Below are 72,089 nucleotides of genomic sequence, written 5' to 3'. Positions count from 1 at the left end.
AGTTGTTTCATCCAGAAACGTTTATCAAAATATTCTACAAGATTGAGCACCCTGGTAACTAAACTTTAACGTTATAATAAGTACCCCTGTTTTAATATACATGCAACCAACATGTACAATACACGCAATCCAACGTGTACTAAACTCAAATAGTATACGTCTGTTTTATAGTTCAGGCTAGGGTTTCTATACCTGGAACAGACGGAGATGTCAAGCCCTATGGATCCATATACAACTATTCGCGCCCACCAGTTCTTATAACTGGCAGTTACTAGTTACCAAAGCTAAGAGATTTTCGGTTCAAACTCGGTGTAGAATTTAGTATGTACTTGTATCCATTGCATTTAAAATAAAGTGCATGTATTCTCAGCCCAAAAATATATATTGCAAAAGCAATTAAAAAGGGAGCAAATGAAACTCACCTTAACAGCACATAAAGTAATTCACCGGAATGTGACCGAAAATCGGAATGTAAAATAACTGTAGATCTCAACCTAGAGAACATATGTTGGTCAATACATGTCTAACAAATTAGGTCTGGTCATAGTGTATCACAATCCTAATGCTCGAGACCGACATACAAAAGTTAACAAAAGTCATCTCAAAAGTTAACCTTACCCAATATGATCTTTAAATCTATACAAGTCTATGAACATAATATAAGTCTTGATAATTGAACGAATTTATAGTTTATCAAACTCAAAATATTATTTATTTCAGGAGCTATATTATATTTGAATTATCATGCCAATCGAACATATTTTATTATTTCACATAGTTTTCCAATACTTGTAAAATCAGATTGTAGTGTTTATAAAGATTTATAACATGATAAGACAGTCAACTTTGACAATTGCTCAACAAGACGAGACGTGCCTTATATAGAAATTCATTTACTCGATTAGTAATATTTAAAAATTCAATTTATCAATCTCATAGACAAGTTGTTTAAATATTAATTTACAGTTTCAAACACAATTTCATTTAACGTTAACCATAATTCAGTTGACCATATCTTTTAATCCGTTCATCGAAATCACGCAATTTCTAAATGAAAATTTAATAATTTTTCGCTAGCTTTCCAACGACATGCATATCTTATACCTTATCTCAACCGCATATGTAATTAATTCAGGATTCAACATAACCTATCTAATGGCAATATCAAAAGTACAAGCATGCATAATCCTATATACTCGAGCACTAGTCAGGGATACACTATTAATATATAAAAATTAAATTACGAGTACTCACGTATCAATATTGAGATTCAATATTGCAGGAAAGTATGTAGACGCGACGGATATGACAAATACTAGTTTGACTCACGAGCAATAACTCTGAACCATACCCATAACCTCCATAGCTATAACCCATAATTTCCTTAGCTCTATCCCGCTCGAAAAACCATTTTGAAATCATTTGAACATAACCTCGTCGTAGTATTTTATGTATAGTACTAATAATGCTCCTAACTATAAGATTAATAATAATAATAATAATAATAATAATAATAATAATAATAATAATAATAATAATAATAATAATAAAAATTAAAATTAAAATAATAATAATAATAATAATAATAATAATAATAATAATAATAATAATAATAATAATAATAATAATAATTATAATAATATATTAATATGTAAGTAGATATAGCAGAGATTGAGAGAGATTGAATTTGTGAAAGAAGTGAACTGAAATCGATCGAGTTTTATAGCACATTTCCTGACTTTGTTGGCCATGCGATCGCATGGCTTCTCCATGCATTTCCCATGCGATCGCATGGCTTCTCCATGCATTTCCCATGCGATCGCATGGGAGAACTTTAAATCATCTTCTTTTGATCTTATTCTGCAGACATACATATAATATATATATATATATATATATATATATATATATATATATATATATATATATATATATATATATATATATATATATATATATATATATATATATTAATATATAATATATTTAATCTTTAGAATTAATTAAATATTATATTATATTCTCGTGCATAGTTGATTTGTAATTTTTACACCGATGTGTAGTACGTTGACCCTCGACTTAAGTACCTGTTCCGGTTTTTCGAACGCCCTTTCGTACGCTTAGAAAACTTGTACTTTACGTTTCGCGACACGTACCTTTATCAATATTTAGACTTATATCACCAATAATTATACTAATTGAAATGTAACTTATTCATTTGAGTGTTTTGGTCATTTGCTTCTTTAAATCGACGCCTCATTATTTATCAACCATATTTAATAATATTAGTTTAAATCAAAACGTTTTATAACTAAGTTAAAATATATATATATATATATATATATATATATATATATATATATATATATATTTTTATTTAGAATTGTAAATTTGTACGTAATATATATGTTTGAAATATTTATCTAATGATATAAAGATAAAGTTTAAATTTGTTCGAAAATATCCGGGTCGTCACAGTACCTACCCGTTAAAGAAATTTCGTCCCGAAATTTGATCGTGGTCGTCATGGCTAATCATAAAAAATGGTTTTATGACGAATATGAGTTGGTATATAGAGTTTTATCACTATTGAGTAATATAGATAAAACGATTCGATTAATTGAAGAGTACGAGTGAAGTTATCCTAAAAGGAATGAAATGAGAACTAAAGTTTTGTCTTAACTTTTGACGTTGTCTTGGTTGAATTCAGAAATTCAAGGGATTTAAAGAAAATCTTCTAAATCTAAAAGATTTGATTCTTCGGCGAATAAGAAAATTAGGATCTCTCTAATTAAATGCGGAGATCTGCTGATGTTTTCACTAAGGGGTATAAAATACTATTAAATTTTACTAGAAAATACTATTAAATATGATACAATTTTACACAAGATATTTATTTATTTATAGAATGGATATACTTAAACCTTGCTACAACACTTATAGGCAGTGTACCTAATCGTACAGTAGTGTAGTTTTTAGTAAGTCCGGTTCATCCACAGGGAATCTTTAAACAAAGCTTAATGCTATATTAGTTTTATTTTATAAAAATACAAATATATAAATAAGTAATATTATTATTATAAAGGGGGGTTTTTACCGTTTAATGACCGGTTTGTCGATTTTTAAAACTTAAGTCGCAGTTAAAATCAAATGTAAAATATTAAATAAATAAAAGACTTAATTTAAAGCGTAAAGTAAATAACGATAATGAAATTGCGATAAATAAAAGTGCGATGAAATAAAATACAATAAAATAAAGTGCGATAATTAGAAGTGCAATTAAATATAAAATAAAGGAAATTAAATATGAAATAAAAGAATTATGCTTATTTAAACTTCCTTAATCATGATGTTTGACGTGTTGATTTTAGTTTTATGCCCATGGGTTAATTGTTCTTTGTCCTGGATTATTTAATATGTCCATACGGATTTGTCCATAATAGTCCATCAGTCATAAATATAAAGAGCGAAAGCCTTCGTCAAATTATTCTTATTCCCGAAGTCAAATATTCCAACTAATTGGAGATTCGAATTGTAACAAGGTTTTAATACTTTGTTTAATGAATACACCAGGTTATCGACTGCATGTAAACCAAGGTTTTACTACTTTGTTAACAATTACACCAATTACCCTTGAATGTAATTCACCCCTATTTCAACAAGTCTATTAACTATTAATCCAGTTCCGTGTCCGGTAAAATGAATAATTATTGGTATTTATAGATATCCCGCCCACCGTACCCAGTCAAGCGTATGTGGTTATATATAAATACTTCGAATTATAAGTTTGTATATTAAATTAACAAGGTATTGTTTAGTTAATATAAAATCCATTAATAGCCCATAGTCTAATTTCCACAAGTGTCGTTCTTTTATCCAAACCCCAATTATGGTACAAAGCCTCAATTACCCAATTTTAATAATTAGCCCAACATCATGATTACTTCGATTTAAATAAGCATAATAATAACTTAGCTACGAGACATTAATGAAAATAATATAAACATAACTTACAATGATTAAAAATAACGTAGCGTTACACGGACAGAATTTCGACTTACACCCTTACAACATTCGCTAACATACCCTTATTATTAGGATTTAAAATTAAAATTAAAATTAAAATTAAAATTAAAATATAAATTATATATATATATATATATTTACGTATATATTGAGAGAGAGATAGATTATGGATATTAAAAACGATCAGAATGTGTTGCCTTTTATAGAGATTTTCGAATTTGGCTGCTCCGCAACTCGCGGCATTTTTGCTCTTCAAACTCCGCGAGTCGCGGAGTTTGAAATTCCAGCTCACTCCAATTTGGATCTTAGTCTGCCGACGGTTTATTATATAAATATAATATATATATATATATAATTTATATAATTAATTATATATTATATTATATTTATATACATAGTTAACTTGTAATTTTTAGTCCGTTGCGTCGAGCGTTGAGAGTTGACTCTAGTCCCGGTTCCGGATTTTTGAACGTCCTTGCGTACAATTTAATATCTTGTACTTTGCATTTTGAATCTTGTACTCTTGAAATTTTGAGACGTTTCTCATCAATAATTGGAACCTTTTTTTATTGTATTTTGTACTTTTGAGCTTTTTGGTCGTTTGCGTCTTCAATTCGTCGAATCTGTCTTTTGTCTTCACCTTTTATTATTTAAACGAATATCACTTGTAAATAGAACAATTGCAACTAAAAGCTTGTCTTTCTTGAGGAATAATGCTATGAAATATATGTTTGTTTTTAGCATTATCATCTGCCTTGATTTCTGTATCAAATATTTCACTATAAATTAACTTCTTCCGGTTTATCACTTTTACCATTCCTATACTTAATTCTCAAATTCAAAAGATTGTGAAAATGCTTAATCCAGTTCTGATCCTTGTCCTTATCCTTACTATCGCAACAATCATTCTCCTTTTCCAACTTCCACCAGAGGAATCTACTTACTTCTACTTTGCTCTTGGGGTTATAGTGCTTTTAATTCTCCCGTGTCTTTATGTTGCGATAAACATTGATATTCACGGTTTGTAATTTATGCGTTGTTATCGGGTTTTATATCTCCCCTAATATTTCAATGTCCCTACTTCTGTCTTCTATAATCATTGTCATCCATAGTTAATACTCCCTCCTATTTGCTGCGATTTATACTTCAATTTCTATTTCGGAGCTTTGTCCCTTCGTTTCTTCTTCTTGCGATTAGGCATCTCTTGTAATGGTCCAGAATTCGCATATATAAATTTCGGAATGAACATTGTTAATGTTCTAGGAAGGAAATGATAATGGCACGATTTTGATTTGTTAAATTACCAGAATACCCTGGAAAAGAACGAATCATCAAGAAATATTTTCTTGATATTTTAGAGATTAAATAGGATACAAGAGTCGTGTAACATGGCACATGATGATGTTATGATCTGTGAATCATTACATTCCATTTACAAACTCAGCATGAATTACTGTAATATAATCACGTTGATCAAGTGTCATTATATTATACTAACTCATGCTTCAGTTCTCAACACTACTTCAAAAATATTCCTATTTTAAACTCGAAAGTTTCAGAATTTAGAAGCTAAAATAGTTTCTTTTATGATGTAATACAGATAGCGCGAAGAGGTAAATGATTTTAGATATGAATAATTATGGAAATATCTTTAGAATTATGGAGGATATTTATAATGAAAGATACGATGATATCTTAGAATTTCTAATATCAGAGGATGATGAAGAATATTGTCCGTAGGGGTTTAGTATCAGGAGCAAGGTATTCGTTAATGACTTCAGCAGATACTGAATCATTTGGATTCTTTGAAGGCAGGTTTAGTCTTTGTGATTTATCCACAGCCTCCTTCATACTTTGCTCAATCCGTTTTCCAGTTCCAAACCTTCTCTTTTTTCTGAGCTTTGCCAACACATTATTCTTTATCATCAAACTTTTGGCTGTTAAGGTCATTTATAGTTTTTGCTGCTTCATCAGCATTCAAAGTTATCATAACCGAATCGTCGGTTATCAATCCGAGGTGTTTTCAAAAGTTTGAAGGGTTTGCATGAAGATTGTAATTGTCAAGATACATATGATGTTCTAGAATTTTGAATGATACAAATATTTTTTCTGGGTTTATGAATAGAAGTGATGTTCTAGCACAGTTTTGAAGTCAAAGTATAGCTTTGAAAGATGTAAGAATCTGAGAGTGATGTTTTCTGTTAAATCTTGGCTTGGATTCTGATTTTTTAAAATGGTAGTAACGATGTGGTTTACAGTCCCACATGACTATAAAATTTAGATCCTTTAAGGAAATTGGATCTTTATGAAAACATTTGATCTTTTGAAAATTTAATCTAGTTTTTACCCTAGATAAGTTTTCTGGAATAACCCTTCACCGGTGTTTGCAAAATATTTTTGTGGGTTTGGTGGGTTTTAGATTTGAAAATTTTAGCTCAAAACTTGCGGTTTTGTGTCACCCACTTGCTATCCTTAAATTAGGAAAGCAACACGTCCAGTTTACTTGTCCCGTATATTACCTTTCGGTAAACTACCGTTCGGTTGTAAAGGAAAGCGTTGAACAAGCAACTGTTAAGGCAATGTCCCCTGACATGCTTTTAATTATGGTCTATAACGTGTCAGACGCAATTACTATCCTTGGTAGGAGCAATAGTAAAGCTCACCCTTATAATTTTTCGGTCTGGCACAAGGTCCTGTCTTTGACCATACTGTGCAACCACCGTTCTTACGGTTGACACCCGATTTGGTTCAGGTGACCTAATGAATTCCAGGTGAATTCCTAGGATTTTACGTTCAATGGTAATGAACGCATTGAAAATGGGTTTTCAGAAAACAAATCGGTTTGTAATTTTGATCAAAATATTTTCTCGTTCAAGCTCGAGTTTAGATATCATCGAATTCCATGAGTTTGAATTCTCAATCTTTAAGGTCAATCTCAAGGATTGAGTAATATCAGTCTTAAAAGCTGATTTTTGATCTTTAAGGAGATTATCCTTTCTGGGGGTCTGATTCATTAGTCTTATCCAGCTAATTTGCACGGCGCCCTCCCCATTTTACGAGACAGATCCTCTCATGGTTAGGATAAGTCTGACCACTTGGCGATCCTGTTTAATGCTGAGGTCCGTGGATTTCCTGCTGTTTTTAGTGATGACTTTTCTAGATTTTTAGTCAACCTACAGCTGGTCTGGACGACAACTTCATGACCTGAATCAAGAAGCGCGTTTCTTTTTCGGAAGACTTTACTTCCTTTAAATGATGGAATTGATTCATCGTGTAGATCCATCTTTCTTACAGTAAATCAGGTAAAACTGTTTAGTTTAGTCCAAAGCAAAAGTATCTTTAATTATTTGTTACAGAAATATGTGACATATGTTTAAAATAACTTGGTGAATTTTCCCACACTTGGCTTTTATTTTTCCTTTTTGTTCTCCTCTATTCTATTTTAAATGAATTCTAACATTTTGGTTTGTTTCTCAATTTATGTCCTTTCCGAGGTAACAATAATTTCGGTGTTAACACCTAGTTTTATTGTTCATAAATATGTATAAACATGATTTTGAGTTCATTTAATTGAAAATTTTAAAAAATTTTACTAGAATTGGGTAGTCAGTATATAAGACTAGGGCTGTTCTTTGTTATCAGAGAGCACTAGATTCTAATACAACTACTGCTTTACTAGTATTTTTAATGGTAACCAAGTGTATAAAGTAAAAATTTTAAAATCCGAAAGAATTTAACCCCTTCCCACACTTAAGATCTTGCAATGCCCTCATTTGCAATAAATCAGTAACAATTTAAATTATTGAGGGTGATTAGCGCAGAAAAATGATTAAATTTTACCAAAGTTTCCAAACATATTGTTGTTTGTGTTGAATGATAAATGGTGCACATCATTTGTTCATTCCGTCTTGTTGTTACATCACATTTATTTTTCATCTTGTCGTCAAAATTAGTTGCTTTTGCTGAACTTAATGCCAGTCTTTGAAAATGCGTTGTTTTACCCTGTTGTGTACATAAGATAAACTGCAAATATATATACATATTTTTGAAGTTTGGTATATTACCCCACATTCAAAAATTATTAAAATCTAATAATAATAAAAGTTAGAAAATTATAAAAACTATTACAATATCAACATAAGTGCTAAATGTAGTAACATTACAAAAATAAAATAAATAAAACTAAATAAACTAGGGTTGTTACTGATACCAGTAGGGGTTCCATACATAACCATATGTGTTATAAAATGCTTCAGCTGGGTTATAAGTAGGATACGGTGGTTGCATCTCTATAGACCAGGGAGGGAATACGGGCGTTAGAGTAGGAATATAGTTTCTACCTACATGTTGGCAATGAGCTATGATTTAGTTTTGATGAACTTACCAATCTTTAAATGCTCGATGTCTAGCATTTTCATACTCTTGTGAAGCTATAAACCTTTGCATTTCTGTCATTTCATTTCCCCCTCCCACATTACCTGGCTGTTGATTTCTCTCAACCTGTGGATGTCTTCCATTATAGGCTACTGCGGCATTATTTCGCCTCTTCAAAACTTTAGCACCATGATATACATTTAAACTAATTGTATCGTGGAGTTCTGGTTCTTCGATTAATAATCCCCCCCGACTTATATCCACATTGAGATACTCAGCAATTAATGTAATAAATATACCACCTCCTATTATACTGTGCGGTCTCAATCCCCTAACCATAGCTGATAAATAATAACCCACACAATAAGGTATACTTACAGCGCTTTATGGGTCTCGAATACACATATGGTAAAATAAATCTTGCTCATTTACCTTTTCCTTATTTTTACCTCGCTGTGTAATCGAGTTTGCTAGAAACCTGTGAATTACTCTTAACTCATCTCTATCTATATCCAAATAAGAGTAATTTCCCCCTTTAAATCAGTGATGGCTAGTCATTTGACTCCATACACCATGCGTATCAAAACTTTCGTCTATCCTCCTACCATTTAATATCAACCCTCGAAAATCGGCAGATGCTAGCTCCTCAGGCGTATATATACGTAAGGCCTGAGCCATGTCTAGTAGAGACATGTGGCGCATCGAACCTCCTAACAAAAATCTAATAAAAGATCGATCGGTTAAACTAGCTACCCGATCATTTATTTCTATACTACACAATAATTCTTCACACCATACTTTATATACAGGTCTACGCATGTTGAATAATCGTACCCAGTCGTTAAAAGTAGAATTACCATACCTCTGTGTAAGTAATTCTCTAATTGGCTCGGCCAATTCTACAGCTTCTAATGGTCCCCATTCTATTACCCTAGGTACTTCAACAGCTTTAGAATGAAGAGTATGCAAGCCCCTTTGGTATTTTGGATAATCTATCCAACATCTGTCTAATCTCAAGTTCGGGTGCAAATTTTCCACGTGCATATCTGAAAATGTCATAACTGGATGAGGTATATCTTGTTTGTAATAGTTATCAACATCCTGTTGTTCCGCATTCTCAGGAGGAACAATGCGAGCTTGGGATGAAGATTCACCCCTTTCAGTCTGCAAAACACATCAAACACAATTGTTGTGCATCCAAATATGCATTAGTGTCAGCAAAATAACAACTTAAAACAATCACAATAACATGTTAAATCAAAATTAAACTTATACACATTTTCACAATTTTTCACAATTCTACACTTTTCCAAATAAGCACATATGAAAATGTATACAAAGCTCATAAGCATTTAACTCAAATAACATGTCAAAATAGTCATTACTAATAATTAAACAAGTCTCAATTGGCAAATATATCAAATAAATCAAGTTCATGAATTTTCGCCTAAAAAGTCCACTTTAATCTCTAAAAATCGTGTTTAGGATCAAAGTTTGGATCATTTAACTACCTAAACATGTTACACTACTTAATTTAGCAACAATTCATGACAAAAATCAGCCATAACCTGTTTATATCAAAAAGCCCCAAATTGCTCAAGAACACAAACCCTAGATTACTCAAAATTTGAAGTTTAAGGCTTCTAATCATGTTAAATAGCATCAATCTAGGTTATACAAGCATAATACATAAACAATTTAAGTATAATTACACTAAGAAATATCAAAATCGAATTGGGTATAAAATTGCTCAAGAACACTAATTTTCGGATTAAATGGTGTTTAGGTGTAGAAATTTACCGTTTTTCTTGAGTAATTCCTTGATAGCATCCTTCTCAACATGCTTTTAGTAAAAAATATGATGAAAAATGGTGAAAAATTTCGATTTTTAGAGTGCTTTTTCGGGATTTTTCGCAGTATATTTTGGTGTGGGTGGTGTGGACTGATCAGTTCCAGCGTTTTTTTTTCTGTATTTTTGGTCCTCCGCGAGTTGCTATGTTTGACCCTTACAAACTCCGCGAGTCGCGGCGTTTTTATTTTTTATTTTTTATCTTTAACTTATAAAATAAATATAAAATAAATTTAAAATTTTGTTTTCCTTGGTTTTTAGGACGAGGTCGTTTCAGATCGATGTCCTAGTCCGTCCCTCGACAAAATTTTAAAATTTGTCTATTTAAAGTGTGATTTTAAAAGCAAAGATTTTTTTTGGTTTTTTTAATGTTTTTGGCATACTTTAATTCAATAAGATTAAAAATAATGATAATAAAAGTTCTCGCCCCTCCCTCGGGTAAAGCAATTTCGGTTCAAAGACCTAGTCTTCAACTCACGACGAATTTTAAAAATCATATTTTTAACTTACGAAATAAAGTAAATTTTTGTTTTTAAATTCACACCAAACTTAAATTTAAAATGCATAAAATTAAAAAAAAATCACACCAAACTTAAATTTAAAATGCATAAAATTAAAAAAAATCACAGCAAACTTAATTAAAAATTCATATTATAAATTCACACCAAATTTAAATTATATTTTTGTTTTTATACATACAAACTTATATTAAAAATATTAATTTTCCAAATATTTACAATTTTAAAAGTTTACAATATTTATTTAATATTAATTTATTAATTTTAAACACATGGTAAAAATTAAAAATCTTTTTGGCTTTTATCCCACTTTAATCAATCAAATATTATCAAAAATATGCGCCCCTCTTTTCGGTAAAGTAATTTCGGTTCCATGACCTAATTTAACTCATGACGAATTTTTGAAATATTTTGGGTTGATTGATTAAAGATATTTATACCTTAAAAATAAACGTTAAATTTCGCAGTGATGTAATAAATTTTTGTATGATGTCAATAATTTCGGTCGCAAGACCTAATTTCATCGAATACCAATTTAATTACTTTATAGCGAACAAATTAGCGTTTATTATCAAAAGGTTAAAAATAAAAATAAAAATAAAAACTGTACAGACTTACCTGTGAAATATATTTCTTAGTGATATGCTCTAGCCCACTCATAAGATAGTTGGACTAATTGATTTTCCATGGCTACATAGGCGTAACCTCGAGCATTTAATATTTTTTCTTCTAAACATATGAACGGTCCATCTCTGCATAAAGTAACAAATTCGGTGTTTGAATAAGTTTGATTATTTGAACATTTACCTTCGTGTGACCATTTTCTGCATTTGTGACATTTTTCAAGGTGTCGTGCTCTTCTTTTCGCTGCGGATTTTGATTTTCCTTTACCAAATTGTGACTTATTATCTTCGCATCTGGATTCTTTTCTTACTCCGTCCAATTTAACTCTGATTAATGATACTATTTCACTCGGAAGTGTGTCATTATTACGTTTAGTGATTAAAGCGTGTAGCATTAGACCATGGTTTAGTTCACAGGAAGTCTTCATTTCGTAAAAACCTAAAAAAAATAAAAATTCAGAATGGGGGGAGAAGACTAGTTCTTTAGGGTCTGCTAGGGAAAGACCATTCGGGTTCCATTTTCGAGAACTACACGAAAATAGAAAATCTAACTCTAACAGAAATACATATTATCCTTTAAAGACTTGATTCTCCCTACACTTAGTTAGCTGTGGTATCGAAATTGTGATTAATTTTGTTTTCAATTGAATCATCAACAACTTGTATATCTTTGACTTTTACTTCAATCCATTTGTTGATTTCCTCCGTAACTTTCACAAATTCAACTAACATCGCCTTTTCTTTTGGCGATAAATTGGATAATAATCGGTTACATAACTTAAAGTTTCCCTTAATCTTAGCATCGTGAATCCGTTTATAAAGTTTCTTCGTTGAACTGTTAACAATGGGTTCATCTAATTTCGTACCATCAACGGCATTCTTTGTGATTGGATCATCATTAAGTGTTTCTTCATCTTCCCCACACTTATGCGTTTTTATTAGTCTAACAGTTTTGGTTGGTGGAGATCTAAACTTTCGGTTCACAAAGGTGATCGATGTATCACCATCCCTAAGTGTCATTCTACCTTCTCTTACATCAATGAATGCCTCGGTGGTTGCTAAAAATGGGCGACCTAGAATTAGAGGAATATCAAGGTTGTCCTCCATATTAATCACTATGAAGTTTGCAACAAAGGTCAAACTTCCCACGTTAACAAGTAAATTATTTGCTATTCCAACCGGGTGTTTAATGGTTTGGTCAAATGTTTGAACACCTATTTTGGTTGGTTTTAATTTACCCATGCCTAATCTTTTGTATAAGGAAAGAGGCATAATATTTGCACTTGCTCCTAAATCTGCGAGTCCATTATATATAGCACCATCATTAAGCAAGCAAGAAATGATAAATTCACCCGGGTCTCCTGCTTTAGTAAGTTGAGTTAGTTTGTAAACCTTTTTCGGGTGTTCTTTTCTTGGTTCTTTCACTTCTATTTGAACTTCTTGTTCACATTTTTCTTCGTTTCTTGGAATGGGAGGTTTGTATAAGAATTCTTCTTCATCACTCAAATTTGACTCCTCCCTAAATTCCAATTTTGATTTTTCATATGTTGTTGATAACATATTTATGTATTCATTTTGAAGGTTTTCTTGGGTGGTGAAATTATGATTAACTTCATTATCAACTTCCATCGGACCATGTATGTAATGTTTAACTCTGTGACCATTAACTTTAAATTCAATCCCATTTGAATTTATTAATTCTACTGTTCCGTATGGGAAAACTCTTTTGACTATGAATGGTCCAGACCATCTTGATTTCAATTTTCCAGGAAATAGCTTGAATCGTGAATTGAAAAGAAGAACTCTGTCTCCTTCTTTAAATTCTTTTGAACTTCTGATTCTTTTATCATGCCATTTCTTCGTTCTTTCCTTATAGATTAACGAATTTTCGTATGCTTCATGTCTTAATTCTTCTAATTCGTTTAGTTGACTTAATCGTAGACGTCCGGCTTCATGTAAATCAAGATTACATGTCTTCAAAGCCCAAAATGCTTTGTGTTCAATTTCTACTGGAAGATGACATGCTTTTCCATAAACGAGTCTGAAAGGTGTGGTTCCAATTGGAGTTTTGTAGGCTGTTCTAAAAGCCCAGAGTGCATCCTCTAATTTAATGGACCATTCCTTCGGATTTGATCCTACGGTTTTTTCTAGAATACGTTTTAAAGCTCGGTTGGTATTTTCAACTTGTCCACTTGTTTGTGGATGATATGCGGTGGAGATTTTATGAGTTACTCCATATCTTTTAAGAACTTTCTCAAGTTGATTATTACAGAAATGAGTACCCCGATCACTTATTAAAGCTTTCGGTGTTCCAAACCTTGCAAAAAGACGTTTTAAAAAGTTGACTACAACTCGTGCATCGTTAGTTGGGAGAGCTTGTGCTTCCGCCCATTTAGATACATAATCAATGGCTACGAGAATATATAGATTATTATGAGATTTTGGAAATGGACCCATAAAGTCAATACCCCAAATGTCAAATACTTCACATACTTGAATGACATTTTGTGGCATTTCATCACGTTGACTTATTTTTCCGGCCCTTTGACAAGCATCACAGGATTTGCAAAGAAGGTGTGCGTCTTTGTAAATTGTAGGCCAATAGAATCCAGCATCATAAACTTTTCTTGCTGTGAGTTGAGGCCCATAATGCCCTCCTGTTGGTCCTGTGTGACAATGGTTTAAGATTTTACTAGCTTCATCTCCAAATACACATCGGCGTATTATTCCATCGGGACAACTTTTAAACAGATGTGGATCTTTCCAGAAATAGTGTTTTATATCACTAAAGAATTTCTTTCATTTTGGTACGACAATCCTTTTTCAAGGAATCCACATACTAAGTAGTTTGCATGGTCTGCAAACCATGGAATTTCATTATAATCTATCTTCAATAGATATTCATCAGGAAAGTTGTCTTGTATGGCCGATTCATTTAGAACTTCTAAGTCGGGATTTTCAAGACGAGAAAGATGATCAGCGGCGAGATTTTCTGCTCCTCTTTTATCTCGGATTTCAATATCGAACTCTTATAAGAGTAAGATCCATCGGATTAATCGTGGTTTAGCATCTTGTTTCAAAAATAGGTATCTAAGAGCAGAATGGTCGGTATAGACCACCGTTTTTGCTAGAACGAGATATGATCGAAATTTGTCAAAAGCAAAGATAATAGCAAGGAGTTCTTTTTCAGTAGTTGTATAGTTTGTTTGTGCTCCTTGTAACATCTTACTAGCATAATATATAGGTTGAAATCGTTTTTCAATCCTTTGACCTAAAACGGCTCCCATTGCAAAATCACTTGCATCGCACATAAGTTCAAACGGTAGATTCCAATTTGGTGTTATCATGATCGGTGCATTAGTGAGTTTCTCTTTAAGAATATTAAAAGATTTGATACATTCATCTGAAAAGATGAATGGAGCATCCTTTTCTAGGAGTTTATTCATAGGAGTGGCAATTTTAGAAAAATCTTTTATAAAACGTCGGTAAAAACCGGCATGCCCTAGAAAACTCCTAAATCCTCTAACATTGGTGGGATGTGGAAGTTTAGCAATTACATCTACTTTAGCTCTATCCACTTCAATTCCTTCTTTTGAAATTTTATGTCCAAGAACGATGCCTTCTTTAACCATGAAATGGCATTTCTCCCAATTAAGTACTAGATTTGATTGTTCACATCTAATAAGCATTCGTTCCAGATTAACTAGACATGATTCAAAAGTATCACCGAAGACTGAAAAGTCATCCATGAAAACTTCCATGCATTCTTCTATCATGTCGTGAAAAATCGCCATCATGCACCTTTGAAAGGTTGCAGGGGTGTTGCAAAGTCCAAATGGCATGCGTTTGTAAGCAAAAGTACCATAAGGGCATGTGAATGTGGTTTTCTCTTGGTCTTCGGGTGCTATTGGAATTTGAAAGTATCCGGAAAATCCATCAAGAAAACAATAGTAACTGTTTCCGGCTAATCTTTCCAACATTTGATCAATAAAAGGTAAGGGAAAGTGATCTTTTATGGTGACGTCATTTAATTTTCTATAATCAATACACACACGCCATCCTGTTACAGTCCTAGTAGGAATAAGCTCATTTTTCTCATTTGTAATGACAGTCATGCCACCCTTCTTAGGCACGCCTTGAACTGGGCTTACCCATGGACTATCAGAGATTGGATAAATTAAACCTGCATCAAGCAGTTTAATAATTTCTTTCTTAACTACATCTTGCATATTAGGATTTAGTCTTCGGTGGCGTTGCACATACGTTTTATGACCTTCTTCCATAAGGATTTTATGTGTGCAATACGAAGGACTTATTCCTTTAATATCATGAATCTTCCATGCAATGGCTGGTTTATGAGATTTCAACATAGAAATGAGTTGTGATTTCTCATTTTCAGTAAGAGAAGACGATATTATTACAGGTAATTCAGATTCACCATGTAAATAAGCGTATTCCAAATGGTTTGGAAGTGGCTTTAACTCTAATGTCGGTGGTTCTTCTATCGATAATTTATATCGATATCTGTCTTCTTCTTTTAGCATTTGAATTTCTTCTGTTGTTGGTTCATATCCATTAGCTATTAGTGTAGCTAACATTTCAGCTTCATCAATTGGTTCAGTTCCTTCTCCTAAAGAACATTCTCCTGTTCCTTGTAATTCTGGAAATTCTTCTAACAATTCTGCATGTGAATCTATAGTTTGAATATAATAGCATATATCATCTACAGATTGCGGTTGTTACATTGCTCTATCAACTGAAAAGGTAACACTCTCGTCCTCTATACTTAGGGTCAATTTCTTACCAAACACGTCTATCATTGCTTTAGCCGTGTTTAAGAATGGTCTTCCTAATATGAGAGGAACTTGAGAATCTTCTTCCATGTCCAGAACAACAAAATCTACTGGAAATACTAAAGTACCAACTTTAACTAGCATGTTTTCCATTATCCCTCTAGGATATTTTATTGATCTATCGGCTAGTTGTATACTTATTCTTGTTGGTTTCAATTCTCCAAGGTCTAGTTTAGTGTATAGTGAATACGGCATTAGATTTATACTAGCACCTAAGTCTGCTAATGCTTCTATTGAACTAAGACTACCCAGAAAACATGGAATTGTGAAACTTCCTGGATCAGATAGTTTTTCTGGTATCTTATTCAACAGCACTGCTGAACAATTAGCATTCATAGTAACAGCCGAGAGTTCTTCCATTTTCTTTCTATTTGATATTAGATCTTTCAAGAATTTAGCATATCTAGGCATTCCTGAAATCACATCAATGAAAGGAAGATTTACATTTATCTGTTTAAACATATCCAAGAATTTGGATTGCTCGGCTTCAAGTTTCTCTTTTTTCATTTTACTTGGGTAAGGAAGTGGTGGTTGGTATGGTTTAACATAAGGTTTAGCCTTAATTGTGTTATCTTCATTAACCTTTTCAACTACCGGTTCTTTTTCCTTATCTTGTTCAGGTTGTGGTTCTTGTGGAGTAGGAATAGCTTCATCAGAAATTTCAGGTATTTCAGGTGGTTTAAGTGTCATACCACTTCTTGTGGTAATGACTTTAGCTGTTTCATTCCGGGGGTTTGCATTTGTATCAATAGGTAAACTTCCCGGTTTTCTTTCACCTATTAACCTTGCTAGGTTACTTACTTCTTGTTCCAAGTTTTGAATAGAAGCTTGTTGATTTCTAAATGCTTGAGCATTTTGTTCATTGGTTTGTTTCTGAGATGTGAAAAACTGCGTTTGAGTTTCAACTAGCTTCGTCATCATATCTTCTAAATTCGGCTTTTTATCATCGGTTTGTGGTGGTTTGTTTTGAAAATTAGGTCTTTGCTGATTGTAAGTATTATTGGATACTTGTTGATTGCTAGGACCTTGTTGGTTGTTATATGGAAGATTTCGGTTATAATTGTTGATTGCATTCAAGAAATTAGGTCTTGGCGGTTGATAATTATTCTGATAATTATTTCCAGGCCTTTGGTTTATGTGAAATGTCCCGTTCTTATTGATTAAAAACGTTCCATATTAATTGATTTCGTTGCGAGGTTTTGACCTCTATATGAGACGTTTTTCAAAGACTGCATTCATTTTTAAAACAAACCATAACCTTTATTTCATAAATAAAGGTTTAAAAAGCTTTACGTAGATTATCAAATAATGATAATCTAAAATATCCTATTTACACACGACCATTACATAATGGTTTACAATACAAATATGTTACATCGAAATCAGTTTCTTGAATGCAGTTTTTACACAATATCATACAAACATGGACTCCAAATCTTGTCCTTATTTTAGTATGCAACAGCGGAAGCTCTTAGTATTCACCTGAGAATAAACATGCTTTAAACGTCAACAAAAATGTTGGTGAGTTATAGGTTTAACCTATATATATATATATATATATATATATATATATATATATATATATATATATATATATATATATATATATATATATATATATATATATATATATATATATATATATATATCAAATCGTAACAATAGACCACAAGATTTCATATTTCAATACACATCCCATACATAGAGATAAAAATCATTCATATGGTGAACACCTGGTAACCGACATTAACAAGATGCATATATAAGAATATCCCCATCATTCCGGGACACCCTTCGGATATGATATAAATTTCGAAGTACTAAAGCATCCGGTACTTTGGATGGGGTTTGTTAGGCCCAATAGATCTATCTTTAGGATTCGCGTCAATTAGGGTGTCTGTTCCCTAATTCTTAGATTACCAGACTTAATAAAAAGGGGCATATTCGATTTCGATAATTCAACCATAGAATGTAGTTTCACGTACTTGTGTCTATTTTGTAAATCATTTATAAAACCTGCATGTATTCTCATCCCAAAAATATTAGATTTTAAAAGTGGGACTATAATTCACTTTCACAGATTTTTACTTCGTCGGGAAGTAAGACTTGGCCACTGGTTGATTCACGAACCTATAACAATATATACATATATATCAAAGTATGTTCAAAATATATTTACAACACTTTTAATATATTTTGATGTTTTAAGTTTATTAAGTCAGCTGTCCTCGTTAGTAACCTACAACTAGTTGTCTACAGTTAGATGTACAGAAATAAATCGATAAATATTATCTTGAATCAATCCACGACCCAGTGTATACGTATCTCAGTATTGATCACAACTCAAACTATATATATTTTAGAATCAACCTCAACCCTGTATAGCTAACTCCAACATTCACATATAGAGTGTCTATGGTTGTTCCGAAATATATATAGATGTGTCGACATGATAGGTTGAAACATTGTATACGTGTCTATGGTATCTCAAGATTACATAATATACAATACAAGTTGATTAAGTTATGGTTGGAATAGATTTGTTACCAATTTTCACGTAGCTAAAATGAGAAAAATTATCCAATCTTGTTTTACCCATAACTTCTTTATTTTAAATCCGTTTTGAGTGAATCCAATTGCTATGGTTTCATATTGAACTCTATTTTATGAATCTAAGCAGAAAAAGTATAGGTTTATAGTCAGAAAAATAAGTTACAAGTCATTTTTGTAAAGGTAGTCATTTCAGTCGAAAGAACGACGTCTAGATGACCATTTTAGAAAACATACTTCCACTTTGAGTTTAACCATAATTTTTGGATATAGTTTCATGTTCATAATAAAAATCATTTTCCCAGAATAACAACTTTTAAATCAAAGTTTATCATAGTTTTTAATTAACTAACCCAAAACAGCCCGCGGTGTTACTACGACGGCGTAAATCCGGTTTTACGGTGTTTTTCGTGTTTCCAGGTTTTAAATCATTAAGTTAGCATATCATATAGATATAGAACATGTGTTTAGTTTATTTTAAAAGTCAAGTTAGAAGGATTAACTTTTATTTGCGAACAAGTTTAGAATTAACTAAACTATGGTCTAGTGATTACAAGTTTAAACCTTCGAATAATATAGCTTTATATGTATGAATCGAATGATATTATGAACATCATTACTACCTCAAGTTCCTTGGATAAACCTACTGGAAATGAGAAAAATAGATCTAGCTTCAAAGGATCCTTGGATGGCTTGAAAGTTCTTGAAGCAGAATCATGACACGAAAACAATTTCAAGTAAGATTTCCACTCGAAATAAGATTGTTATAGTTATAGAAATTGAATTAAACTTTGAATATGATTATTACCTTGTATTAGAAAGATAACCTACTGTAAGTAACAAAGGTTTCTTGATCTTGGATGATTACTTGGAATGGATTTAGAAAACTTGGAAGTAAACTTGCAATCTTGGAAGTATTCTTGATTTTATGAAACTAGAACTTTTGAAATTTATGAAGAACACTTAGAACTTGAAGATAGAACTTGAGAGAGATCAATTAGATGAATAAAATTGAAGAATGAAAGTGTTTGTAGGTGTTTTTGGTCGTTGGTGTATGGATTAGATATAAAGGATATGTAATTTTGTTTTCATGTAAATAAGTCATGAATGATTACTCATATTTTTGTAATTTTATGAGATATTTCATGCTAGTTGCCAAATGATGGTTCCCACATGTGTTAGGTGACTCACATGGGCTGCTAAGAGCTGATCATTAGAGTGTATATACCAATAGTACATACATCTAAAAGCTGTGTATTGTACGAGTACGAATACGGGTGCATACGAGTAGAATTGTTGATGAAACTGAACGAGGATGTAATTGTAAGCATTTTTGTTAAGTAGAAGTATTTTGATAAGTGTCTTGAAGTCTTTCAAAAGTGTATGAATACATATTAAAACACTACATGTATATACATTTTAACTGAGTCGTTAAGTCATCGTTAGTCGTTACATGTAAATGTTGTTTTGAAACCTTTAGGTTAACGATCTTGTTGAATGTTGTTAACCCATTGTTTATTATAACAAATGAGATGTTAAATTGTTATATTATCTTGATATTATGATATATAATATATCTTAGTATGATATATATACAGTTAAATGTCGTTACAACGATAATCGTTACATATATGTCTCGTTTCAAAATCATTAAGTTAGTAGTCTTATTTTTACATATGTATTTCATTGTTAATACACTTAATAATATATTTACTTATCATTTAACATAATTAACCAAGTGTATCAATATCTTAATATGATTCATATGTACCTAGTAAGACGTTGTTATAACGATAATCGTTATATATATCGTTTTCGAGTTTCTTAAATTAATAGTCTCATTTTTATGTATATAACTCATTGTTAAAATACCTAATGAGATACATACTTATAATAAAATCATGTTAACTATATATATAACCATATATATGTCATCGTTGAAATGTCCCGTTCTTATTGATTAAAAACGTTCCATATTAATTGATTTCGTTGCGAGGTTTTGACCTCTATATGAGACGTTTTTCAAAGACTGCATTCATTTTAAAACAAACCATAACCTTTATTTCATCAATAAAGGTTTAAAAAGCTTTACGTAGATTATCAAATAATGATAATCTAAAATATCATGTTTACACACGACCATTACATAATGGTTTACAATACAAATATGTTACAACAAAATAAGTTTCTTGAATGCAGTTTTTACACAATATCATACAAGCATGGACTCCAAATCTCGTCCTTATTTAAGTATGCGACAGCGGAAGCTCTTAATAATCACCTGAGAATAAACATGCTTAAAACGTCAACAAAAATGTTGGTGAGTTATAGGTTTAACCTATATATATCAAATCATAATAATAGACCACAAGATTTCATATTTCAATACACATCCCATACATAGAGATAAAAATCATTCATATGGTGAACACCTGGTAACCGACATTAACAAGATGCATATATAAGAATATCCCCATCATTCCGGGACACCCTTCGGATATGATATAAATTTCGAAGTACTAAAGCATCCGGTACTTTGGATGGGGTTTGTTAGGCCCAATAGATCTATCTTTAGGATTCGCGTCAATTAGGGTGTCTGTTCCCTAATTCTTAGATTACCAGACTTAATAAAAAGGGGCATATTCGATTTCGATAATTCAACCATAGAATGTAGTTTCACGTACTTGTGTCTATTTTGTAAATCATTTATGAAACCTGCATGTATTCTCATCCCAAAAATATTAGATTTTAAAAGTGGGACTATAACTCACTTTCACAGATTTTTACTTCGTCGGGAAGTAAGACTTGGCCACTGGTTGATTCACGAACCTATAACAATATATACATATATATCAAAGTATGTTCAAAATATATTTACAACACTTTTAATATATTTTGATGTTTTAAGTTTATTAAGTCAGCTGTCCTCGTTAGTAACCTACAACTAGTTGTCCACAGTTAGATGTACAGAAATAAATCGATAAATATTATCTTGAATCAATCCACGACCCAGTGTATACGTATCTCAGTATTGATCACAACTCAAACTATATATATTTTGGAATCAACCTCAACCCTGTATAGCTAACTCCAACATTCACATATAGAGTGTCTATGGTTGTTCCGAAATATATATAGATGTGTCGACATGATAGGTCGAAACATTGTATACGTGTATATGGTATCTCAAGATTACATAATATACAATACAAGTTGATTAAGTTATGGTTGGAATAGATTTGTTACCAATTTTCACGTAGCTAAAATGAGAAAAATTATCCAATCTTGTTTTACCCATAACTTCTTCATTTTAAATCCGTTTTGAGTGAATCAAATTGATATGGTTTCATATTGAACTCTATTTTATGAATCTAAACAGAAAAAGTATAGGTTTATAGTCGGAAAAATAAGTTACAAGTCATTTTTGTAAAGGTAGTCATTTCAGTCGAAAGAACGACGTCTAGATGACCATTGTAGAAAACATACTTCCACTTTGAGTTTAACCATAATTTTTGGATATAGTTTCATGTTCATAATAAAAATCATTTTCTCAGAATAACAACTTTTAAATCAAAGTTTATCATAGTTTTTAATTAACTAACCCAAAACAGCCCGCGGTGTTACTACGACGGCGTAAATCCGGTTTTACGGTGTTTTTCGTGTTTCCAGGTTTTAAATCATTAAGTTAGCATATCATATAGATATAGAACATGTGTTTAGTTGATTTTAAAAGTCAAGTTAGAAGGATTAACTTTTGTTTGCGAACAAGTTTAGAATTAACTAAACCATGTTCTAGTGATTACAAGTTTAAACCTTCGAATAAGATAGCTTTATATGTATGAATCGAATGATGTTATGAACATCATTACTACCTTAAGTTCCTTGGATAAACCTACTGGAAAAGAAAAAAATGGATCTAGCTTCAACGGATCCTTGGATGGCTCGAAGTTCTTGAAGCAGAATCATGACACAAAAACAAGTTCAAGTAAGATCATCACTTGAAATAAGATTGTTATAGTTATAGAAATTGAACCAAAGTTTGAATATGATTATTACCTTGTATTAGAATGATAACCTACTGTAAGAAACAAAGATTTCTTGAGGTTGGATGATCACCTTACAAGATTGAAAGTGAGCTAGCAAACTTGAAAGTATTCTTGATTTTATGTAACTAGAACTTGTAGAATATATGAAGAACACTTAGAACTTGAAGATAGAACTTGAGAGAGATCAATTAGATGAAGAAAATTGAAGAATGAAAGTGTTTGTAGGTATTTTTGGTCGTTGGTGTATGGATTAGATATAAAGGATATGTAATTTTGTTTTCATGTAAATAAGTCATGAATGATTACTCATATTTTTGTAATTTTATGAGATATTTCATGCTAGTTGCCAAATGATGGTTCCCACATGTGTTAGGTGACTCACATGGGCTGCTAAGAGCTGATCATTGGAGTGTATATACCAATAGTACATACATCTAAAAGCTGTGTATTGTACGAGTACGAATACGGGTGCATACGAGTAGAATTGTTGATGAAACTGAACGAGGATGTAATTGTAAGCATTTTTGTTAAGTAGAAGTATTTTGATAAGTGTATTGAAGTCTTTCAAAAGTGTATAAATACATATTAAAACACTACATGTATATACATTTTAACTGAGTCGTTAAGTCATCATTAGTCGTTACATGTAAGTGTTGTTTTGAAACCTTTAGGTTAACGATCTTGTTAAATGTTGTTAACCCAATGTTTATAATATAAAATGAGATTTTAAATTATTATATTATCATGATATTATCATGTATGAATATCTCTTAATATGATATATATACATTAAATGTCTTTACAACGATAATCGTTACATATATGTCTCGTTTAAAAATCATTAAGTTAGTAGTTTTGTTTTTACATATGTAGTTCATTGTTAATATCCTTAATGATATGTGTACTTATCATAGTATCATGTTAACTATATATATATATATATATCCATATATATGTCATCATATAGTTTTTACAAGTTTTAACGTTCGTGAATCACCGGTCAACTTGGGTGGTCAATTGTCTATATGAAACATATTTCAATTAATCAAGTCTTAACAAGTTTGATTGCTTAACATGTTGGAAACATTTAATCATGTAAATATCAATCTCAATTAATATATATAAACATGGAAAAGTTCGGGTCACTACAGTACCTACCCGTTAAATAAATTTCGTCCCGAAATTTTAAGCTGTTGAAGGTGTTGACGAATCTTCTGGAAATAGATGCGGGTATTTCTTCTTCATCTGATCTTCACGCTCCCAGGTGAACTCGGGTCCTCTACGAGCATTCCATCGAACCTTAACAATTGGTATCTTGTTTTGCTTAAGTCTTTTAACCTCACGATCCATTATTTCGACGGGTTCTTCGATGAATTGAAGTTTTTCGTTGATTTGGATTTCATCTAAGGGAATAGTGAGATCTTCTTTAGCAAAACATTTCTTCAAATTCGAGACGTGAAAAGTGTTATGTACAGCCGCGAGTTGTTGAGGTAACTCAAGTCGGTAAGCTACTGGTCCGACACGATCAATAATCTTGAATGGTCCAATATACCTTGGATTTAATTTCCCTCGTTTACCAAATCGAACAACGCCTTTCCAAGGTGCAACTTTAAGCATGACCATCTCTCCAATTTCAAATTCTATATCTTTTCTTTTAATGTCAGCGTAGCTCTTTTGTCGACTTTGGGCGGTTTTCAACCGTTGTTGAATTTGGATGATCTTCTCGGTAGTTTCTTGTATAATCTCTGGACCCGTAATCTGTCTATCCCCCACTTCACTCCAACAAATCGGAGACCTGCACTTTCTACCATAAAGTGCTTCAAACGGCGCCATCTTAATGCTTGAATGGTAGCTGTTGTTGTAGGAAAATTCTGCTAACGGTAGATGTCGATCCCAACTGCTTCCGAAATCAATAACACATGCTCGTAGCATGTCTTCAAGCGTTTGTATTGTCCTTTCGCTCTGCCCATCAGTTTGTAGATGATAGGCAGTACTCATGTCTAGACGAGTTCCTAATGCTTGCTGTAATGTCTGCCAGAATCTTGAAATAAATCTGCCATCCCTATCAGAGATAATAGAGATTGGTATTCCATGTCTGGAGACGACTTCCTTCAAATACAGTCGTGCTAACTTCTCCATCTTGTCATCTTCTCTTATTGGCAGGAAGTGTGCTGATTTGTTGAGACGATCAACTATTACCCAAATAGTATCAAAACCATTTGTAGTCCTTGGCAATTTAGTGATGAAATCTATGGTAATGTTTTCCCATTTCCATTCTGGGATTTCGGGTTGTTGAAGTAGACCTGATGGTTTCTGATGCTCAGCTTTGATCTTAGAACACGTCAAACATTCTCCTACGTATTTAGCAACATCGGCTTTCATACCCGGCCACCAAAAATGTTTCTTGAGATCCTTGTACATCTTCCCCGTTCCAGGATGTATTGAGTATCTGGTTTTATGAGCTTCTCTAAGTACCATTTCTCTCATATCTCCAAATTTTGGTACCCAAATCCTTTCAGCCCTATACCGGGTTTCGTCTTCCCGAATATTAAGATGCTTCTCCGATCCTTTGGGTATTTCATCCTTTAAAATTCCCTCTTTTAAAACTCCTTGTTGCGCCTCCTTTATTTGAGTAGTAAGGTTATTATGAATCATTATATTCATAGATTTTACTCGAATGGGTTCTCTGTCCTTCCTGCTCAAGGCATCGGCTACCACATTTGCCTTCCCCGGGTGGTAACGAATCTCAAAGTCGTAATCATTCAATAATTCAATCCACCTACACTGCCTCATATTCAGTTGTTTCTGATTAAATATGTGTTGAAGACTTTTGTGGTCGGTATATATAATACTTTTGACCCCATATAAGTAGTGCCTCCAAGTCTTTAATGCAAAAACAACCGCGCCTAATTCCAAATCATGCGTCGTATAATTTTGTTCGTGAATCTTCAATTGTCTAGACGCATAAGCAATCACCTTCGTTCATTGCATTAATACACAACCGAGACCTTGCTTTGATGCATCACAATAAATCACAAAATCATCATTCCCTTCAGGCAATGACAATATAGGTGCCGTAGTTAGCTTTTTCTTCAATAACTGAAACGCTTTCTCTTGTTCATCATTCCATTCAAATTTCTTCCCTTTATGCGTTAATGCAGTCAAGGGTTTTGCTATTCTGGAAAAGTCTTTAATGAACCTTCTGTAGTAACCAGCTAGTCCTAAAATTGGCGTATGTGTTTCGGAGTTTTCGGGGTTTCCCACTTTTCAACAGTTTCTATCTTTGCCGGATCCACCTTAATACCTTCTTTGTTCACTATGTGACCGAGGAATTGAACTTCTTCCAACCAAAATGCACACTTTGAAAACTTAGAGTACAATTCTTCCTTCCTCAATACTTCTAACACCTTTCTCAAATGTTCACCGTGTTCTTGGTCATTCTTTGAGTAAATAAGTATGTCATCAATGAAAACAATGACAAACTTGTCAAGGTATGGTCCACACACTAGGTTCATAAGGTCCATGAACACAGCTGGTGCATTAGTTAAACCAAACGACATGACCATAAACTCGTAATGACCGTAACGTGTTCTGAAAGCAGTCTTTGGAATATCATCTTCTTTCACCCGCATTTGATGATACCCGGAACGAAAGTCAATCTTTGAATAAACAGACGAGCCTTGTAGTTGATCAAATAAGTCATCGATTCTCGGTAGTGGGTAGCGGTTCTTGATGGTAAGTTTGTTTAACTCTCGGTAGTCGATACACAACCTGAATGTACCATCTTTCTTCTTGACAAACAAAACAGGAGCTCCCCACGGTGATGTGCTTGGTCGAATGAAACCACGCTCTAAAAGTTCTTGTAATTGGCTTTGCAGTTCTTTCATCTCGCTGGGTGCGAGTCTGTAAGGAGCACGAGCTATTGGTGCAGCTCCTGGTACAAGATCTATCTGAAATTCAACGGATCGATGTGGGGGTAATCCCGGTAATTCTTTCGGAAATACATCGGGAAATTCGTTTGCAATGGGAACATCATTGATGCTCTTTTCTTCAGTTTGTACTTTCTCGACGTGTGCTAGAATAGCATAGCAACCTTTTCTTATTAGTTTTTGTGCCTTCAAATTACTAATAAGATGTAGCTTCGTGTTGCCCTTTTCTCCGTACACCATTAAGGGTTTTCCTTTTTCTCGTATAATGCGAATTGCATTTTTGTAACAAACGATCTCTGCTTTCACTTCTTTCAACCAGTCCATACCGATTATCACATCAAAACTCCCTAACGCTACTGGTATCAAATCAATCTTAAATGTTTCGCTAACCAGTTTAATTTCTCGATTTCGACATATATTATCTGCTGAAATTAATTTACCATTTGCTAATTCGAGTAAAAATTTACTATCCAAAGGCGTCAATGGACAACTTAATTTAGCACAAAAATCTCTACTCATATAGCTTCTATCCGCACCCGAATCAAATAAAACGTAAGCAGATTTATTGTCAATAAGAAACGTACCCGTAACAAGCTCCAGGTCTTCCTGTGCCTCTGCCGCATTAATATTGAAAACTCTTTCGCGGCCTTGTCCATTCGTGTTCTCCTGGTTCGGGCAATTTCTAATAATGTGGCCCGGTTTTCCACATTTATAACAAACTACATTGGCATAACTTTCTTCGACACTACTTGCTCCACCATTACTCGTTCCGACACCATTTGTTCCTTTCGTTCTATTAACCCCTGGTCCGTAGACCTCACACTTCGCCGCGCTATGACCATTTCTTTTACACTTGTTGCAAAATTTGGTGCAGAACCCCGAGTGATACTTTTCACACCTTTGGCATAGCTGCTTCTGATTGTTGTTGTTGTTGCGGTTATTATTGTTGTTGGGATGATTGTTGTAGTTGCTGCTGTTGTTGTTGTTGTTGTTGGTGTTGTTGTTGTTGTTGTTGTTGTTGTTGGGCCGTTTGTTGTAGTTGCGATTGATGTTGCGATTGCTGGGATAATTGTTGCGATTATTGTTGTAATTGCTGTTGTTGTTGTATTGGTGATTCTTATCACCGTTTTCCTCCCACTTTCTTTTGACTTGCTTCACATTGGTCTCTTCAGCAGTTTGTTCTTTAATTCTTTCTTCAATCTGGTTTACTAGTTTGTGAGCCATTCTACATGCCTGTTGTATGGAGGCGGGCTCGTGTGAACTTATATCTTCTTGGATTCTTTCCAGTAATCCTTTCACAAACGCGTCGATCTTCTCTTCCTCTTCTTCGAATGCTCCCGGACACAATAGGCACAATTCTGTGAATCGTCTTTCGTACGTGGTAATATCAAATCCTTGGGTTCATAACCCTCTAAGTTCTGTCTTGGGCTTATTGACCTCGGTTCTGGGACGGTACTTCTCGTTCATCAAGTGCTTGAATGCTGACCACGGTAGTGCGTACGCATCGTCTTGTCCCACTTGCTCTAGATAGGTATTCCACCATGTTAACGCAGAACCTGTGAAGGTATGCGTAGCGTACTTCACTTTGTCCTCTTCAGTACACTTACTTATGGCAAACACCGATTCGACCTTCTCGGTCCACCGTTTCAATCCGATCGGTCCTTCGGTTCCATCAAATTCCAAAGGTTTGCAGGCAGTGAATTCTTTGTAGGTGCATCCTACACGATTTCCTGTACGGCTAGATCCAAGGTTATTGTTGGTATGTAGCGCAGCCTGTACTGCAGCTATGTTTGAAGCTAGAAAAGTACGGAATTCCTCTTCATTCATATTCACGGTGTGTCGAGTAGTCGGTGCCATTTCCTTCAAAATAGTCAAATGGAACAAGTTAATCATACAGAATATTAAGAGTAGTTAATAGTATTTCGTAGCATAATATGAACTCATTTATAAAAGCTTTTTCTTCATATTAGCGTTTTATAAGTTTAAATTCGGGTAGTACCTACCCGTTAAGTTCATACTTAGTAGCTAATATACAATTCAACTACTACAATTCTATATGAAAAACTGATTATAATAATATTTCGCGTTCAAACTTTTCCACAATATTTTACAAACTTACAATACCGCTTATTTTACATATAGCATGAAATATAGCACACAATAAATTTGATACAAGATGGTTGTGAAGATAATTCTAGCTAGTACACAAGTCGTTCAGCAAAGGCAATAAAGACACGTAATTCATACGTCCAGAAACAAGTCATGCATTGTGGTTTTACTAGGACTACTTCCCATCCTTGGTCTTGTGGAACATAACCGTTATGGCCGTTGATAAGACAGCGTGTTGTAACGTCGTCAAAGGGACGAGGGTTACGTAATGTCCAACAGTCCCGTAACAATCTAAAAACCTCATTTCTTACCCCAATTACCGACTCCGTCACTTGTGGGAACGTTTTGTTTAATAGTTGTAGCCCGATGTTCTTGTTCTCACTTTGGTGAGAAGCGAACATTACTAATCCGTAAGCATAACATGCTACTTTATGTTGCATGTTAGCCGCTTTTTCTAAATCACGAAGTCCAATATTCAGATATATTGAGTCAAAATAATTTCTTAACCCATTGCGTAAAATAGCATTTGGGTTCCCCGCAATATATGCGTCAAAGTAAACACATCGTAACTTATGGATTTCCCAATGTGATATCCCCCATCTTTCGAACGAAAGCCTTTTATAAACCAAGGCATTCTTGGAACGTTCTTCGAATGTCTTACAAACTGATCTCGCCTTAAATAGTTATGCCGAAGAATTCTGACCGACTCTAGACAAGATTTCATCAATCATGTCTCCGGGTAGGTCTCTTAAAATATTGGGTTGTCTATCCATTTTGTGTTTTTATACTGTAAAATAGACAAGAGTTAGATTCATAAAAAAAAATACTTATTAATACAAGCAATTTTTACATATATCATAAAGCATAAGCACACTATATTACATATATTACACCACACGAATACAACTATCTTATTCCGACTCGCTCGTTTCTTCTTCTTCGGTTTTGGTTTGTTTTGCTAAGTTTCTAGGGATATATGATGTTCCCCTAATATGAGCTGTCGTTTTCCACAACGGTTTAGAAATACCTGGTGGTTTAGAGGTTCCCGGGTCATTGTTACAACTTAAGGGCTTCGGGGGTTGACGATACATATAAAGTTCATCGGGGTTGGAATTATATTTCTCTATTTTTATGCCCTTTCCCTTATTATTTTCTTTTGCCTTTTTAAATTCAGTTGGGGTAATTTCTATAACATCATCGGAATTCTCGTCGGAATCCGATTCATCGGAGAATTGGTAATCCTCCCAATATTTTGCTTCCTTGGCGGAAACACCATTGACCATAATTAACCTTGGTCGGTTGGTTGAGGATTTTCTTTTACTTAACCGTTTTATTATTTCCCCCACCGGTTCTATTTCTTCATCCGGTTCCTCCTCTTCCGGTTCTGATTCTTCTTCCGGTTCCGACTCTTCTTCCGGTTCCTCTTCGGGAACTTGTGAATCAGTCCACGAATCATTCCAATTTACATTTGACTCTTCATTATTATTAGGTGAGTCAATGGGACTTGTTCTAGAGGTAGACATCTATCACATAATATCAAACGCGTTAAGAGATTAATATATCTCATAATATTCACATGTTAAAAATATATAGTTTCCAACAAAATTTGTTAAGCAATCATTTTTCAAGTAAACACGGTCGAAGTCCAGACTCACTAATGCATCCTAACAAACTCGATAAGACACACTAATGCAAAATTCTGGTTCTCTAAGACCAACGCTCGGATACCAACTGAAATGTCCCGTTCTTATTGATTAAAAACGTTCCATATTAATTGATTTCGTTGCGAGGTTTTGACCTCTATATGAGACGTTTTTCAAAGACTGCATTCATTTTAAAACAAACCATAACCTTTATTTCATCAATAAAGGTTTAAAAAGCTTTACGTAGATAATCAAATAATGATAATCTAAAATATCCTGTTTACACACGACCATTACATAATGGTTTACAATACAAATATGTTACAACAAAATAAGTTTCTTGAATGCAGTTTTTACACAATATCATACAAGCACTACAAATCTCGTCCTTATTTAAGTATGCGACAGCGGAAGCTCTTAATAATCACCTGAGAATAAACATGCTTAAAACGTCAACAAAAATGTTGGTGAGTTATAGGTTTAACCTATATATATCAAATCATAATAATAGACCACAAGATTTCATATTTAAATACACATCCCATACATAGAGATAAAAATCATTCATATGGTGAACACCTGGTAACCGACATTAACAAGATGCATATATAAGAATATCCCCATCATTCCGGGACACCCTTCGGATATGATATAAATTTCAAAGTACTAAAGCATTTGGTACTTTGGATGGGGTTTGTTAGGCCTAATAGATCTATCTTTAGGATTCGCGTCAATTAGGGTGTCTGTTCCCTAATTCTTAGATTACCAGACTTAATAAAAAGGGGCATATTCGATTTCGATAATTCAACCATAGAATGTAGTTTCACGTACTTGTGTCTATTTTGTAAATCATTTATAAAACCTGCATGTATTCTCATCCCAAAAATATTAGATTTTAAAAGTGGGACTATAACTCACTTTCACATATTTTTACTTCGTCGGGAAGTAAGACTTGGCCACTGGTTGATTCACGAACCTATAACAATATATACATATATATCAAAGTATGTTCAAAATATATTTACAACACTTTTAATATATTTTGATGTTTTAAGTTTATTAAGTCAGCTGTCCTCGTTAGTAACCTACAACTAGTTGTCCACAGTTAGATGTACAGAAATAAATCGATAAATATTATCTTGAATCAATCCACGACCCAGTGTATACGTATCTCAATATTGATCACAACTCAAACTATATATATTTTGGAATCAACCTCAACCCTGTATAGCTAACTCCAACATTCACATATAGAGTGTCTATGGTTGTTCCGAAATATATATAGATGTGTCGACATGATAGGTCGAAACATTGTATACGTGTCTATGGTATCTCAAGATTACATAATATACAATACAAGTTGATTAAGTTATGGTTGGAATAGATTTGTTACCAATTTTCACGTAGCTAAAATGAGAAAAATTATCCAATCTTGTTTTACCCATAACTTCTTCATTTTAAATCCGTTTTGAGTGAATCAAATTGCTATGGTTTCATATTGAACTCTATTTTATGAATCTAAACAGAAAAAGTATAGGTTTATAGTCGGAAAAATAAGTTACAAGTCGTTTTTGTAAAGGTAGTCATTTCAGTCGAAAGAACGACGTCTAGATGACCATTTTAGAAAACATACTTCCACTTTGAGTTTAACCATAATTTTTGGATATAGTTTCATGTTCATAATAAAAATCATTTTCTCAGAATAACAACTTTTAAATCAAAGTTTATCATAGTTTTTAATTAACTAACCCAAAACAGCCCGCGGTGTTACTACGACGGCGTAAATCCGGTTTTACGGTGTTTTTCGTGTTTCCAGGTTTTAAATCATTAAGTTAGCATATCATATAGATATAGAACATGTGTTTAGTTGATTTTAAAAGTCAAGTTAGAAGGATTAACTTTTGTTTGCGAACAAGTTTAGAATTAACTAAACCATGTTCTAGTGATTACAAGTTTAAACCTTCGAATAAGATAGCTTTATATGTATGAATCGAATGATGTTATGAACATCATTACTACCTTAAGTTCCTTGGATAAACCTACTGGAAAAGAGAAAAATGGATCTAGCTTCAACGGATCCTTGGATGGCTCGAAGTTCTTGAAGCAGAATCATGACACGAAAACAAGTTCAAGTAAGATCATCACTTGAAATAAGATTGTTATAGTTATAGAAATTGAATCAAAGTTTGAATATGATTATTACCTTGTATTAGAATGATAACCTACTGTAAGAAACAAAGATTTCTTGAGGTTGGATGATCACCTTACAAGATTGAAAGTGAGCTAGCAAACTTGAAAGTATTCTTGATTTTATGTAACTAGAACTTGTAGAATATATGAAGAACACTTAGAACTTGAAGATAGAACTTGAGAGAGATCAATTAGATGAAGAAAATTGAAGAATGAAAGTGTTTGTAGGTGTTTTTGGTCGTTGGTGTATGGATTAGATATAAAGGATATGTAATTTTGTTTTCATGTAAATAAGTCATGAATGATTACTCATATTTTTGTAATTTTATGAGATATTTCATGCTAGTTGCCAAATGATGGTTCCCACATGTGTTAGGTGACTCACATGGGCTGCTAATAGCTGATCATTGGAGTGTATATACCAATAGTACATACATCTAAAAGCTGTGTATTGTACGAGTACGAATACGGGTGCATACGAGTAGAATTGTTGATGAAACTGAACGAGGATGTAATTGTAAGCATTTTTGTTAAGTAGAAGTATTTTGATAAGTGTATTGAAGTCTTTCAAAAGTGTATAAATACATATTAAAACACTACATGTATATACATTTTAACTGAGTCGTTAAGTCATCGTTAGTCGTTACATGTAAGTGTTGTTTTGAAACCTTTAGGTTAACGATCTTGTTAAATGTTGTTTACCCAATGTTTATAATATAAAATGAGATTTTAAATTATTATATTATCATGATATTATCATGTATGAATATCTCTTAATATGATATATATACATTAAATATCTTTACAACGATAATCGTTACATATATGTTTCGTTTAAAAATCATTAAGTTAGTAGTCTTGTTTTTACATATGTAGTTCATTGTTAATATCCTTAATGATATGTTTACTTATCATAGTATCATGTTAACTATATATATATATCCATATATATGTCATCATATAGCTTTTACAAGTTTTAACGTTCGTGAATCACCGGTCAACTTGGGTGGTCAATTGTCTATATGAAACATATTTCAATTAATCAAGTCTTAACAAGTTTGATTGCTTAACATGTTGGAAACATTTAATCATGTAAATATCAATCTCAATTAATATATATAAACATGGAAAAGTTCGGGTCACTACAATCGTATAGTTTTTACAAGTTTTAACGTTCGTGAATCACCGGTCAACTTGGGTGGTCAATTGTCTATATGAAACCTATTTCAATTAATCAAGTCTTAACAAGTTTGATTGCTTAACATGTTGGAAACACTTAATCATGTAAATAACAATTTCATTTAATATATATATAAACATGGAAAAGTTCGGGTCACTACAGTACCTACCCGTTAAATAAATTTCGTCCCGAAATTTTAAGCAGTTGGAGGTGTTGACATATCTTCTGGAAATAAATGCGGGTATTTCTTCTTCATCTGATCTTCACGCTCCCAGGTGAACTCGGGTCCTCTACGAGCATTCCATCGAACCTTAACAATAGGTATCTTGTTTTGTTTAAGTCTCTTAACCTCACGATCAATTATTTCGACGGGTTCTTCAATGAATTGAAGTTTTTCATTGATTTGGATTTCGTCCAACGAAATAGTGAGATCTTCTTTACAAAACATTTCTTCAAATTTGAGACGTGGAAAGTGTTATGTACAGCTGCGAGTTGTTGAGGTAGCTCCAGTTGGTAAGCTACTGGTCCGACACAATCTATAATCTTGAATGGTCCAATGTACCTTGGATTTAGTTTCCCCCGTTTACCAAATCGAACAACGCCTTTCCAAGGTGAAACCTAAGCATGACCATTTCTCCAATTTCAAATTCTATATCTTTTCTTTTACTGTCCACGTAGCTCTTTTGTCGACTCTGGGCGGTTTTCAATCTTTGTTGAATTTGGATGATTTTCTCGGTAGTTTCTTGTATTATCTCCGGACCCGTAATCTGTCTATCCCCCACTTCACTCCAACAAATCAGAGACCTGCACTTTCTACCATAAAGTGCTTCAAACGGCGCCATCTCAATGCTTGAATGGTAGCTGTTGTTGTAGGAAAATTCTGCTAACGGTAGATGTCGATCCCAACTGTTTCCGAAATCAATAACACATGCTCGTAGCATGTCTTCAAGCGTTTGTATCGTCCTTTCGCTATGTCCATCAGTTTGTGGATGACAGGCAGTACTCATGTCTAGACGAGTTCCTAATGCTTGCTGTAATGTCTGCCAGAATCTTGAAATAAATCTGCCATCCCTATCAGAGATAATAGAGATTGGTATTCCATGTCTGGAGACGACTTCCTTCAAATACAGTCGTGCTAACTTCTCCATCTTGTCATCTTCTCTTATTGGCAGGAAGTGTGTTGATTTGGTGAGATGATCAACTATTACCCAAATAGTATCAAAACCACTTGCAGTCCTTGGCAATTTAGTGATGAAATCCATGGTAATATTTTCTTATTTCCATTCCGGGATTTCGGGTTGTTGAAGTAGACCTGATGGTTTCTGATGCTCAGCTTTGACCTTAGAACACGTCAAACATTCTCCTACGTATTTAGCAACATCGGCTTTCATACCCGGCCACCAAAAATGTTTCTTGAGATCCTTGTACATCTTTCCCGTTCCAGGATGTATTGAGTATCTGGTTTTATGATCTTCTCTAAGTACCATTTCTCTCATATCTCCAAATTTTGGTACCCAAATTCTTTCAGCCCTATACCGGGTTCCGTCTTCTCGAATATTACGATGCTTCTCCGATCCTTTGGGTATTTCATCCTTTAAATTTCCCTCTTTTAAAACTCCTTGTTGCGCCTCCTTTATTTGAGTAGTAAGGTTAGTGTGAATCATTATATTCATAGATTTTACTCGAATGGGTTCTCTGTCCTTTCTGCTCAAGGCGTCGGCTACCACATTTGCCTTCCCCGAGTGGTAACGAATCTCAAAGTCGTAATCATTCAACAATTCAATCCACCTACGCTGCCTCATATTCAGTTTTTTCTAATTAAATATGTGTTGAAGACTTTTGTGGTCGGTATATATAATACTTTTGACCCCATATAAGTAGTGCATCCAAGTCTTTAATGCAAAAACAACCGTACCTAATTCCAAATTATGCGTCGTATAATTTTATTCGTGAATCTTCAATTGTCTAGATGCATAAGCAATCACCTTCGTTCGTTGCATTAATACACAACCCAGACCTTGCTTTGATGCGTCACAATAAATCAAAAAATCATCATTCCCTTCAGGCAATGACAATATAGGTGCCGTAGTTAGCTTTTTCTTCAATAATTGAAACGCCTTCTCTTGTTCATCCTTCCATTCAAATTTCTTCCCTTTATGCGTTAATGCAGTCAAGGGTTTTGCTATTTTGGAGAAATCTTGGATGAATCTTCTGTAGTAACCAGCCAATCCTAAAAATTGACGTATATGCTTCGGAGTTTTTGGGGTTTCCCACTTTTCAACGGTTTTGATCTTTGCCGGGTCCACCTGGATACCTTCTTTGTTCACTATGTGACCGAGGAATTGAACTTCTTCCAACCAAAATGCACACTTTAAAAACTTAGCGTACAGTTTTTCTTTCCTCAATACTTCTAGCACTTTTCTCAAATGTTCTTCGTGCTCTTGATCATTCTTTGAGTAAATAAGTATGTCATCGATGAAAACAATGACAAACTTGTCAAGATATGGCCCACACACTCGGTTCATAAGGTCCATGAACAAAGCTGGTGCGTTAGTCAATCCAAACGGCATAACCATAAACTCGTAATGACCATAACGCATCCTAAAAGCAGTTTTTAGAATACCATCCTCCTTTACTCGCATTTGATGATATCCAGAACGTAAATCGATCTTCGAATAAACTGACGAGCCTTGTAGTTAATCAAATAAGTCGTCAATTCTCGGCAGTGGATAACGGTTTTTGATGGTAAGTTTGTTCAACTCTCTGTAGTTAATACACAACCTAAATGTACCATCCTTCTTCTTGACAAACAAAATAGGAGCACCCCATGGTGATGTGCTTGGTCGAATGAAACCACGTTCTAATAGTTCTTGCAGTTGGTTTTGCAGTTCTTTCATCTCGCTAGGTGCGAGTCTATAAGGAGCACGAGCTATTGGTGCAGCTCCTGGTACAAGATCTATTTGAAATTCAACAGATCGATGTGGAAGTAGTCCCGGTAATTCTTTCGGAAATACATCGGTAAATTCTTTTGCGACGGGAACATCATTGATGCTCTTTTCTTCAGTTTGTAGTTTCTCGATGTGTGCTAGAACAGCATAGCAACCTTTTCTTATTAGTTTTTGTGCCTTCAAATTACTAATAAGATGTAGCTTCATGTTGCCCTTTTCTCCGTACACCATTAAGGGTTCTCCTTCTTCTCGTACAATGCGAATTGCATTTTTATAACATACGATCTCTGCTTTCACCTTCTTCAGCCAGTCCATGCCAACTATTACATCAAAACACCCTAACTCTACTGGTATCAAATCAATCTTAAATATTTCGCTACCCAGTTTAATTTCTCGATTCCGGCATATATTATCTGCTGAAATTAATTTACCGTTTGCTAATTCGAGTAAAAATTTACTATCCAACGGCGTCAATAGACAACTTAATTTAGCACAAAAATCTCTACTCATATAGCTTCTATCAGCAACCGAATCAAATAAAACGTAAGCAGATTTATTGTCAATAAGAAACGTACCCGTAACAAGCTCTGGGTCTTCCTGTGCCTCTGCCGTATTAATATTGAAAACTCTTCCGCGGCCTTGTCCATTCGTGTTCTCCTGGTTCGGGCAATTTCTAATAATGTGGCCCGGTTTTCCACATTTATAACAAACTACATTGGCATAACTTGCTCCAACACTACTTGCTCCGCCATTACTCGTTCCGACACCATTTGTTCCTTTCGTTCTGTTAACCCCTGGTCCGTAGACCTCACACTTCGCCGCGCTATGACCATTTCTTTTACACTTTTTTCAAAATTTGGTGCAGAACCCCGAGTGATACTTTTCACACCTTTGGCATAGCTGCTTCTGATTGTTGTTGTTGTTGCGGTTGTTATTGTTGTTGGGATGATTGTTGTAGTTGTTGTTGTTGTTGTTGTTGTTGTTGGGCCGTTTGTTGTAGTTGCGATTGATGTTGCGATTGTTGGGATAATTGTTGCGATTATTATTGTAATTGCTGTTGTTGTTGTATTGGTGATTCTTATCACCGTTTTCCTCCCACTTTCTTTTGACTTGCTTCACATTGGCCTCTTCAGCCGTCTGTTCTTTAATTTTTTCCTCAATCTGGTTCACTAGTTTGTGAGCCATTCTACATGCCTGTTGTATGGAGGCGGGCTCGTGTGAACTTATATCTTCTTGGATTCTTTCCGGTAATCCTTTCACAAACGCGTCGATCTTCTCTTCCTCATCTTCGAACGCTCCCGGACACAATAGGCATAATTCTGTGAATCGTCTTTCATACGTGGTAATATCAAATCCTTGGGTTTGTAACCCTCTAAGTTCTGTCTTGAGCTTATTAACCTCAGTTCTGGGATGGTACTTCTCGTTCATCAAGTGCTTGAATGCTGACCACGGTAGTGCGTAAGCATCATCTTGTCCCGCTTGCTCTAGATAGGTATTCCACCATGTTAACGCAGAACCTGTGAAGGTATGCGTAGCGTACTTCACTTTGTCCTCTTCAGTACACTTACTTATGGCAAACACCGATTCGACCTTCTCGGTCCACCGTTTCAATCCGATCGGTCCTTCGGTTCCATCAAATTCCAAAGGTTTGCAGGCAGTGAATTCTTTGTAGGTGCATCCTACACGATTTCCTGTACTGCTAGATCCAAGGTTATTGTTGGTATGTAGCACAGCCTGTACTGCGGCTATGTTTGAAGCTATAAAAGTACGGAATTCCTCTTCATTCATATTCACGGTGTGTCGAGTAGTCGGTGCCATTTCCTTCAAAATAATCAAATGGAACAAGTTAATCATACAGAATATTAAGAGTAGTTAATAGTAATTCGTAGCATAATATGAACTCATTTATAAAAGTTTTTTCTTCATATTAGCGTTTTATAACTTTAAATTCGGGTAGTACCTACCCGTTAAGTTCATACTTAGTAGCTAATATACAATTCAACTACTACAATTCTATATGAAAAACTGATTATAATAATATTTCGCGTTCAAACTTTTATACAATATTTTACAAACTTACAACACCGCTTATTTTACATAAAGCATGAAATATAGCACACAATAACTTTGATACAAGATAGTTGTGAAGATAATTCTGACTAGTACACAAGTCGTTCAACAAAGGCAATAAAGACACGTAATTCATACGTCCAGAAACAAGTCATGCATTGTGGTTTTACTAGGACTACTTCCCATCCTTGGTCTTGTGGAACATAACCGTTATGGCCGTTGATAAGACAGCGTGTTGTAACGTCGTCAAAGGGACGAGGGTTACGTAATGTCCAACAGTCCCGTAACAATCTAAAAACCTCATTTCTTACCCCAATTACCGACTCCGTCACTTGTGGAAACGTTTTGTTTAATAGTTGTAGCCCGATGTTCTTGTTCTCACTTTGGTGAGAAGCGAACATTACTAATCCGAAAGCATAACATGCTTCTTTATGTTGCATGTTAGCCGCTTTTTCTAAATCACGAAGTCCAATATTCGGATACATTGAGTCAAAATAATTTCTTAACCCATTGCGTAAAATAGCATTTGGGTTCCCCGCAATATATGCGTCAAAGTAAACACATCGTAACTTATGGATTTCCCAATGTGATATCCCCCATCTTTCGAACGAAAGCCTCTTATAAACCAAGGCATTCTTGGAACGTTCTTCGAATGTCTTACAAACTGATCTCGCCTTAAATAGTTGTGCCGAAGGATTCTGACCGACTCTAGACAAGATTTCATCAATCATGTCTCTGGGTAGGTCTCTTAAAATATTGGGTTGTCTATCCATTTTGTGTTTTTATACTGTAAAATAGACAAGAGTTAGATTCATAAAAAAAATACTTATTAATACAAGCAATTTTTACATATATCATAAAGCATAAGCACACTATATTACATATATTACACCACACGAATACAACTATCTTATTCCGACTCGCTCGTTTCTTCTTCTTCGGTTTTGGTTTGTTTTGCCAAGTTTCTAGGGATATATGATGTTCCCCTAATACGAGCTGTCGTTTTCCACAACGGTTTAGAAATACCTGGTGGTTTAGAGGTTCCCGGGTCATTGTTACAACTTAAGGGCTTCGGGGGTTGACGATACATATAAAGTTCATCAGGGTTAGAATTAGATTTCTCTATTTTTATGCCCTTTCCCTTATTATTTTCTTTTGCCTTTTTAAATTCAGTTGGGGTAATTTCTATAACATCATCGGAATTCTCGTCGGAATCCGATTCATCGGAGAATTGGTAATCCTCCCAATATTTTGCTTCCTTGGCGGAAACACCATTGACCATAATTAACCTTGGTCGGTTGGTTGAGGATTTTCTTTTACTTAACCGTTTTATTATTTCCCCCACCGATTCTATTTCCTCCTCCGGTTCCTCCTCTTCCGGTTCTGATTCTTCTTCCGGTTCCGACTCTTCTTCCGGTTCCTCTTCGGGAACTTGTGAATCAGTCCATGAATCATTCCAATTTACATTTGACTCTTCATTATTATTAGGTGAGTCAATGGGACTTGTTCTAGAGGTAGACATCTATCACATAATATCAAACGCGTTAAGAGATTAATATATCACATAATATTCACATGTTAAAAATATATATAGTTTCCAACAAAATTTGTTAAGCAATCAGTTTTCAAGTAAACACGGTCGAAGTCCAGACTCACTAATGCATCCTAACAAACTCGATAAGACACACTAATGCAAAATTCTGGTTCTCTAAGACCAACGCTCTGATACCAACTGAAATGTCCCGTTCTTATTGATTAAAAACGTTCCATATTAATTGATTTCGTTGCGAGGTTTTGACCTCTATATGAGACATTTTTCAAAGACTGCATTCATTTTTAAAATAAACCATAACCTTTATTTCATAAATATATCAAAGTAAGACTTGGCCACTGGTTGATTCACGAACCTATAACAATATATACATATATATCAAAGTATGTTCAAAATATATTTACAACACTTTTAATATATTTTGATGTTTTAAGTTTATTAAGTCAGCTGTCCTCGTTAGTAACCTACAACTAGTTGTCCACAGTTAGATGTACAGAAAATAAATCGATAAATATTATCTTGAATCAATCCACGACCCAGTGTATACGTATCTCAATATTGATCACAACTCAAACTATATATATTTTGAAATCAACCTCAACCCTGTATAGCTAACTCCAACATTCACATATAGAGTGTCTATGGTTGTTCCGAAATATATATAGATGTGTCGACATGATAGGTCGAAACATTGTATACGTGTCTATGGTATCTCAAGATTACATAATATACAATACAAGTTGATTAAGTTATGGTTGGAATAGATTTGTTACCAATTTTCACGTAGCTAAAATGAGAAAAATTATCCAATCTTGTTTTACCCATAACTTCTTCATTTTAAATCCGTTTTGAGTGAATCAAATTGCTATGGTTTCATATTGAACTCTATTTTATGAATCTAAACAGAAAAAGAATAGGTTTATAGTCAGAAAATTAAGTTACAAGTCGTTTTTGTAAAGGTAGTCATTTCAGTCGAAAGAACGACGTCTAGATGACCATTTTAGAAAACATACTTCCACTTTGAGTTTAACCATAATTTTTGGATATAGTTTCATGTTCATAATAAAAATCATTTTCCCAGAATAACAACTTTTAAAACAAAGTTTATCATAGTTTTTAATTAACTAACCCAAAACAGCCCGCGGTGTTACTACGACGGCGTAAATCCGGTTTTACGGTGTTTTTCGTGTTTCCAGGTTTTAAATCATTAAGTTAGAATATCATATAGATATAGAACATGTGTTTAGTTTATTTTAAAAGTCAAGTTAGAAGGATTAACTTTTATTTGCGAACAAGTTTAGAATTAACTAAACTATGGTCTAGTGATTACAAGTTTAAACCTTCGAATAAGATAGCTTTATATGTATGAATCGAATGATGTTATGAACATCATTACTACCTCAAGTTCCTTGGATAAACCTACTGGAAATGAGAAAAATAGATCTAGCTTCAAAGGATCCTTGGATGGCTTGAAAGTTCTTGAAGCAGAATCATGACACGAAAACAATTTCAAGTAAGATTTCCACTCGAAATAAGATTGTTATAGTTATAGAAATTGAATTAAAGTTTGAATATGATTATTACCTTGTATTAGAAAGATAACCTACTGTAAGTAACAAAGGTTTCTTGATCTTGGATGATTACTTGGAATGTATTTAGAAAACTTGGAAGTAAACTTGCAATCTTGGAAGTATTCTTGATTTTATGAAACTAGAACTTTTGAAATTTATGAAGAACACTAAGAACTTGAAGATAGAACATGAGAGAGATCAATTAGATGAAGAACATTGAAGAATGAAAGTGTTTGTAGGTGTTTTTGGTCGTTGGTGTATGGATTAGATATAAAGGATATGTAATTTTATTTTCATGTAAATAAGTCATGAATGATTACTCATATTTTTGTAATTTTATGAGATATTTCATGCTAGTTGCCAAATGATGGTTCCCACATATGTTAGGTGACTCACATAGGCTGCTAAGAGCTGATCATTGGAGTGTATATATCAATAGTACATACATCTAAAAGCTGTGTATTGTACGAGTACGAATACGGGTGCATACGAGTAGAATTGTTGATGAAACTGAACGAGGATGTAATTGTAAGCATTTTTGTTAAGTAGAAGTATTTTGATAAGTGTCTTGAAGTCTTTCAAAAGTGTATGAATACATATTAAAACACTACATGTATATACATTTTAACTGAGTCGTTAAGTCATCGTTAGTCGTTACATGTAAATGTTGTTTTGAAACCTTTAGGTTAACGATCTTGTTGAATGTTGTTAACCCATTGTTTATTATAACAAATGAGATGTTAAATTGTTATATTATCTTGATATTATGATATATAATATATCTTAGTATGATATATATACAGTTAAATGTCGTTACAACGATAATCGTTACATATATGTCTCGTTTCAAAATCATTAAGTTAGTAGTCTTATTTTTACATATGTATTTCATTGTTAATACACTTAATAATATATTTACTTATCATTTAACATAATTAACCAAGTGTATCAATATCTTAATATGATTCATATGTACCTAGTAAGACGTTGTTATAACGATAATCGTTATATATATCGTTTTCGAGTTTCTTAAATTAATAGTCTCATTTTTATGTATATAACTCATTGTTAAAATACCTAATGAGATACATACTTATAATAAAATCATGTTAACTATATATATAACCATATATATGTCATCGTATAGTTTTTACAAGTTTTAACGTTCGTGAATCACCGGTCAACTTGGGTGGTCAATTGTCTATATGAAACCTATTTCAATTAATCAAGTCTTAACAAGTTTGATTGCTTAACATGTTGAAAACACTTAATCATGTAAATAACAATTTCATTTAATATATATATAAACATGGAAAAGTTCGGGTCACTACATTATGTATGAAATATTCTCTCTTTGTTCCATTGTTAGCTCAATACTAAGACAATCTTTTGTCAAATGTGGTCCTCCACACTGCTCACAACTAATTCATATTGAGTGGATATCTTTAGTCATCTTTTCCATTCGTCTCTCGACAGCATCTATCTTTGCAGAAATGGAGTCTAAGTCATGGCTAGAATCGGCTCTAGCTGCTTTAGATGATCTAACGATATCTTTTTCTTGGTGCCACTCATGTGAGTGGGAAGCAGTGTTATCAATAATTTTATAAGCATCAGTTTCAGTTTTCTTCATAATAGAACCACCAGCTGCTATATCTATGTCTTTCCTTGTAGTGATGTCGCATCCTTGGTAGAATATTTGTACTATTTGACAGGTGTCTAAACCATGTTGCGGACATCCTCTTAATAACTTTCCAAATCTTGTCCACGACTCATATAGAGTTTCATTTGGTTTCTGTGTGAACGTAACAATTTCTCCTTGAAGTCTTACGGCTTTAGATGCCGGAAAGAATTGTTTAAGAAATTTTTCAACTAAAAAGTCCCATGTGTCAATCGCCCCTTCAGGTAACGATTCCAACCAATCTTTGGCTTCTCCCTTTAAAGTCCAGGGAAATAACATGAGATATATCTGTTCATCCTCCACTTCTCTTATTTTAAATAGTGTACAGATCCTATTAAAGGTACGAAGATGTTCATTTGGATCTTCCTTCGGCGCATCACTAAATTGGCATTGATTAGTCACCATGTGTAGAATTTGTCCTTTGATTTCATAATCTGGCGCATTAATGTCTGGATGAGTAATTGCGTGACCTTGGACAGTGCGTTTAGCTCTCATTCGGTCTTCCATGCTTAAAGGTTCCAGATTTTCCATGATTGAATTTGTTGAATCGGAATCACTAGAAGATTCTGATTTAATGGTTCGTTCCTCAACAATCTCTGTTTGAATGATTGGTGATTCCGGAGGAAAAATTAATGGTTCAGGATCCATGAATCGTCCCTGAATATTCTCCGGATTCTCAATTGTGAGGTCGAGTTCAAAAAATGGATTATCGGAAATTTGAATTGGAGTACTTGGTCGACTGGATGACGATTCTAAAGAAAAATTAACGGCGGTAATATTTGCTAAATGTCTTGATCTAGTTACAGGTGGTGAACGTACAAAAGGTGGTGAACGTCTTGCTCAGTGCATTCACTAAATATCCTATTAGTTTTTAAAAGGAAAGAAAAATTATATAAGTTATCCAATTAATAGACTTTTCTGATTTTGCCCACGTTTCGAATAGCCAAAAGATGCAGCAGAGGGGCAGGATTCGTTTGGTCTCAATATAATTGAGTACTGTTTGGCTCCAATAACCCGGTCCACGTACAAATCCAACTATTACTACGAATCAGAAAATTTTGATGTCTATCAATTTAACCACTTAAAATAAATTTTTGTAATTTTAAGAAATTTAGATAAGAAGTAGAATAAAAATCTATGTCCTAAAAACTAGAATTGCGAGAAATAAGAAAGAAAAAGAGCGAGTCGAAAAAGGTCGAAAAAGAAAAGGGTTGAAAAAGAAAAGGCGTCGAAAAATAAGAAAGAAAGAAAAATGACTATAAAACTTTAACACTCGACTAACCCAACCTTATTACTATCACTAACTTAAAATTAAAATTGCAAATTGAGATTACTAATTGGAGTGATAATTGATACATAGGTAAAAGGCGTCGAAAAATAAAAATAAGAAAGTAGCGCGTTGAAACTTAAAAAGGAACTAAAAACTAAAAATTAAAAGTTGCGTCTAAAAATATTAAGGCTTACAAGTAAAACTATATCCCAAATGGCAATAACTTAAAAAGGAACTAAAACTTAAAAAGGCGTCGCAAAATTCTAAAGCATTTAGATCTTAGTCTAAAGAGAAAGCACTTAAGGGATTTTACGGCAAAGCCTAAAAATCTAAAAAAATAACTATGGCAAAAACTATATTTAAAACTAATATGAGCGAAAAATACAAAAATTACGCTAAAAACAAACAAAAGGGACAAAATATAAAAATATGCTAAAAGTTGTAAAAAGTACAATTTTTATAAAAATATTATTTTTATATTATTTATTTTATAAAACTATTACTTTTTATATATTAATAAAACTAAATAAACTAAATATTACAAATTAAGTAAATAAAACTAAATTAATTAATATTAATTAACTAATCAAACCCTAATTAGGGTTTTATTAATAAAAATTAAAATATACTCTGTAATTAATGCAAGATAAGGGCTTCCTGTAGCCTGTCAGAGAGGACTCCGCGAGTCGCGGTACTCCCAGCTGAAAAACTTCGCAAGTCGCAGGGTTTGATAATACTGGGCTCCGATTGGGCTGAAACAGTTCGGCCCAGTTTCGTTTTATAATTAAAATATGCTTTGGGCCTCGATTTTAATCTCGCCCAGTTCGTTTTTTTTAATAATTTGATAAAATAATAGATATATAATTTATATAATATATATTTCAAAAAATTAAAATAAAAATACTTATTAAAAATAAAAAACTTAAAAATAAGTTAATATAATTTTTTATTTTTTTCGGTTTTAAATTTTTTTATGTTTTAAATAAAAACAAAATATTTAAATAAAACTTATATTTTTATAAAATAAAAAAAAGAAACTTTATAAAACTTAAATATTTAACAAACTCTTAAAAATATTTAAATTTTTGTTTTTCTTTTTATATTTTTGGATTTTTAAAACGTATTTTTACGAAAGCGTAATTTTTTTAATAAAAGTAAACTTAAAATATTTTTTTTTATATATTAGCGTTGTGCTTCCGGCTTTTAAGCTAGATTTTAAGTTCCCCGGCAGCGGTGCCAAAAATACTTGATGTTTTCGCTAAGGGGTATAAAATACTATTAAATTTTACTAGGAAATACTATTAAATACGATACAATTTTACACAAGATATTTATTTATTTATAGAATGGATATACTTAAACCTTGCTACAACACTTATAGGCAGTGTACCTAATCGTACAGTAGTGTAGTTTTTAGTAAGTCCGGTTCGTCCACAGGGAATCTTTAAACAAAGCTTAACGCTATATTAGTTTTATTTTATAAAAATACAAATATATAAATAAGTAATATTATTATTATAAAGGGGGGTTTTTACCGTTTAATGACCGGTTTGTCGATTTTTAAAACTTAAGTCGCAGTTAAAACCAAATGTAAAATATTAAATAAATAAAAGACTTAATTTAAAGCGTAAAGTAAATAACGATAATAAATTGCGATAATTAGAAGTGCAATTAAATGTAAAATAAAGAAAATTAAATATGAAATAAAAGAATTATGCTTATTTAAACTTCCGTAATCATGATGTTTGACATGTTGATTTTAGTTTTATGCCCATGGGTTAATTGTTCTTTGTCCTGGATTATTTAATATGTCCATACGGATTTGTCCATAATAGTCCATCAATCATAAATATAAAGAGCGAAAGCCTTCGTCAAATTATTCTTATTCCCGAAGTCAAATATTCCAACTAATTGGGGATTCGAATTGTAACAAGGTTTTAATACTTTGTTTAATGAATACACCAGGTTATCGACTGCGTGTAAACCAAGGTTTTACTACTTTGTTAACAATTACACCAATTACCCTTGAATGTAATTCACCCCTATTTCAACAAGTCTATTAACTATTAATCCAGTTCTGTGTCCGGTAAAATGAATAATTATTGGTATTTATAGATATCCCGCCCACCGTACCCAGTCAAGCGTATGTGGTTATATATAAATACGTCGAATTATAAGTTTGTATATTAAATTAACAAGGTATTGTTTAGTTAATATAAAACCCATTAATAGCCCATAGTCTAATTTCCACAAGTGTCGTTCTTTTATCCAAACCCCAATTATGGTACAAAGCCTCAATTACCCAATTTTAATAATTAGCCCAACATCATGATTACTTCGATTTAAATAAGCATAATAATAACTTAGCTACGAGACATTAATGAAAATAATATAAACATAACTTACAATGATTAAAAATAGCGTAGCGTTACACGGACAGAATTTCGACTTACACTCTTACAACATTCGCTAACATACCCTTATTATTAGGATTTAAAATTAAAATTAAAATTAAAATATAAATTATATATATATATATATATATATATATATATTTACGTATATATTGAGAGAGATATAGATTATGGATATTAAAAACGATCAGAATGTGTTGCCTTTTATAGGGATTTTCGAATTTAGCTGCTCCGCAACTCGCGGCATTTTTGCTCTTCAAACTCCGCGAGTCACGGAGTTTGAAATTCCAGCTCACTCCAATTTGGATCTTAGTCTGCCGACGGTTTATTATATAAATATAATATATATATAATTTATATAATTAATTATATATTATATTATATTTATATACATAGTTAACTTGTAATTTTTAGTCCGTTGCGTCGAGCGTTGAGAGTTGACTCTAGTCCCGGTTCCTGATTTTCGTACGTCCTTGCGTACAATTTAATATCTTGTACTTTGCGTTTTGAATCTTGTACTCTTGTAATTTTGAGACGTTTCTCATCAATAATTGGAACCTTTTTGATTGTATTTTGTACTTTTGAGCTTTTTGGTCGTTTGCGTCTTCAATTCGTCGAATCTGTCTTTTGTCTTCACCTTTTATTATTTAAACGAATATCACTTGTAAATAGAACAATTGCAACTAAAAGCATGTCTTTCTTGAGGAATAATGCTATGAAATATATGTTCGTTTTTAGCATTATCATCTGCCTTGATTTCTCTATCAAATATTTCACTATAAATTAACTTCTTCCGGTTTATCACTTTTACCATTCCTATACTTAATTCTCAAATTCAAAAGATTGTGAAAATGCTTAATCCAGTTCTGATCCTTGTCCTTATCCTTACTATCACAACAATCATTCTTCTTTTCTAACTTCCACCAAAGGAATCTACTTACCTCTACTTTGCTCTTGGGGTTATAGTGCTTTTAATTCTCCCGTGTCTTTATGTTGCGATAAACATTGATATTCACGGTTTGTAATTTATGCGTTGTTATCGGGTTTTATATCTCCCCTAATATTTCAATGTCCCTACTTCTGTCTTCTATAATCATTGTCATCCACAGTTAATACTCCCTCCTATTTGCTGCGATTTATACTTCAATTTCTATTTTGGAGCTTTGTCCATTCGTTTCTTCTTCTTGCGATTAGGCATCTCTTGTAATGGTCCAGAATTCGCATATATAAATTTCGGAATGAACATTGTTAATGTTCTAGGAAGGAAATAATAATGGCACGATTTTGATTTGTTAAATTACCATAATACCCTGGAAAAGACCGAATCATCAAGAAATATTTTCTTGATATTTTAGAGATTAAATAGGATACAAGAGTCGTGTAACATGGCACATGATGATGTTATGATCTGTGAATCATTACATTCCATTTACAAACTCAGCATGAATTACTGTAATATAATTACGTTGATCAAGTGTCATTATATTATACTAACTCATGCTTCAGTTCTCAACACTACTTCAAAAATATTCCTATTTTAAACTCGAAAGTTTCAGAATTTAGAAGCTAAAATAGTTTATTTTATGATGTAATACAGATAGCGCGAAGAGGTAAATGATTTCAGATAAGAATAATTATGGAAATATCTTTAGAATTATGGAGGATATTTATAATAAAAGATACGATGATATCTTAGAATTTCTAATATCAGAGGATGATGAAGAATATTGTCCGTAGGGGTTTAGTATCAGGAGCAAGGTATTCGTTAATGACTTCAGCAGATACTGAATCATTTGGATTCTTTGAAGGCAGCTTTAGTCTTTGTGATTTATCCACAGCCTCCTTCATACTTTGCTCAATCCGTTTTCCAGTTCCAAACCTTCTCTTTTTTCTGAGCTTTGCCAACACATTATTCTTTATCATCAAACTTTTGGCTGTTAAGGTCGTTTACAGTTTTTTCTGCTTCATCAGCATTCAAAGTTATCATAACCGAATCGTCGGTTATCAATCCGAGGTGTTTTCAAAAGTTTGAAGGGTTTGCATGAAGATTGTAATTGTCAAGATACATATGATGTTCTAGAATTTTGAATGATACAAATATTTTTTCTGGGTTTATGAATAGAAGTGATGTTCTAGCATAGTTTTGAAGTCAAAGTATAGCTTTGAAAGATGTAAGAATCTGAGAGTGATGTTTTCTGTTAAATCTTGGCTTGGATTCTGATTTTTTAAAATCAGAATACGTAATCAAATTTGAATGTGAATGGTTGTTTTGATTTCTAGGAAAGAATGTATATCGTTGTAAAAGTAGTGAGTATAGTTGATGATTTGCTGAATCAAAATCGAATAATGTAACATATCAATTGTGTATTCATATATCTTTCGGGTATTACCTACCTGTTAAAAGTTTCACAAGTAATATTTTGTACCCGAGAATTTTATTATAGTCTTTATGAAAATATAAGTATGTATATTTTCTTCAGATGTAATACAGATTTAATGAGTTAATATCATATTAAGCTCATTTGATTTTCAGCTGGATCAGAAATGAATAATCTCTAAAACATTAAAGATTTAATAATCTTCGCGGAATATTTCACTAATGTAATCAATACTTCGTTATTCAGTTTTATTGATATTTCCTTAGTGAATCATGTTGGTGCTTATGGAACTCTTGCTAACTTCGTAAGGTACGAATGATGTTTTCTATAAAGTTTCGAGTACATCGAAAATGAAAGTGTAAAATCAAACGTGTAATTGAATAATACACTTAGTTTATTATGAAAAAGAATTCATTGAATTTGAAACAGAGATTGTAATTAACGATGGTTATGTCGTTAATGAAGGATGTAGATCATTGCATATTAGTAATATGAACTAACCGAGTAGTACCTACCAGTTAAGATTCACACATAATAGCTTAGTACCAAAAGATTTATTTTGATTTCAAAATTCATATATATTAAATACACATATAATTTCTTTAGGGGAAATGATTTAATACTTCATATCTTGTTGATACAATATACGCGTTGTTGATTTGTGATGATGTTGGTGATTACGGAATTGGGGAAACTTGTAGTGCTACAGGTTTTTCCAGTGTTGGTGATACTGACGGTACTGTTGATGCTGCTGGTAAAACAAGTCTAGCTTGTAAATCGTGCACCATTCCAGTCAGGGTTTCTACTCTTCCTTCTATCGTTTCGGTCCACTAATCTGATTTACGGTTATGGATGGAATAGATAATTTCTAAGACTTTAGATATTACATAATTGCCGCAGAATATTTCTCCAATGAAGTTATGAATCAATACTTCATCGGTTATTGTTATTGGTACTCCTTGGTATCTATGGTGAGTATGACGTTGATGCTCAAGGTACAAATTGTGATGTTGAAGTGTGGGATGTGGATGTTGTTGGTGGTGGTGGTGATGGTACTGTTGGTGTTGCTGATGGTGGTACTGTTGCTGCCGGTGCTGCTGCTGGTGCTTGTAACCTTTGCACCATATTCTCCAAAGCCACTACCCGAGCGCGAAGCTCGTTGACTTCTTCTATTACACTGGGATGATTGTCAGTTCGGACGAGCGGATGAATGAGATCTAGAATGTGAGATAGTATATAATCATGATGAGATACTCTAGAAATGAGAGAGAAACTGGTATTACTAACAGGTTCGCCTGTAAGTGCTTCAGGTTCTTCGTCAAGAGGGCAATGTGGTGGATGGAAGGGATCGCCTTCTTCTTGTCTCCAATGATTAAGTAGACTACGAACCCATCCCCAATTCATCCAGAATAGATGATGGCTAATTGGTTGATCCATTCCGGTTACACTGTCTTCGGAGTTCAGGTGAATATCCATATCGAAATAGCTGTTGGAGTTTAAGAAATTTGAACTAGATACGTGATCCATCTTGTATAATCAGGGAATTGATTTTGATATGAGATAGATTATAGGATTTAGTTTGGTATTCTCCGATACATAAATTACATATATATATATATATATATATATATATATATATATATATATATATATATATATATATATATATATATATATATATATATATATATATATATATATATATATATATATATATATATAATACCAAAATCCCATAAATTACGAAGAAATTTTCGGAAAGTGTAAGACAGAGTTTACTGTAATAGATATGCTTAAGATATGAAATTTGTCCATACACTATCTATGTAATCAATGCAGTAAAATGTGTCTTAGGCTTAAGATAATAACAGGTAATTTCTGACAAGAAATAATAAGCAAAACTCGGTAAAAACAGATACGGTCATAGTCCAGACTCACTAATGCATCCTAACAATTACCTGTTAAACACACTAATGCAAATTCTGGTTCCCTATGACCTCAAGCTCTGATACCAACTGTGACGATCCTTCTAAATCCCTTTGGACGAATACATCATTCATTGATTTCATAGTGATGTTTTGACCTCTATATGATACGTTTTGTAAACATTGCATTTTTTTCAAAAGGTACACAATAAATGAATATCAATTTCTAAGGTTTTCAACATTTGATGATTTCTACATATAGACAATCACCATAAATAATAGTTTACCATAATACATCCGTTGACAATGCAGACAAAATAAGATACATTGTGATGATTTTGTGAATGCAAAGTTTTCTTGAATAAAGCATGTATGACTCCGTGCACATAGCTTGTATCACATATAAGCAAACAGCGGAAGACTTCTAGAAACCTGAGAATAAACATGCTTAAAAGTGTCAACACAAAGGTTGGTGAGTTCATAGTTTTAATGTTGCGCATAATCTGTATATAAAGGTGGATCACAAGATTTCAGTTGTTTCATCCAGAAACGTTTATCAAAATATTCTACAAGATTGAGCACTCAGGTAACTAAACTTTAACGTTATAATAAGTACCCCTGTTTTAACATACATGCAACCAACATGTACAATACACGCAATCCAACGTGTACTAAACTCAAATAGTATACGTCTGTTTTATAGTTCAGGCTATGGTTTCTATACCTGGAACAAACGGGGATGTCAAGCCCTATGGATACATATACAACTATTCGCACCCACCAGTTCTTATAACTGGCAGTTACTAGTTACCAAAGCTAAGGGATTTTCGGTTCAAACTCGGTGTAGAATTTAGTATGCACTTGTATCCATTGCGTTTAAAATAAAGTGCATGTATTCTCAGCCCAAAAATATATATTGCAAAAGCAATTAAAAAGGGAGCAAATGAAACTCACCTCAACAGCACATAAAGTAATTCACCGGAATGTGACCGAAACTCGGGATGTAAAATAACCGTAGATCTCAACCTAGAGAACATATGTTGGTCAATACATGTCTAACAAATTAGGTCTGGTCATAGTGTATCACAATCCTAATGCTCGAGATCGACATACAAAAGTTAACAAAAGTCATCTCAAAAGTTAACCTTACCCAATATGATCTTTAAATCTATACATGTCTATTAACATAATATAAGTCTTGATAATTGAACGAATTTATAGTTTATCAAACTCAAAATATTATTTATTTCAGGAGCTATATTATATTTGAATTATCATGGCAACCGAACATATTTTATTATTTCACATAGTTTTCCAATACTTGTAAAATCAGATTGTAGTGTTTATAAATATTTATAACATGATAAGACAGTCAACTTTGACAATTGCTCAACAAGACGAGACGTGCCTTATATAGAAATTCATTTACTCGATTAGTAATATTTAAAAATTCAATTTATCAATCTCATAGACAAGTTGTTTAAATATTAATTTACAGTTTCAAACACAATTTCATTTAACGTTAACCATAATTCAGTTGACCATATCTTTTAATCCGTTCATCGAACTCACGCGATTTCTAAATGAAAAGTTAATAATTTTTCGCTAGCTTTCCAACGACATGCATATCTTATACCTTATCTCAACTGCATATGTAATTAATTCAGGATTCAACATAACCTATCTAATGGCAATATCAAAAGTACAAGCATGCATAATCCTATATACTCGAGCACTAGTCAGGGATACACTATTAATATATAAAAATTAAATTACGAGTACTCACGTATCAATATTGAGATTCAATATTGCAGGAAAGTATGTAGACGCGACGGATATGACAAATACTAGTTTGACTCACGAGCAATACCTCTGAACCATACCCATAACCTCCATAGCTATAACCCATAAATTCCTTAGCTCTATCCCGCGCGAAAAACCATTTTGAAATCATTTGAACATAACCTCGTCGTAGTATTTTATGTATAGTACTAATAATGCTCCTAACTATAAGATTAATAATAATAATAATAATAATAATAATAATAATAATAATAATAATAATAATAATAATAATAATAATAATAATAATAATATATTAATATGTAAGTAGATAGAGCAGAGATTGAGAGAGATTGAATTTGTGAAAGAAGTGAACTGAAATCGATCGAGTTTTATAGCACATTTCCTGACTTTGTTCGCCATGCGATCGCATGGCTTCTCCATGCATTTCCCATGCGATCGCATGGGAGAACTTTACAGCATCTTCTTTTGATCTTATTCTGCCGACATACATATAAGATATATATATATATATATATATATATATATATATATATATATATATATATATATATATATATATAAATAATATATTTAATCTTTAGAATTAATTAAATATTATATTATATTCTCGTGCATAGTTGATTTGTAATTTTTACACCGATGAGTAGTACGTTGACCCTCGACTTAAGTACCAGTTCCGGTTTTTCGAACGCCCTTTCGTACGCTTATAAAACTTGTACTTTACGTTTCGCGACACGTTCCTTTATCAATATTTAGACTTATATCACCAATAATTATACTAATTGAAATGTAACTTATTCATTTGAGTGTTTTGGTCATTTGCTTCTTTAAATCGACGCCTCATTATTTATCAAAGCATATTTAATAATATTAGTTTAAATCAAAACGTTTTATGACTAAGTTAAAATATATATATATTTTTATTTAGAATTGTAAATTTGTACGTAATATATATGTTTGAAATATTTATCTAATGATATAAAGATAAAGTTTAAATTTGTTCGGAAATTTTCGGGTCGTCACACACATTCAAGCACTGATATACATATACATATACATATACATATACATATACATATACATATACACATACATATACATACACTTTTTGGTATAATTATACTCACCGGGAGTTGCATCAACTCAACGTACTCATTCCAGCCCATGACTTTCTTCTTCCGTTTCCAGTGGATTCCACGAGGTATGCCATCACTTTTCGGCTTGAAAGCGTATGCTTATATTCGCTGTTTGTATGCCTCCCATATCCACATCTTCAAACAAAAGTCAAATTTGATTAAACATGAGACATGTTAATTGCTTAACAGGGTATAAGTACGGATGAATACCTTAAACGCTCAAGTGAAGCAGCTCAAATGGTATGTCATCACCCCCTTCTGGGTTTTATCTGATGCCCTTTGTTTATAAGGTACTAACATGTGATGCAAACTATTGTAAAGTTTGGTCCATAAGAAAGAACCCCACGGATACTTGTTCATCAAATCAAAGTCCTCTATTAAAAGAAGCATATCATCGTTTACACCATCCCGCAACTGCTTGCCAAGGAAGCATAAGTTAATTATCAACGCAATGGCGACTATGACCTTATCCTTGACAGTTCCTTTCAACTCATCATTAAAAAAGGCGCCGTGAAACTATGAAAGATGACGGGGACCACTATGTCATTTACTAAAAACACGAGATGAAATCGAGTGGTCAAAATCAGACCTCTCTTGACCTCTCCAATCTACAAAAGATGTAACCGGACCAAACCGCATCCCGGTAACCAAGCAAAACTCACGTATACCACACCTAATGACATGATCTCGGGTAACTCGAAACCATAGCTCTTCTGGCTCCTCACATATTTCGCGTCCGTTGATTGCAAAGTTTTTCAGACGGTTAATTTGATTCATTAATAAGCAATGTATGTATCCCGGATCATTGTCATCACACTTTATATCTAACCAATGACCAAAACACGTTTCTCTGAAAATCTTTGTCTAAGCCGGAGTGAGTTTGTTCTTAATCTCACGAATAAGAGACATCTTGCTTCAAATGGTGACCTTTGCCTCGAACCAAACCTGTAATCAAATAATGAAAATGTCATTATACATATATGTATGTTAATATACATACATATACATACATTTAACTATACATATACATACGTTTAACTATACATGTACATACTATAAAAAGGGGACAAATACATTATATCGACCTTCATTCTGGTCGACTATAGTTTAATTCAACTATAGTCGACTCAGGATGTGGTCGACTATAGTGTATTTTGTTGATTTTCGACCCCTTGAAAGGTCGAGTATGCAAGTGCTCTTCTGCCCTAACTAATTTATCCATTTTATTACTAACATCACCACCACCATCATCATACAGTTATACACTTTAGCAAAAACAATGGGAGATATGTATATCTATAGTTACATATACATATACATATACATATACATATACAGTTACATATACATATACACATACTGACATATACACACATACAGATACATCCATACACACATATACATATACATATAGTGACCCATACATACATATACATATATACACATATATACACATACAGATACACTAACATATAGATACACTAACGCGAATTAGGTTTTACCTCAATATCTGTCATCTTTGTCTGACTATCGATTTAGGGTTTATCTGCAATTGATTGAATCTGCAATGAATCAGGGTTGATGGTTCGTATCTAGGGTTTGTGGAGCGAAATTTTGTTAAAGTTGTAATTTGAATTGTGTGAACTCGCTATTTCATTGTCTTTTTGTATACTCGACCAACATTAAGGTCGCCCGTATTTTTTTGGGTCGAATATAGTAGTCGACCTATAACACATGGTTATCGACCTTTCCAGTTATAAACGAAGGTCGACCACATTGAAAATTGTGGTGGTCGACCCGGTAAAGGGGTAGTCGACCCCTATGGTGGTCGACCTAATGGTGTAAATAGACAATTTTTTTCTAAAAAGTGTATTTTGGAATAAAACTTTATAAAAAGTGTATTTTGGAGAATTTCCCTAGTTTTAATCCCTAAGAAAAGGATTATAAGCTAAAATTAGGCTGAAAAAGTTTAAAAAGCAAATCAGATTCATGGAACCTTACGAAAACAATATTCATTTTTAAATTAATAAATTTTCAATATTTTTCCTCCGCCTTTAAATATATGGGCATATATGGGCATACGCGTGCTGTCACGGTTAAATTGTAAATTTGTCTTTCAATAATAAAGAAAAAACATTGCATACCACGCAAATACCAAAATTGTCTAGGTATTGGACTTAATTCTTCAAGTTTGGGAATTTTGACAATGATGTTCATTTTGTTTTCTGATACATGTAATCAAGTTACCATTATCCAAGTAATTGAACTACAGTAAATAGATACCAAGTTTACTTTCCCCTAGTAGAAACTTCTGAGTTCTGAACACTATATCTGTTGTAATTTAGTAGTTTATAACTACCTTTGGCTTATTTACTAAGTAGAGACTTATACATATAAGTAAGAAAAGAGAGAGAGTTTATATATATGAAATATATATCAAAGTGTGTTTTTTGAAGACTAACATAGAGGCCTTATTTATAGTGTAAAATATTACTATACAAGCTATACAAAGTTGACTAAAATTTATCATCCATATGACTTTTTGTACTCATATTATAACACTCCCCCTTGGATGACCAATTTTATTAGAGTGCAACTAGTACTGTCTCATTAAAAACCTTGCTAAAGAAAAACCCAGTGGGATAAAAACTTTAGTCAAGGGAAAAAGAGTGCAGTGTAGAGTTGACTCCCCCTCAAGTAGACATCGCTGAGTCGTCACATATTTTGAACTTGCTCCATGCCAATATTGTGAACGTGTGTTCTGAAAACAGCGGTTGACAGTGCTTTGGTATAAAGATCAGCAGAGTTGTTAATTGAACGTATCTCATTTTAATCTGGTTGTCTTATATGAGAAGAATATGAGGTTTTCATCTGAAACTTTATCATCTAAATCTTTTATGTACAAGTTTAGCCCTTGTGACTTGTCTACAGTCTCCTTCATGGTTTGCTTAAACCCTTATTTCAATTCCTATTCCCTTTTAGTCTTTTCTGAGCCTTACCAACATACCATTCGTTTCCATCAAATGAATTTCTTTCCCTTGTGAGTCCAAATGAATGCGGATTCATGTTCGGTCGCCCAAATGAATTTCTTTCCCTTGTGAGTCAATGCGGTTAGAGGACGTGCAACCAAAGAGAAATTTTCGATGAATCTACGATAGTACCCGGCGAGACCCAAGAATTGACGAATGTGAGTAGGAGTAGTAGGAGTCTCCCATTTATTAATGGCTTCGATTTTCGTGGGATCGACTTTAATACCTTGATCACTTACAACATGACCAAGAAATTGAACTTCCTTTAACCAAAATTCACACTTGGAGAATTTGGCATAGAGTTGTTCCTGTCTTAAAAGTTCAAGCACAAGTCGGAGGTGTTCCTCGTGTTCTTCTTCGCTTTTTGAATAGACTAAAATATCATCGATGAACACGATAACGAATTTGTCAAGATACGGTTTGCACACGCGGTTCATAAGATCCATGAACACCGCCGGTGCGTTAGTGAGACCAAATGGCATTACAAGAAATTCATAACTACCATAACGAGTTCGGAAAGCGGTTTTGGAGACATCTTCCCCCTTAACCCTTAATTGATGATAACCCGAGCGGAGATCGATTTTCGAATATACACAAGACCCTTGTAGTTGATCAAAGAGGTCATCGATGCGAGGAAGAGGATATCGGTTCTTAACCGTCAATTTATTTAGTTCACGATAATCAATGCACATTCGTAGGGATCCGTCTTTCTTTTTAACAAACAAAATCGGAGCGCCCCAAGGTGAATGGCTAGGTTGGATAAAACCACGATCAAGTAGTTCTTGGATTTGACTTTGCAATTCTTGCATTTCAGATGGAGCGAGTCTATATGGTGCACGTGCTACGGGTGCGGCTCCCGGAATAAGATCGATTTGGAATTCAACCGGTCGATGAGGTGGAAGACCCGGCAATTCGTCGGGAAATACATCGGAAAAGTCACTAACAATTGGCACATCATCGATATGCTTCTCATCGGACTCGACTTTCTTAACGTGGGCAAGGATCGCAAAACAACCCTTACGGAGCAGTTTTCTAACTTTAAGGCACGAAACGAGGTTGAGTCTGGTGCAACTCTTATCGCCATAGACAATCAAAGGTTCACCATTCTCGATAGGAATTCGGATTTCGTTAAGATCACAAAGAATGTGAGATTTCGTTTTGACTAACCAATTCATACCGATTATTACATCAAAGCTTCCTAGTTCCATGGGTATCAAGTCAATTTCAAATTCCTTACCCAAAATGTTTAATGTACACCCCCGGTAATATGTGTTGGCACTTAATAGTTTCCCGTTAGCCACTTCAATGGTATAAGTGGTATCTAATGGAAGAGGTGGAGTGCTAAAAGAATGAGTCAAAGTCTTGGATACAAAGCATTTATCGGCACCTGAATCGAATAAGCAAGAGACATAAGAATTGTTGAGAAGAAACGTACCCGTGACTAGTTCAGTGTCATCCCGGGCTTCCTCGGTGTTGATGTTGAAAGCTCGGCCGCGCGTATTGGGGTTATCTTTCTTCTTTGGGCATGCATTTCTATAATGACCCGTTTGGCCACATTCGTAACAAGTGCCCGTCTTTGGTGCATTGGGCCACTTTCGAGCAACGGGAGTGGCACTTTTACAATCGTTGGCCTTATGACCAACTCCTTGGCACCGGTGGCAAATTAACTTGCCACATTCACCAAAGTGATGTTTGTTGCATTTGTTGCAAAGAGGTAGGTTCCCGGCATAACCCCTCTTGCCGTCGGAAGTGAAAGATTTCTTGGCAAAGTTGTTGTTGCTTGATTGGGAGGGTTCCCACTTTCTTTTGTTGCCGCCCAATTTATCCTCGGCCTTAGGTGCTGGAACTACGATTTCGTCAACCGTTTCAATTAGTTGGCGAGCCATGTTCATAGCGGCTTGATGAGTAGTGGGTTTGGATGACATCACCCCTTGTTTGATGCTTTTTGGAAGACCGAGCATGTAGAGCTCAATCCTTTGAGATTCGGGGTTAACAAGATTAGGACACATCAAGGATAGTTCGGCGAAGCGTTGATTATAAGCTTTAAGATCGTTTCCGACCGCTTTCAAAGCTCTTAGTTCTTCCTCAAGCTTTCGGGTTTCTTCGCGCGGAAAATATTCAACAATCATCTTTTCCTTTAGATCGGCCCAAGAGAGGGCATGAGCTTCATCGGTACCCACCGATTGTACATAAGTATTCCACCATGTAAGAGCGACACCGGCGAAGGTGTGAGTGGAGTATTTGACCTTGTCTTGGTCCCGACAACCGCTTATGCTAAAGACGGCTTCCGTTTGCTCAAACCATCGGGTGAGCACGACCGGTCCCCCGGTTCCATCAAAAGTGTGAGGTTTGCACCCCATGAAAGCTTTATAGGAGCATCCCTCGTTTGAGTTTCCGGCTCCATTGTTGTTGTTGTTGTTGTTGTTGTTGTTGTGGTTGTTATTATTATTGTTGTTGGATGAGTGACCGGCCATGGCCGCATCTACGGCGGTAGCTATCATCCGTTCGAGAGCTTGTTCGGGAGTTTCATTGCGGCGTACACGACGAGGAGCCATTGTTCCTTCAAGACACAAGAATATCATTGATTAGTATTCTCAATAATACTAACCGTGATATAGAATAAAGATAAAGAGAAGTTTTTCCTCGACTCGCCTTAAATTCTTTATGTCATAATGTCGGAACGTTCATATGAGTCACCGTAATATAATCCCGGAAATTATATTACCCTGATTCGTATGTGCATTCGACATCATTTCATATAGTCAAGGTGGCGCGTCAATCAAATTAAACAACGTGAGATTAAGATGAACTAAGAGTAGATATGAGTAGAAGCGTTCGAGTATAAATGCACAAGTAGTCAAGTAATTCCTACTTCAAGTCTATATGCCGGTTGTAGTCTAGACTCACCAATGTACCCTATGACTCGAGGTTGACACCAATGAACTCTAAATCCCTACAACCAACGCTCTGATACCATCTGTAGCGACCCGACCAAATCGTCATTGACGGCGCCGTCTACTTAGGTCCCGTTACGTGGTCATAAGTCTTTAAAACAACGTTTGACCAAAAAGATATGTCGCATTTATTTCAAATGTAAAGGTTGTTCAAGTTTACAAGAATTGTTCCACCACAAGTTACGATACAAAGTTTTAAGTACAATTGAAACTTATGCGACACAATTTAAAAGTATCCAAAAGACGCTCCATGTATGCATATATACTCGACATCCCATGCAAGTATCAAAATAATGAGCGGAAGCATGTATCATGTATCGTTCAAGGACCTGAGAAAAACATAGAAATCTGTCAACGAAAACGTTGGTGAAATCATAGGTTTAAGTAAGTAAGTACAAGTGAACCACAAGATTTGCATCAATGAAATAATAGTAATACATTCCAAAAGTTTGTTTCACGAGCACCCAATTATCAAAGCTTAACATTCCATCCATTGTATACCCCATCACTTAGTGCTAGAACAAACACTGATTCTCGAAAATATATTTCATCCGTAGACGGTAGCGATCCGTCAAAGATGAGGGTTGTCAACCCATATGGCCATATAACATAAGTTCTCGCTTACACCCGGCAAGTGTAACTAATGATAATCGAATTGAGGATTTTTGTTCTAAACTCGTATGTAGAATGTTTGTTTTCCCGTTCTTGTGTTCACTTAGTTCAAAAGAATCGTTTATGTTTTCTCATCCCAATATAAGTTCAAAAAGAGTAAAAGTGGGACTATGATCTCACCTTGAATGCACGAGTAGTAAAGTACTTCGACAAGTAAACGTGTGCAAAGAACAATGCTAGTCTTGACCTAAACAATAGGTTTGTATCAATAACGGTAAACACGATAGGTCAAAGATGTTCAATTAGTCCTATGGCTCGTTACGACTCGATTATTGAGCATGTGAAATCAAATTGTCAAGTTTCATGCAAGATACAAGTATATAAACAAGTTAGGAAGGTTGCAAAATCATTTGGTTAAGTTTGACAAAAAGTCAAACTTTGGTCGGTCAAAGTCAACGAAAAAGTCAACACGTTCGGGTCGTGTCCCGAACTATTTTTCTGAGGTTTTTAATCATGTATGAACATGCTAGGACAAGTTACATGTGAATCGGAGGTGCGTAGCATAGCAAACATTATTCGAAAATTGACCAAGTTGGACAGACCCAAACTGCGCGCCGCGCGGGTATATGGCGCGCCGCGCGGGTACCTGTGCAGAGAATTCTGGCAGTTTTTAAGTTTTATGCACGAACCTAACTTCAAACAATCACCATTTATGATCCGCAAACAATCAAGACAAGTACCTTATACCGTTGGGAAGGTAATTTGACGAGGAAAACAACTAAACACATTTCATCAATCAATCTACCTATTACAACAACCAAAACCGCATCTAATGCTTAACATTAACCGCATACAAGTTCATAAATGCAATTCAATGATTCGGGCAACCAATTTACATGAATGATATGCCGTTTCGAAGGTAATCAAGCATACAATCCAACTAAACACTTACCAATAATAATCCATGGCATTCAATGCATCACAAGTCCATTTCAAGTTCATCAAACCCTAACCCAAATTCACCAAAATCACTAATCAAGTTCATGAAGTTTTCTAAGGCAACCTACACATCAAATTGAAGCTAGTGATGCTAGTAACACAATTAAAACATCAACTTTTAACATCTAACAACATATGATCATCCAAAATTCAAGAACAACACACCAAAATTCAAGTTCATGCTAGTTACACTAAAACAACGAGATCGAGCATACAAATTACATACACGACATCACAATGAGCCATAGACACTAACTAACACCATTTCAAGTCAAAAACACGAATTTAGAGAAATCTAGAGTTTTAGAAATGTTACCCAAACGAGATGAAGTTGGTACCAAAATGAAGAGGATGAAGAGAGGATCACGAATATGTAATTTATTTTGTTGTAAGCCTCCTAGATCGGATTTAGATGATGATTGAATGAATTTGGTTTTGGGTGTGTGTTCTTGCTAGAGAGAAAGAGAGAGAGATGGAGGTGGAAATGAATGGGTGAAAGGGGTTGACCCTTTGACCTAGTCAAGGGTTTGATCCCTTGTCAAGTTTAGTCCCTCAACTTTCGTTCGGGTGCGGGAATTACCTAAACGAGATAATTTAAAACGCGTATCAACGGGAGATGTTATAAACATATAACGGACTTTATATTAGTATAACGGAAAAGTAAATGGAAAAAGGCGGGATGTTACATTACCTACTCCTTAAAAGAAATTTCGTCCCGAAATTTAAGTAGGCGTAGTAGTCGTTGTTTCTTCCTCGAGATCTTGCGTTTCCGAATTCACGAATAGATGAGGATACTTCCTTTGCATTTGATCTTGTCTTTCCCAAGTAAACTCGGGTCCCCTTTTGGCGTTCCAACGGACTTTAACAATCGGAATTCGGCTTTGTTTCAATGTCTTGACGGAGTTGTCCACAATTTCAACCGGTTCCTCCACAAAATGAAATTTGTCATCAATAGTAAGTTCTTCGAGAGGGATGACGATATCGGGTTCGGCAAGACACTTTTTCAAGTTAGATACATGGAAGGTGGGATGAACGGAGTTCAATTGAGGCAGAAGATCTAAACGATAAGCAACGGTTCCAATACGCTCCAAGATTTCGAAAGGACCAATATACCGCGGATTTAGCTTCCCGCGTTTCCCAAAACGGATTACACCCTTCCAAGGTGCGACTTTTAACATTACTCGGTCACCGACTTGAAATTCAAGATCGTTGCGTCGTTTGTCGGTATAGCTCTTTTGACGACTTCGGGCCGTCCTAAGCCTATCTCGGATTTGAACGATTTTCTCGGTGGTTTCGTGAATGAGTTCGGGTCCGGTGATTTGCACGTCGCCTACCTCGGCCCAACAAAGAGGTGAACGACATCTGCGGCCATATAGCGCTTCAAAAGGTGCGGCTTTAATACTCGCGTGATAACTATTGTTGTAAGAGAACTCGGCGAGAGGTAAGTGCTTGTCCCAAGCTTTTCCGAAATCAACCACGCAAGCTCGTAACATGTCCTCTAAGGTTTGAATTGTACGTTCGCTTTGTCCATCGGTTTGAGGATGATATGCGGTGCTCATGTCTAAACGCGTTCCCAACGCTTCTTGCAAAGTACGCCAAAATCTAGAAACGAAACGGCCATCTCGGTCGGAGATAATCGATAAAGGTACACCGTGTCGGGCTACGATCTCCTTAATGTAAAGTTGTGCAAGTTTCTCCATTTTGTCCGTTTCTTTCATGGCAAGGAAGTGTGCGGATTTGGTGAGACGGTCAACAATAACCCAAATGGTATCATAACCGCCCGTCGTTTTTGGTAGTTTGGTGATAAAATCCATCGTTATCCTTTCCCACTTCCATTGCGGGATCTCGGGTTGTTGAAGTAGTCCGGACGGTCTTTGGTGTTCGGCTTTGACTTTGGAACATGTCAAACACTTGGAAACATAAGTAGCTACGTCCCTTTTGATGTTCGGCCACCAATATAGTTGTTTAAGGTCGTGGTACATCTTATTGGCACCGGGGTGAATCGAGTATCGTGACTTATGGGCTTCATCTAAAATAAGGCTTCGTAGATCCCCATAACTAGGCACCCAAATTCTTCCGGCGAAATATCGGAGTCCGGTTTCTTTAACTTCGAATCGAGAGGTGAGGACGTTCAAGTGTTCGAGAGAGATGTTTTCATCCTTGAGAGCCTCATCTTGGGCTACCCGAATTTGGCTATTAAGGTTGGTGTGAATGGTGATGTTTAAGGCTCGGACACGAAGAGGCACCGCTCTTTCTTTTCGACTTAAGGCATCGGCTACTACGTTTACCTTCCCGGGATGGTAACGAAGCTCGCAATCGTAATCGTTCAAAGTTTCAATCCACCGTCGTTGTCTCATGTTTAGTTGCTTTTGATCGAAAATGTGTTGGAGACTTTTGTGGTCGGTAAAGATAGTACTCTTGGTTCCATAAAGATAGTGTCTCCACATTTTAAGTGCAAAGACGACGGCTCCGAGTTCGAGATCATGTGTCGTATAGTTTCGTTCATGAATTTTGAGTTGTCGAGAAGCATAAGCAATGACTTTCGTTCGTTGCATCAATACACACCCAAAACCATGTTTCGAGGCGTCGCAATATACAACAAAGTCATCATTGCCTTCGGGAAGTGACAAGATAGGAGCGGTGGTTAGCTTCGTTTTCAAGATTTGGAATGCGGATTCATGTTCGGTCGCCCAAATGAATTTCTTTCCCTTGTGAGTCAATGCGGTTAGAGGACGTGCAACCAAAGAGAAATTTTCGATGAATCTACGATAGTACCCGGCGAGACCCAAGAATTGACGAATGTGAGTAGGAGTAGTAGGAGTCTCCCATTTATTAATGGCTTCGATTTTCGTGGGATCGACTTTAATACCTTGATCACTTACAACATGACCAAGAAATTGAACTTCCTTTAACCAAAATTCACACTTGGAGAATTTGGCATAGAGTTGTTCCTGTCTTAAAAGTTCAAGCACAAGTCGGAGGTGTTCCTCGTGTTCTTCTTCGCTTTTTGAATAGACTAAAATATCATCGATGAACACGATAACGAATTTGTCAAGATACGGTTTGCACACGCGGTTCATAAGATCCATGAACACCGCCGGTGCGTTAGTGAGACCAAATGGCATTACAAGAAATTCATAACTACCATAACGAGTTCGGAAAGCGGTTTTGGAGACATCTTCCCCCTTAACCCTTAATTGATGATAACCCGAGCGGAGATCGATTTTCGAATATACACAAGACCCTTGTAGTTGATCAAAGAGGTCATCGATGCGAGGAAGAGGATATCGGTTCTTAACCGTCAATTTATTTAGTTCACGATAATCAATGCACATTCGTAGGGATCCGTCTTTCTTTTTAACAAACAAAATCGGAGCGCCCCAAGGTGAATGGCTAGGTTGGATAAAACCACGATTAAGTAGTTCTTGGATTTGACTTTGCAATTCTTGCATTTCAGATGGAGCGAGTCTATATGGTGCACGTGCTACGGGTGCGGCTCCCGGAATAAGATCGATTTGGAATTCAACCGGTCGATGAGGTGGAAGACCCGGCAATTCGTCGGGAAATACATCGGAAAAGTCACTAACAATTGGCACATCATCGATATGCTTCTCATCGGACTCGACTTTCTTAACGTGGGCAAGGATCGCAAAACAACCCTTACGGAGCAGTTTTCTAACTTTAAGGCACGAAACGAGGTTGAGTCTGGTGCAACTCTTATCGCCATAGACAATCAAAGGTTCACCATTCTCGATAGGAATTCGGATTGCGTTAAGATCACAAAGAATGTGAGATTTCGTTTTGACTAACCAATTCATACCGATTATTACATCAAAGCTTCCTAGTTCCATGGGTATCAAGTCAATTTCAAATTCCTTACCCAAAATGTTTAACGTACACCCCCGGTAATATGTGTTGGCACTTAATAGTTTCCCGTTAGCCACTTCAATGGTATAAGTGGTATCTAATGGAAGAGGTGGAGTGCTAAAAGAATGAGTCAAAGTCTTGGATACAAAGCATTTATCGGCACCTGAATCGAATAAGCAAGAGACATAAGAATTGTTGAGAAGAAACGTACCCGTGACTAGTTCAGTGTCATCCCGGGCTTCCTCGGTGTTGATGTTGAAAGCTCGGCTGCGCGTATTGGGGTTATCTTTCTTCTTTGGGCATGCATTTCTATAATGACCCGTTTGGCCACATTCGTAACAAGTGCCCGTCTTTGGTGCATTGGGCCACTTTCGAGCAACGGGAGTGGCACTTTTACAATCGTTGGCCTTATGACCAACTCCTTGGCACCGGTGGCAAATTAACTTGCCACATTCACCAAAGTGATGTTTGTTGCATTTGTTGCAAAGAGGTAGGTTCCCGGCATAACCCCTCTTGCCGTCGGAAGTGAAAGATTTCTTGGCAAAGTTGTTGTTGCTTGATTGGGAGGGTTCCCACTTTCTTTTGTTGCCGCCCGATTTATCCTCGGCCTTAGGTGCCGGAACTACGATTTCGTCAACCGTTTCAATTAGTTGGCGAGCCATGTTCATAGCGGCTTGATGAGTAGTGGGTTTGGATGACATCACCCCTTGTTTGATGCTTTTTGGAAGACCGAGCATGTAGAGCTCAATCCTTTGAGATTCGGGGTTAACAAGATTAGGACACATCAAGGATAGTTCGGCGAAGCGTTGATTATAAGCTTTAAGATCGTTTCCGACCGCTTTCAAAGCTCTTAGTTCTTCCTCAAGCTTTCGGGTTTCTTCGCGCGGAAAATATTCAACAATCATCTTTTCCTTTAGATCGGCCCAAGAGAGGGCATGAGCTTCATCGGTACCCACCGATTGTACATAAGTATTCCACCATGTAAGAGCGACACCGGCGAAGGTGTGAGTGGAGTATTTGACCTTGTCTTGGTCCCGACAACCGCTTATGCTAAAGACGGCTTCCGTTTGCTCAAACCATCGGGTGAGCACGACCGGTCCCCCGGTTCCATCAAAAGTGTGAGGTTTGCACCCCATGAAAGCTTTATAGGAGCATCCCTCGTTTGAGTTTCCGGCTCCATTGTTGTTGTTGTTGTTGTTGTTGTTGTGGTTGTTATTATTATTGTTGTTGGATGAGTGACCGGCCATGGCCGCATCTACGGCGGTAGCTATCATCCGTTCGAGAGCTTGTTCGGGAGTTTCATTGCGGCGTACACGACGAGGAGCCATTGTTCCTTCAAGACACAAGAATATCATTGATTAGTATTCTCAATAATACTAACCGTGATATAGAATAAAGATAAAGAGAAGTTTTTCCTCGACTCGCCTTAAATTCTTTATGTCATAATGTCGGAACGTTCATATGAGTCACCGTAATATAATCCCGGAAATTATATTACCCTGATTCGTATGTGCATTCGACATCATTTCATATAGTCAAGGTGGCGCGTCAATCAAATTAAACAACGTGAGATTAAGATGAACTAAGAGTAGATATGAGTAGAAGCGTTCGAGTATAAATGCACAAGTAGTCAAGTAATTCCTACTTCAAGTCTATATGCCGGTTGTAGTCTAGACTCACCAATGTACCCTATGACTCGAGGTTGACACCAATGAACTCTAAATCCCTACAACCAACGCTCTGATACCATCTGTAGCGACCCGACCAAATCGTCATTGACGGCGCCGTCTACTTAGGTCCCGTTACGTGGTCATAAGTCTTTAAAACAACGTTTGACCAAAAAGATATGTCGCATTTATTTCAAATGTAAAGGTTGTTCAAGTTTACAAGAATTGTTCCACCACAAGTTACGATACAAAGTTTTAAGTACAATTGAAACTTATGCGACACAATTTAAAAGTATCCAAAAGACGCTCCATGTATGCATATATACTCGACATCCCATGCAAGTATCAAAATAATGAGCGGAAGCATGTATCATGTATCGTTCAAGGACCTGAGAAAAACATAGAAATCTGTCAACGAAAACGTTGGTGAAATCATAGGTTTAAGTAAGTAAGTACAAGTGAACCACAAGATTTGCATCAATGAAATAATAGTAATACATTCCAAAAGTTTGTTTCACGAGCACCCAATTATCAAAGCTTAACATTCCATCCATTGTATACCCCATCACTTAGTGCTAGAACAAACACTGATTCTCGAAAATATATTTCATCCGTAGACGGTAGCGATCCGTCAAAGATGAGGGTTGTCAACCCATATGGCCATATAACATAAGTTCTCGCTTACACCCGGCAAGTGTAACTAATGATAATCGAATTGAGGATTTTTGTTCTAAACTCGTATGTAGAATGTTTGTTTTCCCGTTCTTGTGTTCACTTAGTTCAAAAGAATCGTTTATGTTTTCTCATCCCAATATAAGTTCAAAAAGAGTAAAAGTGGGACTATGATCTCACCTTGAATGCACGAGTAGTAAAGTACTTCGACAAGTAAACGTGTGCAAAGAACAATGCTAGTCTTGACCTAAACAATAGGTTTGTATCAATAACGGTAAACACGATAGGTCAAAGATGTTCAATTAGTCCTATGGCTCGTTACGACTCGATTATTGAGCATGTGAAATCAAATTGTCAAGTTTCATGCAAGATACAAGTATATAAACAAGTTAGGAAGGTTGCAAAATCATTTGGTTAAGTTTGACAAAAAGTCAAACTTTGGTCGGTCAAAGTCAACGAAAAAGTCAACACGTTCGGGTCGTGTCCCGAACTATTTTTCTGAGGTTTTTAATCATGTATGAACATGCTAGGACAAGTTACATGTGAATCGGAGGTGCGTAGCATAGCAAACATTATTCGAAAATTGACCAAGTTGGACAGACCCAAACGGCGCGCCGCGCGGGTATATGGCGCGCCGCGCGGGTACCTGTGCAGAGAATTCTGGCAGTTTTTAAGTTTTATGCACGAACCTAACTTCAAACAATCACCATTTATGATCCGCAAACAATCAAGACAAGTACCTTATACCGTTGGGAAGGTAATTTGACGAGGAAAACAACTAAACACATTTCATCAATCAATCTACCTATTACAACAACCAAAACCGCATCTAATGCTTAACATTAACCGCATACAAGTTCATAAATGCAATTCAATGATTCGGGCAACCAATTTACATGAATGATATGCCGTTTCGAAGGTAATCAAGCATACAATCCAACTAAACACTTACCAATAATAATCCATGGCATTCAATGCATCACAAGTCCATTTCAAGTTCATCAAACCCTAACCCAAATTCACCAAAATCACTAATCAAGTTCATGAAGTTTTCTAAGGCAACCTACACATCAAATTGAAGCTAGTGATGCTAGTAACACAATTAAAACATCAACTTTTAACATCTAACAACATATGATCATCCAAAATTCAAGAACAACACACCAAAATTCAAGTTCATGCTAGTTACACTAAAACAACGAGATCGAGCATACAAATTACATACACGACATCACAATGAGCCATAGACACTAACTAACACCATTTCAAGTCAAAAACACGAATTTAGAGAAATCTAGAGTTTTAGAAATGTTACCCAAACGAGATGAAGTTGGTACCAAAATGAAGAGGATGAAGAGAGGATCACGAATATGTAATTTATTTTGTTGTAAGCCTCCTAGATCGGATTTAGATGATGATTGAATGAATTTGGTTTTGGGTGTGTGTTCTTGCTAGAGAGAAAGAGAGAGAGATGGAGGTGGAAATGAATGGGTGAAAGGGGTTGACCCTTTGACCTAGTCAAGGGTTTGATCCCTTGTCAAGTTTAGTCCCTCAACTTTCATTCGGGTGCGGGAATTACCTAAACGAGATAATTTAAAACGCGTATCAACGGGAGATGTTATAAACATATAACGGACTTTATATTAGTATAACGGAAAAGTAAATGGAAAAAGGCGGGATGTTACAGTTGTTGGTCTTTTATAGCATTCTCCATTTAGGAATACATACTGAGTTTGAGATTTATCTTTATGAGGATTTAATGAATGACCTGCATATACATAATTAACCAAATCTTGTTTTTAAGCGTTAGAATAAAATAATTTTAAATCAGCAGTTCCTCAAGGGTATCAAAATATCTGCTTGATCCCATTTCAATGTCCTTTTTTTTTTTTTTTTTTTGTAGAAGTTGAGCTGAATCTTGCCAACAAATTAACTGCAAGAGAAATGTCAGGTCTTGTATAATTTATAAGATACATAAGAACCTCAATTGCACTAAAATATGGAACTTCCGATCTATTAAGATTTTCATGATCTTCGCAGGGATGAAATAGATCAGTGTCAATATTGAGTGATCTAACAACAATGAGTTTGTTTTTTAAAAAAAAATGTTTTAAAATTTTTCGGTATAAGTTGTTTAATGTACAAGTTAACCATTAGGCATATGTTCAATTTGCACTCCAAGGTAATACTTGGTTTTTTCAAGATCTTTATGATTTCATAGATCTCTTTATTTGTTCATATGATGTTAAGAACATTGTCATAAATAACTACGATATATATCCGATGAAATGTCCCGTTCTTATTGATTAAAAACGTTCCATATTAATTGATTTCGTTGCGAGGTTTTGACCTCTATATGAGACGTTTTTCAAAGACTGCATTCATTTTTAAAACAAACCATAACCTTTATTTCATAAATAAAGGTTTAAAAAGCTTTACGTAGATTATCAAATAATGATAATCTAAAATATCCTGTTTACACACGACCATTACATAATGGTTTACAATACAAATATGTTACATCGAAATCAGTTTCTTGAATGCAGTTTTTACACAATATCATACAAACATGGACTCCAAATCTTGTCCTTATTTTAGTATGCAACAGCGGAAGCTCTTAATATTCACCTGAGAATAAACATGCTTTAAACGTCAACAAAAATGTTGGTGAGTTATAGGTTTAACCTATATATATCAAATCGTAATAATAGACCACAAGATTTCATATTTCAATACACATCCGATACATAGAGATAAAAATCATTCATATGGTGAACACCTGGTAACCGACAATAACAAGATGCATATATAAGAATATCCCCATCATTCCGGGACACCCTTCGGATATGATATAAATTTCGAAGTACTAAAGCATCCGGTACTTTGGATGGGGTTTGTTAGGCCCAATAGATCTATCTTTAGGATTCGCGTCAATTAGGGTGTCTGTTCCCTAATTCTTAGATTACCAGACTTAATAAAAAGGGGCATATTCGATTTCGATAATTCAACCATAGAATGTAGTTTCACGTACTTGTGTCTATTTTGTAAATCATTTATAAAACCTGCATGTATTCTCATCCCAAAAATATTAGATTTTAAAAGTGGGACTATAACTCACTTTCACAGATTTTTACTTCGTCGGGAAGTAAGACTTGGCCACTGTTGATTCACGAACCTATAACAATATATACATATATATTAAAGTATGTTCAAAATATATTTACAACACTTTTAATATATTTTGATGTTTTAAGTTTATTAAGTCAGCTGTCCTCGTTAGTAACCTACAACTAGTTGTCCACAGTTAGATGTACAGAAATAAATCGATAAATATTATCTTGAATCAATCCACGACCCAGTGTATACGTATCTCAGTATTGATCACAACTCAAACTATATATATTTTGGAATCAACCTCAACCCTGTATAGCTAACTCCAACATTCACATATAGAGTGTCTATGGTTGTTCCGAAATATATATAGATGTGTCGACATGATAGGTCGAAACATTGTATACGTGTCTATGGTATCTCAAGATTACATAATATACAATACAAGTTGATTAAGTTATGGTTGGAATAGATTTGTTACCAATTTTCACGTAGCTAAAATGAGAAAAATTATCCAATCTTGTTTTACCCGTAACTTCT

The sequence above is a fragment of the Rutidosis leptorrhynchoides genome, chromosome 1, assembly GCF_046630445.1.
Source record: "Rutidosis leptorrhynchoides isolate AG116_Rl617_1_P2 chromosome 1, CSIRO_AGI_Rlap_v1, whole genome shotgun sequence".
NCBI lineage: Eukaryota > Viridiplantae > Streptophyta > Magnoliopsida > Asterales > Asteraceae > Rutidosis > Rutidosis leptorrhynchoides.
The sequence above is the reverse complement of the archived record's forward strand: the minus strand, read 5'-3'. Positions refer to the sequence as shown.